Raw genomic sequence first — 64,713 nt, forward strand, 5'->3', positions numbered from 1 at the left:
TAGCTGCTTCCAGTTCTTTCCAGTTCCTTCTGGTTCCTTCCGGTAGATTCCAGTTGCTTCCGGTCCCTTCTAGCAATTTCCTTAGGGTTTCTGTTCCCTCCAAGGAAACCCTTGATCCTGCTGCATAATGGAACACTATTTTCAACACTCCCACTTTTTCCATTATTCAGTTCATTCCCATCATTGATCTCAGCTTTCCAAATTGCTCTCTTGCAATTCCTTTGGTCAAAAGGTCTGCAACCATATCCTTGGTTCCACATCCAATAATGTTGATAATGCCATCAGTGATTGCTTGTCTGGTGAAGTGATAGCTGACATCAACATGCTTTGTTCTCTCATGGAACTGTGGATTCTTTGCCAATTTGATTGCTCCCTGATTGTCTTCTGCGATTTGAATCGGCCGGTGTGAATTCTGGCTCATGAATTCATAAAGTCTCTTCAGCCAAACAGCTTCCTGAGCTGCTAGCTTCAGTGCCATATATTCTGCCTCTGTGGTTGACAAGGCAACTGATTTCTGGCGCTTGGATTTCCAACTCACTGCTCCACCTCCAAGGACAAAGACATATCCTGAGGTTGATTTCCGCTCATCAATATCCATTGCATAATTTGCATCTGAGTAGCCGGTAAGTAAGTTGCCATGGTGTTTGCTGAAGGTGATTCCCATGGATGCCGTTCCTTTGATATATCGCAAAATTCGCTTGACTGCTGTCCAGTGCTGCTTTCCATAATTGGAGTTGAATCTGGAGACTTCTCCCACTGCATTTGCAATGTCTGGTCTCGTCCCAATAGCCAAATAATTCAGGCTTCCAACAGCACTCTGATAGGGAATTTTCTCCATTTCCTTTTCCTCAGTCTTGGTCTTTGGACTCATTTTCTGAGAGAGTGTAACACTCAAATCCACAGGCGTTGTGACAGGGTTGCTGTCTTGCATATTGAAGGTTTTCAAGACTTCCTCAGCATATTTCTTTTGACAAATTGTGAGAGTGCCTTTGGCTCTGTCTCTGGTAATTTCAATCCCCAAGAAATAGCTTGTCTCACCCATATCAGTCATCTGGAACCTTTTGCGCATGTTCTCTTTGAACTTATTGATAGAGTCCAAATCCTTGCCAGTAATTATCAGATCATCAACATATACAGCAAGCAATAGGTTTGATTTTTTGCTTCTGTAAATGCCATAGTCATTGCTTGACTGAGAGAAACCGATCTGTAGCAAGTAATCATGCAGCAGCTCATTCCAGCATCGTGGTGCCTGCTTCAAACCATAAAGACTCCGCTGTAATCTCCATACTTTCTTGCTGTTCTGAAAATATCCTGGAGGAGGCTGCAAATAAATTTCCTCTTCCAATTTTCCATAGAGAAAAGCAGTCTTTATGTCCATCTGATGAATATGGTAGTCATTGATAGCAGCATGAGCCAAAAGGATCCTGATTGATTCAAATCTGACCACTGGTGCAAAGGTCTCATCAAAATCAATTCCATATTCTTGAGTGAATCCTCTGGCAACAATCCGAGCCTTGTATTTTGTGAGCTGGCCATCCTTGCCATATTTCTTCTTGAAAACCCATTTGGAAGTAATTGCTTTTCTCCCACTAGGTAGTTCACTCCATCTCCACACTTGATTTTCTTGTAGAGAATTGAGCTCGTCCTCGCAAGCCTTGCTCCAGTGTAACCATTCTGGGCTTGCCTTTGCCTGCTGAATTGTCACTGGCTCTGCCGTATCTTTTGTCCTGACTGCCCATGCTTGAAGACTGAGTGGATCCTCAGACTCACTTCTGTCGCTCCTGTCGAGAATCATTCGATCGCTGTTGATCCTGTTGCCGTCGAGCCTTCGTTTCTTTGAATTTTCTCTGATGAATCGAGCATCATCGCCGTCTGACTCTTCTTTGTCGAGATCCATCTCATCGTCTTCCTCATTGTTGTCCTCATAATCGTAGTCATTGAAATCGAATATTTTGAGAGTGCCCTGGGAGTTTCTTTCATCCCTTGCAATTCGCTGTCTGATTCGTTCCTCAATGGCGTCCACATCACGGATTTGCCGTCTTCTCGGCCCTTGGTCCTCATTGCGAGTAACGACTCGCATCTCTCCTTGATTTTCCTCCAAGTCGTGATCAATTTCCATGTCTTCAGACTCCTGAGCCTCGACCGACTCATCCTGAACATCCTCAGCTGGTTCATCATTTTCTCTTCTCCCACTTGATCTATTATCTTCTGATGATAGAGCACTGGATGGATGATGAACTCGAGGCCAAAAACCAATACTGGCTCCAAGTTGTTCAACTGTAACTTCTGAAGATCTTTCCAACCCGCTATCCAAGCGTGCAGGCTTGTACCAATCAAGCCCCAATGTTGTCTCATCGAAGACAACATCTCTGGCAAAAGTTACCCCTCGTGATGGGATATAAATCCTGTATGCCTTTTTGTTTGCAGCATAGCCAACCATCACTCCTCGGATTCCTTTTGGGGAAAACTTGCCACCAGCCTGAGTTTTCGATTTGTGAATCCATGCCGTACTTCCAAAGACCCGGAAGTAGGAAACATCAGGCTTCCTGCCAAACCAGAGCTCATAGGGTGTTGTGTTGGGCGCTATAGCTCTGCTAGTGATCCGATTTGCGACATGAACCGCGCATTTGATCGCTTCTGGCCAAAACTTTTCCGGCATTTTTGCCTCGATCAACATGCTCAATGCTTTCTCAATTAAAGTCCGATTCATTCGCTCAGCGACGCCGTTCTGTTGAGGAGTCTCTGCAACAGTAGTCTGGTGCTCAATTCCTTGTTCATCCAGGAATTTCTCCAGATCTTTCGAGGTGTATTCGCCGCCATTGTCTGACCTAAGGGTCACCATTGTCTGTCCTAGTTTGTTGCTAGACTGACGAATATACGTCCTGATAGCCTCTGCCGCGTCCGACTTATTTTCCAAGAAGTAGACATTCACATAATGTGAGTAGTCATCGATCATTGTCATGAAATACTTCTCACCAGTCAAGGAATTGTAGACTGGTCCACAAACATCGGTATGAACGAGTTCCAGTGGACGCATCGTCTTGGTAGTGCTTTCCTTGTATGGTAGTCGATGAGATTTCGCAGCAGCGCAAGTATTGCACTTGCAACTTGAGATGTGAGTGTCAAGACCTTTGACAGTGCTGTGTCTTTGCATCTGCTCCAGGATCTGATCAGAGACATGTCCGAGTCTCTGATGCCATATAGAACTGACTGCATTGATTTTGTTGATATCAATTTCAGCAAACTGTCCATCAAACCGGCACAGCTCTTCGAACTTTGAGCGTGTTCCGATCTTGATCTTCTGTCCTTCCGAGGTGCTCACAAAACACTTCAGCCCTGCATCAATTGTCCAAACATCTGAATCCTTGCTCAGCATGCTGGTAGATACAAGACCCATCTTCGCTTCAGGCACATGCAGTACATTCTTGAGAGGCACAGTGTATTCCTTTCCTCTGTCCTGGACTTTGGCAAAGGCATTTCCTTGTCCCACTGCTCTCATATACTGCCCATTAGCAACCTCTAATATTGCTTCCAGAGGTTGATAATCCTGGAGAACGGCTCTGTTGGATGTAATGTGCCTGGTGGCTCCCATGTCGATGAACCACCCACTATCCTCAAGCCTTCCAGACTGATTTCCTGCCACCAACCCTGCCCTTTCCACCCGCTGTTCAGCACCGAGGTTGCTGTTAACCACAGCTGCATGGATCTTGAACTTGTTGTCCTTGTTCTGATCCTTTCCTTTAGGGCAGTCTCTCTTGAAGTGGCCTTCCTTTCCACACTTATAACACTTCAGTTTCTTCTTCCCTGAGTCTTTCACTGCAAGCAAGCTACCTCTGCCTTGGTTTCCTTGAGGCTTCCTGGTCAGGGAGGTCCTGACTCCACTGAAGACATCCTGGACTGTGAGCGTATCCTTCTGCTGCTCAAGGACTGAGATAGTGCCCTCAAGTGCATCTGGGAAAGATCTGAGGAGAATGGAGGCATAGACATCTTGAAGTTTGACATCTAGCTGGTCCATCTGCTCAAGAACCCCCATAAACTCACGCTCATAGGACTCAAAGGCTTCAAGTGTTGCTTCCTCCAACTTGAGGAACAACAACTTGGCCACCAAAGAGGCTTTGACTCCTGCTGCATCACTCATGTATACACCCTGAAGATTTTTCCAAGCCTTCCTAGCATTACCGCATTTCAAGTGCCGATAATCCTTGACTTGTACCGCGCCCATCATCAATATAAGAGCCTGTCTGTTGATTGACTCAAAGTGGGGATCCTCCTCTTGTGACTTTATGTCAAGGTCACTCAAAGGTGTGCCCACAACTCCCCACAGGCCCTTCTGCTCCATCACCATCCTCAAGGCAAAAGCCCATTCAGAGTAGTTGAGAGCATTAAGGATTGGTAACTTCAAAGAGTCATTGCCAGGGCTCATAACCTGTTGCAAATTGTCTTTGCCAGTGGAAGTTCCAGACATATTGAAGTTGTCAGAGTTATCCATTGATGATGATATTCCTTAAGTGTGCTTTGATAGATAATATGATATGTTGTTGATTGAATTATATGTACAAAACAAGGGAGGGAGCTGGTCAATATATAGACAAAATAAGTTCATACAAAATTTATACAAAGTTCTTCAAGTATCATCTGATCAGTCATCTGACCAGTCATCTGATCAGTCATCTGATCTTTCCAGATCATTCCAGCTCCTTCCAGATCCTTCCAGCTCCTTCTAGCTGCTTCCAGTTCTTTCCAGTTCCTTCTGGTTCCTTCCGGTAGATTCCAGTTGCTTCCGGTCCCTTCTAGCTGTTTCCAGTTGCTTCTGGTTCCACCTAGTAATTTCCTTAGGGTTTCTGTTCCCTCCAAGGAAACCCTTGATCCTGCTGCATAATGGAACACTATTTTCAACAAGTACCCGCCGAGGAGACAAAGGAAGTGAAAAAATCTTTTGTGTTGACTACGTGGTGAGTTGAAGCAGAGTCCAGATAGCAGTCAAGAATAGTTCCATTATCATCACTAGAAGTAACACTCAAAGCAATAGCGGGTTTAGCTTGTTCAGAAAGCTTAACAACCGCATCATAACCACCCAACTTTTGAACAAGGTCCCATGCACGCTGACGACAGGCAGAGATAACATGACCTTGGCGCTGGCAATGAGAGCAGCGATTGTTGGACTGGCGATTGTTGTTTGTCGGGCCACCGGAGGTGGCCGGACGACGGAAAGCCGCAGCCGCGATAGGGCCGGAAGAGCCGGAATTGAGAGAGCGGTCAGTACCGGAGTGAGCAGAGCCCAAGGTCTCACGCGAGGAAAGCGAGACAAGCTTGTCGAGGGCGGAGATGGTGCGACTGGTGTCGAATTCCGGATGGAGGCGAAGACGGGCGTAGACGGCAGGCGGGAGGTTCGCGAGATAAAGCAGAGAAGTCGCTTCTTCGATGGGACGAGAGAGAATCGACTGACGCAATTGTTGAATGAAGGATGTGAGATCCTTTTGAGTGCGATTGTGCAAGGAGCCCTTGGCAAACCAGAGAGAGGCAAAGAACGGAGGGATATCCTTGGTGAGGGCAAGACCATGCTCAGCGCGCATGAATTTGTTGAGAATATTGCGGTTCTAATGGTATATTCGAATTGTTGAAGTTGTGGCGGTTCTGGTGGTATATTTGGGAAGATTGTGGTGACTTTATTCACAAAGTTATTGCACATTTTGTGGTGAGAAAAGAGAAGGAGTTAAGGTTGTGTATTGTGCCACATCAGTGTGGCGTGTGAGTGTGGCGCAAGACAGTTGTTGAACTCTGGTGCCCTTGAGATGGATGTTAGGGCAGAGAAGGTCTTTGGGAAAATTTTGTACATAAAAAGGGCCCCTCCTACCTTCCTAGCTCGTTGTCAGAAAACCATACGACAAACCAAAGCTAATATTTCTGATCAACGACTAGGTGAGGCTTCTTTGTATTATTGTCAGAAAACCATACGACAAACCAAAGCTAATATTTCTGATCAACGACTAGTTAATAATATATTGTCTACTCTATCACTATGAGCGTCCCTGAAGAATACAAGACTCTGGATACTTCCTTTAAGGAATGTACTGCCAGTTTCAAACAGAATTTGTAGGCACCGTGGTGAGGTTCGTCCTTGATGCGATCATTGTAGAAAGATCCCTTGGCATCCTCAGAGACGGAGGAAGAAACAATGCGATCACAGAGTTTATCCATCTGAGCCACCAGCTGAGTGAACGAGGGCAGCAAAGCTAGGACGGCGTGGGCGTTGGGGTCCGTCACGCCGAAGTAGAAGACGATAGCGGTGCGTCCGTCCTTAAGGTAGGCGGCCAGGAGATCACCATAATCAAAATCTCTGGCCATCATGAGGATGTGTTGCGACCAGGCATAAAAATTGCTCGAATCACGTAGCAGCGACCCTTCAGCGCAGCGAACGGAAGAGGGGGACGTCATAACCTGTTTAAAACTGGCAGTACATTCCTTAAAGGAAGTATCCAGAGACTTGTATTCTTCAGGGACGCTCATAGTGATAGAGTAGACAATATATTATTAACTAGTCGTTGATCAGAAATATTAGCTTTGGTTTGTTGTATGGTTTTCTGACAATAATACAAAGAAGCCTTACCTAGTCGTTGATCAGAAATATTAGCTTTGGTTTGTTGTATGGTTTTCTGACAACGAGCTAGGAAGGTAGGAGGGGCCCTTTTTATGTACAAAATTTTCCCAAAGACCTTCTCTGCCCTAACATCCATCTCAAGGGCACCAGAGTTCAACAACTGTCTTGCGCCACACTCACACGCCACACTGATGTGGCACAATACACAACCTTAACTCCTTCTCTTTTCTCACCACAAAATGTGCAATAACTTTGTGAATAAAGTCACCACAATCTTCCCAAATATACCACCAGAACCGCCACAACTTCAACAATTCGAATATACCATTAGAACCGCAATATTCTCAACATAAGTTGCTCCCGTCTTAGCAACGTTAGCAGCAGCTTTGGAGGCATATGAAACTGGCTTGCGAGCAATGGATTGCGAGGCAACATTGCTGGCTCGCGCGCTTGACTGGGTCCCTGATTTAGCTCCTGCTTTGGGGGCGGAAATCCTTGCATTGGCGTCAGTATTGGGGCCCGCTGAAGAGGCCTGTCTCTCCTCATCCCGGCTATCCATGGCGTGCTTCTCATTAGAGTCGTTAAGGGCATTCAAAAGGTTAATCACTCCGGTGATGTCGAGTCCATATACTTTCACAAGCTGGGCAATGATCGAAATGACATTAGACAATTGGTTAGGTGGCAGCTGCAGTTGCATTCCATCAGGAATTGCTTCAAAGAGCGTCTCCAACTTCTCAAATCGAGCATCTTTTTCAGAGGTGCTCTTGGGGGGTGAAAATTTTTCAATCTTTCCCTTAAGCTGAGTATTCTCAGCCTGAAGTCTTTCAATGGTACGCTCCATATTGGCAAGGCGGTCCTCAATGGAAGGAGATTCAGTAAACAAAGGCTCTGCGTCTTGGCCAGCCTGCTCAGAGGCGCGGTCAGGTGTCGGTTGGGGTGTTGATGTCGGATCATCTGGAGAAGCGGAAAAATTTTCACCTTCTTCAGACATCGCATCTTCGTCAGATTCGATGGCAATTAGGTCGTTCGAGATGGTTTCGTAGTCCTTGGCGTTCGTAGATTCAGTAGATCCCGCTTCCGCGCATTCATGGATTCGATGGGGCGGCGTAGAAGCCAGTCCATCCGGTGTCAAATCCGATGATTGGCGGTGCGCGTTGTATTCGTTTTCAGCGAATAGAGCCTCTTCCGGGTCCCCATTTTCAAGGAGAGGGGGCAATCCAGTCTCCTGCATCGCTTGAGGACCAGGACGAGGCGGTGTAGGCGATTGTTCCGATGGTTTCTGGCGTTTGAGGCCAATAATTGGAGTCGGAGTTGAGGGCAAAAAACTCAACATTTCTCTGGTTGGAGCCACTACCAGATCAGTACACTCTGACTGGGGCTGCTCCGAGTAGGCTTCAGGCGGCCCGTCCCAGGACGAGCTTTCCTCTGCCATATTACTTGTTTGATTGTTGTTGCGAGTTGTTTTGATGATGATGATGATGATGGGAGAGTCATCTGAATCAGGAGGGAAAGAGGGAGACATAGGAATCTCAACCGGATGAAGACTGTTATCATCAAATTCTTCAACAATGCGATTGATATAGTCTTCAAGATCAATAGATATAGAACCAGCAGTCTGAGAAATCTTCATTCCCAGAAATTTGTCTGCAACACCCAAGTCTTTCATCTCAAATGCTGAAGTCAAAACCTCTTTAACAAAGCGCATACTGTGCCCATTTAACCAGGCTATATAAGAACAAAATAAATCCTAATATCATGTCACAGTAACCAGTCAATCAATGCAAAATGAATATCTAAGTCAAAAAAATAACACAAAGAAATTTCACAAAATTCCTAACGCCTAGCACCTTGTAGCCATATAGTTGGACTATTCCTCCTTCTCAACAAGATCCCACCCCAGGAGCAGTGATATGGCCCAGCGGTATGGCCGCTGCATTTCTCCCTTTAGATCCTCGGTTCGTGCCCCGCTTGTGAGCTTTTCTTGGATTTGGCCTAATATTGAACACCCTCTTTTATCACTCTCATAAAATTCAGCAAAAAATGGTCTTGGTTGCAAAATTCATATTGAACCCCCCACTGCAGAAGCACCAATTTTACAACAAAGCAATGAAAGAAATGAGATCCCCCGGATTTTATGGATTATACTATGGACTTTACTACACACCTTCCCTTTGTGACAATGGTTCAACTGAAGCACCTACTGGATGGCTTGTCCTCCACTTCAGGCAGACATACTTGGATATACTATCAGGGAGATGGAAAATTGAAGTTGTATTAGAAATGGAGTTTAAGAAAAAACTGGCGGAAGAAGTTGGAGACAGTCTGTCATAACCTAATTGTTGCAAATAGACTATAATAGAAAGATTCATCATCATCATTCACATCCCACCCCAGCCAACCATGGCATCCACTATGAAGGAAAGTTGAGAGCTCTCATTTATTAAGCTATTTAGAAAGAAAGAAAAAAATGCGGAGCTGTATAAGTGCTGCCAAGGCATCTAATCAATAAAACCTGATTGTTGCAATGGACTTAAATAGAACAGACATTTATTATCATCATCATCACACAATCGATTGTGAGAGTACCTTACATGACAGGATGAACAATCAACACGACATGATTTGACAAAAGGAGGCAATGCTCAAGAGCAACTGTAGGTCGAAACACGTGAGGGGGGTGGAGAGCAAAGGACTGCTGAGCCAACCGAACAAGGCTGTAACATCTATAGTAGGACAGGTAATACTACATGCACTTCTAAAAAGATGCAGAAATGTCCATTCTTTGATATCTTAGATAGTTTTGATTGATTTTTCTTGTTGTGGTTGGGTGATTACTCTTTTTGTAGAAATATGTGAATGAAAGCGCACCGCTACAAGGGGCTAGGCATCGTATTATATCTTCTAATAAAAGATAAAATTCAAAAAACTCAAAAGCATTTATCCGAGCTATCAAGCTCCTCAAGAGACCTCATGGCTAATTGTCCTTCTCGAAATTTGCAACGTCTGCTCTTAAATCCACCAAAAAATTGATCCATAAGTCATCCCTCTGGCTCTGTGTGAGAGAGGTTTGCTGATGATACCAGTGGCCAGTGCCGATGTGCGTCTTCTGAAGCTATTTGACAAGTGTAGAAAGACCTTTGTCTGTCCATGGAATGTGGTTGAGCGTACGTTCGGCCATAGGGATACCCTCAAAGGCGCTATTCCGTTCCTCTCTGTAATTGCAACAAGAAAGAAGCACATGCTGAACCGACTGCAGTGGTATTCCACACCAACACTCAGGAGAGTGATGAGGCTCTCTGCCATATCTTGCAAAGTAGCTGTTGAGGAAGCCATGTCCACTCCGGAAGCTCACAATACAGCGGCGACGCTGCGAGATATCCACAAGGGGCATGTCCAAAGAGAGACGAGGATTGCCTTCATACTTATGTCTAGTCCGGATGCCCGCAATACAGCTGGCAACGATGCGAGGGATATTTTCAAGGAGTTTGTCGATAGAGAGTCGAGGCTTGCCTTCGTATTTATAGTATTCTGATGGCGGCGTGGCTTCAAACCTGGCCTTACATTGCTTAAAAGCGAGGTCATCGACGAGCTTATAAAGGAAGCGCAACGAATAGTCATGATTGGCATGGTCTGGTGAGGAAGCTGCTTGGGTTACTGAGGCCAGAGCGCACGAGCTGCCTCCAACTTTGGTAGCAGAGCGAAGCCAATAGATAGAGACTTTGGTGCTGGTTTCCGACAGTTGATGGATGGCTTGATTGGCCACAGTAGCCTGGCGTTGATTTGAAGCGCCGAGGCTTCTCCATGTGTTCTAAGACAGCAAGGACATCAGTGAAGAAGTCAATGGCCTCGTTTGACAGTCCTTGTTTTGATGCCCAAGTTGCGGCCTTCGCTAAGGCGGTTATCGCCGCAGAATAAAGATCAGATTGAAAGCCCAAAAAGCCAATCCCATCATGCTTAAAGAGCCCTCCATACTCGACAGTGAAAGCTCAGCCAACAGCGTTGTTCTCAGCGCTGCGAAATGAACGAGTGTAGATAGTCCAGCCTTTTCTGATGATTTCCAGGAATCTCCTTTTCTGGTAGTGTCTCAAGCCTGCGATAGATGGCCGAAACGCGCCAGGGAGGATTATTCCTGGCATTGAACATCTCAGTCGTCGTTTCTTCAACGCTTTTATGAATGGAGTGCTCTGTTTGAACACGAGGTTTTCAGCGCTTGTTCAACCGCATTCTCCGCATGCGACAGCGCTATATTTCCTCCTTCACTTCTCTTGCAGACTACGGCACAGAGCTATACTGAACTGATCAGAAAGCGGGGATCAATGAAAAGTTCACAGGGATGCAAAACAAGGGACTCAGAGTGATTTTGGGCGCGTTCAGGTCCTCGTCAATTGCAGCGCTTGAATGTGAAGCAGCCATCCCTCCAGCAGCCATCAGATTCCGACGACGAATGCGAAAGTATGCACTTCAAATCGCGACGCTCCCAAGTACACATCCTTTGTTCCGAGATGTGATGCTCTTCCCAACCACCCGGATGAGTCTCGCGCGTCTCCTGTCGCGCCCATTGGGAGATCGGACTAGGCTGGAGAAGATGACCGCCTCCAGAGTCGATTAGACTACTTGTTATGGACCAATCAGCTTCTCCCTAGACGCCAACGACAATCGAGACGTTCAGTGCTAGAGAATATCCACCCTGGCGGGTTCCGGACATTTCCAACAGGCTTGAGAGACCACCCGAAAAGGAGATTTTGGAAGTCATTGGCAAGGGCAGGGACATCTACATCCGCTCACTTTACAGCACTGATAGCAACGGTATTGTCGGGGTTTTCATTGTCAAATCAGGAGGATGTCTCGTGCATGAAGAGCATGGTTTTTTGGGCATTCATTCGGATCTGTATCTGCGGCAATAAGCGCCTTAGCAAAGGCCACAACTTGGACATGAAGACGAAGACTGTCAAACAGAACTACCAGCTTCTTCACGGATGTCCTTGCTGTCTTGAAACGTCTGGAGAAGCCTCGACGCGCCTTGAATCAACGTCAAGCTACTCTTATCTATCAGGCCATTCTTCGACTGTCTGAATCCAACATCAAAGTCTCTATTTACTAGCTTCGCTCTGCTTCCAAAGTTGAAGGCAGCAGTCACGCTCTCAGCTTAGCCACTCGAGCAGCCTCGTTGCCAGACCAGGTCAATCATGAATGTTCATTGCGCTTCCTTTATAAGCTAGTCGATGATCGCTGTTCTAACAGATAGAATGCCCTGTTTCAATACGAGGTTTTCAACGCTTATGAAGGCAAACCTCAGCTCTGTATTAACATGCCCCTTGTGAATATCTTGCGCAGTATTGCCAGCTGTATTGTGAGCTGTTAGACTGGACATGGCTTCTTCAAAGATTTTTTATCATTATCATCATCCTCTTTATCTAAGGATGCTCTATTGTAGTTTGTAGAAATTCTTATTGTTTTTGCATTTGGTATCTTGAGAGTAGATTATCTATTTTTGTGATGCAATTCAGGATTTTTATTTCATTTTACTTTGTTAAATTCACAAGTGGAGAAGGAGATGAAAGTCTGTCAATTTAAGAACAGTTGTCATAGTTATACAGGCTATGAATTTGAACAAATATTTTTGGCCTGCTATTCACTTCAGGCTGCTAGTATACTTAGGCATTCGAATTCGAATCGAGCAAGAGGGAAAACTGGGGTGGAAATCAGGAAAAAAAGTTGAACAGTTGGTGAGAAACTGTTGTTGGCAACCCCTGAATTAGATTTTACTAGGGTTCTGTGACCTTTCCAACCTAGATCTGAAAATGGGTACAGATCTGAGAATACTCTTTACTAAGGTTCGTATGGGCGCTGCTTGGCTACTAAGACCTTTCCAAATTCAATATGCACATATGTGGCACATATTTCTTCAGCTCATATAATATTGGAGAGCCATGCAGCGCCTCTCAACAATAATGCATTGTGATATGAATCCAAATTATCTAGTAGAAAACAGTATAATTGACAGTACAAGCTCATGGACAAAGTAAGGATATAATGGAATGAAACACAAATACACACAAACTCCAATGACAAAATCGAAAATGCTCCTTAGCTCCTCATACTTCATGAATAAGATCCCACACATTGATGAAGAGATAAACCATGGCCCTGACCGCTCATGCCTCATGGAAGAGATCCCACATTTCCGAACATAGCTCCAGAAACCTTCGTCGTCGATATGAATTATCAGTGGATCGTCGGGGATCGCTATGACCAGTTGCCTGATCATAGCTTCTTTTGACTCCCTGAGATGGTCTAGAATGTGAATAGGACTCGTGTTCATCATATTCCGCGATATCAGGTTCGGACTCCGCCATTGAATGATGACGCGCTAAATTGCGCTTCGGGATCTGTTGATTGCCGTTGGGAACACTGCTGGCTCTCGATTCATATTGCGCGTCAACACCGGCATGGGCGTAACTCGATCTTTCATGAGGTACATAAACCATACTGTCGTCGACTACCCGAGATCGCATTGGAGGTTTTCGAAAGTGCAAGGCACTAGGAGATAACATCGAACCTTGGGCACGCGCCAAACGCTGGTGGACCGGCTGCTTCATTTCTGGTCGTTGCATGTACTCAGAAGGATCAGGTCTCATTGAATGGGTGAGGGGGGCTGACTGGATCGCTCGCTCATAGCCCGCCTCTCGGTACTGAGCAGGTGCCATGACTTTAATTCTTGAAGGCACGCTCCCGCGCTTCCCAGCATTTCTCTCATGATCGATTTGAACCTCAGGATTCAATCTCCGGGCCTTACTGAAACGCGGGGACTGATTTTCGTTCATTTCTGACCCAACTCCCGGAGTTTGGCCAGGTACCCGCAGCATATTGTCATCATAGCCCTCGCCAGGACGAGAGCGCGACAAAGTAGAACCATTATCAACCGATTTCTGACGCAGGGCAATCAGCAAGCGCTGCTGTTTTTCAATTTCTTTGCATTTGATTATATTCTCGACCATTTCATTGTTCATCGGCGGCAATCCCGGGGAGACGCAGTGGAGAGCCAGGCCTTGGATTATTTCTCTGGCTGACTTCGCGGTCTTGTTGGCGGCGCTGTTTGAAACATTGCTAGAACTAGACGGCGATGTCTTTTGCGAGCCATTGGAAGAATCGTTCGACGAGAGGTTGCTTGCGGCCAAGGATCGAGAGGAAGTGAAAGATTTGTCAATGATCAAGCTAGGCGGACGACGTTTGGCTTGCGTATTGGGCGTGTCGGGCGTCGATTGGTCGTTCTTCGTTGCGGTCTTTGAGTCTATATCAGGACTTTCTCTCGTTTCTGGAGCATTTGCAGAAACAGCATTCTTGTCACTGATCGTATCGCTACATATGGATCGTTAGCTTTAGTCGAAAGGGGGGTGGGAAAGGAGGAACACCGCACATACCTTGGGCTATCTGCAGCGGGCAATGTGCTGACGGGAAGCCTGGGAAGGGCAGCCGCGCTCATGATTTCAAACGAACGCTAGAAGGCGGAAGAGAAGAAGGGGAGGCAGGAGGAGGAAGACGCGGAAAGATGAAGAGGCAGATGAACAACAATAAATACGATTATCGACGTTGAGCTTGAAACGCTTGTCGCGCACCAGATGCCCCTGATTTCCCCTCCTCCTACTAACCCCTCGTTTTTATGTAAGCGAAGTACTGAGATCTACGCCAGAATGCGCCGTCCGGGCCGTCACAGCAGTGACTCCGCGCCCCTCCCAGCACCTTCCAACCGCAGCCATCGCAACAACGACAGCCAGTTATCGTCAATCAGATCAATTGCGAACTGGACAGACAAAGTGTAATGCTCTGTTTGGACTGAAGTAGATGGCCTACGCATCTATCTGTGCCTACCCCGCCCGTATGCGCTAGGAGAACCCGAGCTGTGGCCCGTCTCCTACAATTTGCCACCCATGAAACAGACCGGTTCTGCCCGCTTTCGGCAGCGGAAAATCTCCGTCAAGCAGCCGCTGCTCATCCTACGACAGTCCGACATCCCAGATATCGACGAAGAGCAGCAACGAGAGGTCCAGCAGATTGAAACCGGTGTCGAGAAGGGCGAAGAAGAGGTGTGAAAATTTGCTAAACCCTTACCCAACAGAAGTGCATACTGACCGCGAAAACAACCATCTAGGAACACCATCTACAGGCCGCAATCAATGCCTCCCTCGCGGCCGCGGCTGGCGCGAAGGTCCAGCAGATTTACATTCCCACGCCCGATGCCTCGAAAGTGTTTGATGGATATTCAAAATACTATACCCGCAAATTTGCTGAGCCCGCAACTTATATCAGGTTCTCGTCGACGGTCGAAGACACGAGCGGGTGCCCGTATTGTCTGGACGAGAAGGACTTTGAGTTTCTCGAGAAGATCAATTCCACTAAGCGATCAGCATCTCAGAAATGTTCCGAAGATATGTTTGAGCTTATAATTCAACAATTTGAAAGCACAATCACTGAACGCCAGCCGTTTCTGTCGACTGATGTTTCCCAGATCCTTTCTTTTGAGGAGTTGGAGAGCGCGTTCAAGGGCGTGAACCTTCCGATGTATCTGAATTTCGCTAAAATGATTTATCCGCATTGGAAAGCGCGAAGGATCGATCGCAATGGCAAGCCGATCATGTATACTCTGAAATTCGAAGAAGGCGAGAAAGATGATTCAGACCCGTATACATGCTTCAGGCGACGAGAATTCCGACAAGTGCGCAAGACTCGGAGGTCGGATACACAAAGCTCTGAGAAGCTTCGGCGCCTGCGTACTGAGATGGAGGCAGCAAGAACTCTGACAGAAATGGTTGTCAGGAGAGAGGCGTTGCGCAAGGACTTGCTCCAGCTCGAATGGGATGCATTCAAGCAGAGAAGCATACTGAAAGATCTTAAACGTAAGCTTGGAATCAAGGGCGACGACGATGAGCTGGTCACCAGGAAAAAGAAGCAAGTCACTGCAGACACCGCACCGATCAACAGGATGGCCGCACCAAAGGTTGCAGAAGTCGATCTCATAACATTGGACGATGTTTACCGGAAACGCGAGAGTGCTATCGAAGCTGCTATCGAAGAGAAGCTGGCGAGACGGAGAGAACAAGACATTGGTTGGGAGGACTATACTGATATCGTTGCAGGATGGTTGGGAATTTTTGAGGACGGCATCTTGTATGGTGGCACTATATGAAAGTCTTGGGGCGTGTACGATTAGGAGTTGTAACATAATAGGAATAAGAATGAACGTGCGTGGATTTTGAAGTAAGCTCAGAGCTCGAGACGTGTGGTCTGCAACGGCTCATCGGTCCGCAACTATGATAACGAAAGAAGGTTTCCCTGGGAGAATGGGGTTAGGGCATAGGGCAGTCGCCGCGCGGCGTTGCGCAAAGCGGAAGGCGGCACCATCCGTTTTCGGACTCTGGATCGCGCGACAACGGCCTGGCTGCCTACTTCCCCAGCTATCAACACTCGTTCACACCACAACGGTTTTCTCCCAGATAGAAAAGACACTATAGACAGTCATCGGCTGCATTGGGATCTTCATTAGTCATAGTGGTCCAATCTCACTTCCCAGGGTAGATATCCACTCTGTTCGTTCGTGCTGATTTGCCCACTCGCGCTCACCTCTGCCCTCCCTCCAGCTCCCACACATTCGTTGGCCCTTCGTCACTCGTTCCTACCCTCGCTTCACTATACGCCTTTCGTTTGCTTTTACGACGGAATGACGTCTGCTATGTCTTTACCTAACCAACTGGAGCTGCACACCCATGACGCCTACAGTTCAGGTCCTATGTCGATGCCCGTCAATGGCCCCGCTGATGTGCTTCGGTCTGATGCCTCTCCCGAACCTCCATCAAAGTACGTTAATACGTTTGGGGCGTTTCTCGAGCTTTATAATTCACCGGCCGATCTCATCAAGGCCTATGAGGACCATCGCCAGCGCCGCAATCTCGAACGCCGCTCTCTGATCCTGTCCTCCGGTATCATATGTCCTGACAAGATCCTGCGGGGCCTTGTTCTTGAGAACCAGCCTCCAGAGTTCGATCCTCGAAACTGCATTTCTCTGTGGTGTCGTCCTCCCTCTCATGTTATGCAGTTCATTGCTCAGGTACAGAGCAAATTGCGCCAGGCGGAGCCAGAGATCTGGTGTATGCCTCAGAACTGCTTGCACATGACTGCTCTCGAGATCGTCCACAGCAAGCCAGATTCTTATGTCAACTCGGTTGTTGCTCAGCTTCAGCCACATTTGGACCACCTCCTTGCACCTCTACCCGCGCCCCTTCTGGTCAAGCCGATTCTGAGCTATGATCAGAATGCTCTTGCCATCAGCTTTGTTCCAGAGGAACACAGTTCCTCGCAATCTGACTGGTACACTTACCAGCACTATCGACGAGATCTCTGTGATATAGTACAGCGCAAAGCTGGCATCACTGTCGACAGTCGCTACCATTTTCCATCCGCCCACGTTACGATCGCCCGATTTGTGAAGCCACTTAGCGGGCCAGTCGAGAAATGGATCGATGCTCTTGATGCCATAAACGAATGGATCGCATCTTCCGAGACTACCAAAAACATTCGCTGGGTAGTTGGAGAAGAACGCGGTAGTGAATGCCGTTGTGGTCTGATATGGTATGGTGGAGGCCGTGCCGAAGGAATCGGCATGACCGTACAAGAAGCTACTCATCGCGAGAGGAAGGGTCGTAAAGAAAGACATGTTTGGCGGGTCAGGTAAAACCTGATTATATATGTTGTTTTCATGATCAAAGATCGGCATGGACAGTATATATGTATATCTTACGCGCACGATGCTTGTAAGAGCTTTTTGATATTTCTCGGTACTAGGTGTTCTTGTATTTTAACCGCCTTTTGGTTTGTCACCCCAGTTGTTAGGATCATTGTTGCTTTGTTTTTTCGGCTCTTTGCCTGTAGTTTTCTCCTTAATATGATATTCGAGGTCCGAAAATCTTTATTTTATCAAGATGCTTGACGAACATACGGTTTGTAGGGTAACAATTCTACTCATCTGCCTCTTGTATATAGCTATACAAATTAAGCTGGTATTCACGTAAACTGTTGATTAATATTTAGCAGTCAAGTACTACTAGACTAGGTAGGTCTAGAAACACTGCTAATCGCATCTGTAGCCGCCAACTCCATGTTTAAAAGATGAAATAATAAAGAAGAAAACATAAATGAAACTGATCTAAACAGCAACTATGCAAATACAAGTCGATAAAAGTAAAAAATGAACCGTGTATCCCAGTTATCTCCAATGTTGGTAACTTCCATGCCGCTCAATCCAAAAGAAAAAAAAACTGAAAATGCCTTCTCCTTCTCTGATCATTACAGGGCCGTGCGGATGATTAATATATAGCAAAAACGAAAACAGCGCACGAAGGCAAACCATGGATTTATCTCAAAAGTCTCTAGACTCTATAATTCAGCCCATAGAGGGACCAGGAGCAGATGGAGAATCTAGAGACATGATATAGGCAGGCTTTTTCCCGTTCGAGCTGCGAGGAAACGTCGGCTCTGACGAGTCAAGATCGATGAGCGCTTGAGAACTCTGGTGGTACTGATTGCTGTGGATGATGGGCTCTGAAGCCTGACGAGGGCGTGGTGGCTGCACAATACTGTCGCGACCAGCGCTTGAGCTAGACTCTGCCCGCGAACGACTCCACGAATACTGCGTCGGATAATCTTCTATCCGACTTGCTAGAACCTTTTTACTTAGCGGAGTATAGCTCAGCGATTCGTTGACCGTCAAGACCGGATAGTTGTAATCGCCAAACTCCATCGATTTGGCAAGCTTGAACAGATCCTCAGTCTCCTTATCCAACTTCCATGCCTCATCAGCATTGGGATCATTCAGATCACCGAGATGATCTTCATCGAGTGGAAGGACAATAGCGCCTCTCGAAGAGCTGGCGAAATCTGTAAATCCACTAATCAGCTCTCCAAAGAAGCTTTTTCGCTGCAAGGCACTGGGCTTTGGTAGCCAATATTTGGCGGCCCCACCGTGCTGATACCTCAGACCTTCTCTGAGTCTAGCTAATCGCGCCGTACTGTCTGGATGCTCGATCGCTCCGGCTGAATCAAAGAATCTGTATTGATACTGATCGCCGCGCAATGTGTCTTTGAAATCTTCAACGATATCCAGCATTCCGAATGCGTCTCTGAACGCATAATATATGGGTAATCTCGCCGAGCCGATACTATTGTCTTCGTAATCTTTCCAACTGAACGCATGCCAGTGTCCGATTGCAAAAAACAACATCTCAACACACATCAAACTATTTTGTACAACCCTTGCAACGTTGTTAGGTGTATAATATCCAACGTCCCTGATAACCCCCAAAAGTACGAGCACCGAGAGAGTTACGCCTTGCCAATAAGACGCAAACAAGATCAGCTTGATACACAAAAATTTGGGCACCGGTCGGAAGGGCTGAAGAGGCTGAGAAAGACACATCCAGAACAGGGCCAGACAGTATAGCGAAAGAGAAACGGAAATGTTATATAGGATTCCAAGCCAAAAATAGCCTGAGGACCACGATATGTATCCTTCCTGGTATATCCCGATCGCCTTCATAAGAAATATGAGAAGCGAGAATACAGGCTTCAGCCAAGCGTATTGTAAAACACCTCTCTTGATAGCAAGGAAATCATGTGGATCCGAAACGTCGATCTTTGGGAATATGCGACGGAACGGTGGAAACAAGTGTTCGCGCGGAGGCTGACCTGACATCATAACAATGACATTTCGTTCGCCTCCCAAGAAGTTTGTCAACAGCCACAAAAACTGGTAGATAACGAAAGCCTCGTAAATATCGCGAATAGGATCGAAAAACATAGCTAGCCGGTGCGATACCAGACTGAACCAGCATGTGAGAGCGTAGATTGGAATCAGCAGCTGTATGCGAACAACAAATCGCTGGAGAAGAGGCTTCCTGTAATTTTTGGCATGCATATACATCGAAAAGGACGAAGTCAAAGCAGCCGAGAATGCGAATAGACCCGTGGTCGCGATCAACCAGCTGTGAGTCGTCTGTTAGTCGATCCGCCAGGGCAAGACAAGAGTTGACAGATATCGAATCGTCATTGATAACTTACTTAGGAAGATGGCTTTCCGCCACAGTTCCCGACATCGTGACGAGATAGCTTCTACCTTATAGTTATAGAAGCAACTATCAATGAAGCGGCACTGCACAGGAATACCCAGCACAACAAGGCTGTAAACTTAGAGGGTTCGTCGATACTCGTTTATCTAATAGTTGTAGAAATGGGATGCGCAAGGGTCATCCTTTAGATTTGTTTTGAAAGTTTCGGACGATGAGGTTCATCTCGCGAGGGTTTCGTACCTGATCTTATGAATCTGGCGGCAGACCTGTACAAGGTATCCTACAGCTCCTTTGTTTGATTGATCCCGGTCACATCGACTAAACACATCTTTTATTTGCTGCTATTCAAAAACTTTACCACTGCTTTTGAATAAGGCGGCAATGTCTTCACGCAAAAATGGGCAGCGCCAGGAGACTGCCTACAACCCATATTCTGGAATGAAGCCGCCATCATCCTCATCATCCCTCTCCAGCTCCTCTCAGAATTACTCGAACAATCCTTATGACTCAAAAATCAGTCACTCGTCGCAACAAAAGTCACCTTATTCCTATAACTCTTATAGCTCAAGTCAACAGTCTCTATCGGGTGGAAGCAATCAAAGCCCATACGCGTCTGCGACGGCTGCGAAACAGGCCCAGTCGCCGTTTGATAGAACACCTACCAACAGCTCTCAGAGATCAAGTGATTCCGCGTCTAGCAACCCCTATGGAGTCTCTTCTTCAGTCAAGGACTATTCCTCGTCTTCGTCAGGTCAAGTGAATCCTTACGAGTCTAGATCACTCTACAGTGCGCCAAAGTCCGTCTCACAAAGCTCTACGGGTAATGTCACGTCGTCTGCTCCTTCCAGTTCATCCAGCAACAAGATCAGCGGAGCGTCATCTGGCTATGCTGTCCGGAGCCCATATGTGACACAGAAAAATCCAGGTAGTCTGCCTTCCTCGGCCTCGCAAAACAAATTTCCACCCCCTACAGCCGGCGCGTCATTCTCAAGCAACGGTCGCGCTCCCAAGACTTCTGCGACAAGTGGGGAATCGTCAGTCTCGGGTTCCACAGAAAAGGGACCTCCCATGATTCCTTTGAGAAAAGCTCGGAGTGTGCGCAACATGCGGGGTCAACCAAGCGAGAATATTGCACCTGTACCCGACATCCCAACTCAGCGAGTGCATAAAGACGGTGCGAAACGAGTGCCATCAGGACCCCGTCCTGCGGACAGTTTAAGGCTGCCGACATCTCAGAAATCACAGCCTATTATCAATGTGCCGCCAATGCCCAGCAGATCCGATCGTTCGGAGCAGCAACTGAACACACTACAGAGCCGGACCGAAACTCGCGAAACAGCTGCCCCAGTGAGCCCCTACGCCGCAAGTTACCATTCGCAGGAATCGCTCAATGGTCAGTTTTCCAAGGTGCAAAGCAATGGGTCGAGATCAGATGATCGTCAGCCTGAGCGCAATCCATATGCAGGCGCGGCAGTATTCAGTAGCAAAGCTCAGCCTTCTACGAGCCTCGCACCTGGACCGCAGGATACCAACGGTACGTTTACATGTAATATTTTGACTGGCTACTAAATGATCATGTGCTGACGTTCGCGTTATAGATGTTCTTAAGTTTGTTGCTCGAGATTGGGGTGAACTGATGAGTGAAGACTGCAACGCTGTAGCGATTGCTCTAGATCTGATGGATACAAGCTCAGTAGGCCGATCAAGTGATTTGCCAGATTTCATGGATCTTTCATCGCGACTAGAGATGATCATGCGAGATATTTCTGAAGAGCGATATGCCGATATCAACAAGTCGATATCTGCATTCAAAGAAGTGGTGGCCAGCATTGAAGAATCCGAAACAAGGGTTCGCACACTTCGTGAGACCCTTATCCGAGCGAAGCAAAACTCGACTACGAAGCAGACGCAAATGCGGGGTTTGGTGGAGCGAGCGTATAGATATCGAGAGATGCTCGAGATTCTTGAGCAGATTGAGAAACTGCGGCAGATTGCGGATCAGCTGGAAAAGAATATCGCCGACAAGCAATACCGAGCTGCCTATGAACTGTTGCAAGATGGACTGAAGATGGGAGGAGCTTATGACCTGGATCAAATAGTGGCCGTGCAGTCTCTTCGTCAGTATCTGAAGACGCAAGAAAAGGCTTTGTCGAATGTGATGGATTAGAAGTTGTGACATTTAATACATTCGATTTCTATGACTTCAAGATCCCGACTATTGTCGCTTGAGTTCACGAATATCACACTCTCTCGTAATTCGACATCTAAATGCTTTTATAAAAGATTGTGGGAACGAAGTGTTCAATAGTATAAAAACTGATGGGTCAAATCTGTTATCGAGACCCAAACCCTGTTTGGTTGAGTGTGCGCAAGTAGATCGCGGCGCCTGTGACCGGCCGCATCATACATTTAATTACTGCGCGCTGTAATTGCTCACAGACCTTATACGGACTTGCGATTTCTGCTCAATCTATTGTTGTTTCTGGCATTCAAACTATTGAAGCCTCAAATAGTTATTCCATAGCTCATTATATATATGCTAGCAACTGGCGTCAAGTCGGCTGCTACACGTGTATCATCGCAACTCTTCCGATCAATTACCACAATGTCTCCCTCCACTTCCTTTGGACCCACAGCGGTGCGTGCCGACACGACAAAGATACTTGCTGATCTTCGCAAGTTGATGGCTCAGCATAACGTTGATGTATATGGTATGTTTGTGTGTTGTTTATTGCGAAGCTAGCCTGTGGTGATGGCGTGAATAGCGGCAGGACCCCACATTGAGTGTTCTGATATCTTGCTAACTGTTTTCTTGCTTGATTCTTTTTTATTTCGTAGTTGTGCCTTCTGAAGACGCTCATCAGAGCGAATATATTGCTCCTGTGGACGCTCGGCGTGCGTTTGTATCCGGATTCACGGGTTCGGCAGGCTGCGCTGTCGTGACTGCGACGAAAGCCTCGCTCGCAACGGACGGCCGCTACTTTCTTCAAGCCGAGCAGGAGCTGGATTCCAACTGGGAGTTGCTTAAGCAAGGACTTCCGGATGTGCCTACTTGGCAAGAATGGGTCTTGCGGGAGGCTGAAGGAGGAAAAAACGTCGGTGTTGATGCCACGCTGCTTACTGCTGCCCAAGCGAAGAGTCTCGCGGAAAAGCTCAAGAGCCGGAAGGGCGGATCACTTGTGGGTATGGACCTCAACTTGGTTGATATGGTCTGGGAGGATCAGCCGATGCGCCCGAAAGAGAAAGTGAGGGTTCTTGGATTGGAGTACGCCGGCAAGCCTTTTGAGGAGAAGCTGGTCGATATACGGAAAGAGATCGAAAAGCAGAAAGGATCTGGACTGATCGTGTCTATGCTGGATGAAATTGCGTGGCTATTCAACCTACGTGGAAATGAGTATGAAACCTGTGCCATTTTGATTTTTCTTTGAGGTGTTGTTTAGCGTGTTCGCTTGTTTCGCTAACTTCGCTTGATTTATCATGGCAGTATTCCCTACAACCCCGTCTTCTTCTCTTACGCATTTGTGACACCTACCGAGGCTACTTTATACATTGATGAAGACAAAGTCACCGCTGAGGTTAAAGAGTATCTTGGAGATTCGGTGAAGGTCAAACCCTACCAAGCGATTTTCGAGGATATGAAGAGCTTTGGCGAAGTTACCGCGACTGCTGACCTCAAGGTTCTCGCGACTTCAAGTGCTTCTTGGGCCTTGACCAAGAGTATTGAGCAAACCAAGTTGACGACCTTGAAATCTGCACCGATTGAGGCTGCCAAGGCGGTCAAAAATTCTACAGAAGTTGAAGGTATGCGAAATGCGCATATCAAAGATGGCGTTGCTCAGATCCAGTATTTCGCGTGGCTTGAAAGGGCTTTGAGTTCTGGCGCATCTCTTGATGAGGTTCAAGTTGCCGATAAGTTGGAGGAGTACAGATCGTGAGTAGCAGATTATTGAATTATGAAAGTGGAGACAGACTAGCTAACCTTTTGTACAGACTTCAAAAGGATTTTGTCGGACTCAGTTTCCCAACAATTTCTTCGGCGGGATCCAATGGCGCGATTATTCATTACCAACCTGAGAAGAACACTTGTGCGCTGGTGAAGAAGGACCTGATCTATCTTTGCGATTCCGGTGCCCAATTCTTGTAAGAGCAGTTATAATAGTGTTGTGTGATTTGCGTGATCGGCTCTGACAGATTTATGCGAATATAGGGACGGAACAACTGACTCAACCCGTACGCTGCATTACGGAGAGCCTACTGAGGCAGAGAGAAAGGCGTATACGCTGGTGTTGAAGGGTCACATTGCTGTAGCGCGTGCGGTGTTTCCTAAAGGTTCCAGCGGATTCATCCTAGACATTCTCGCGCGTCAGTATCTGTGGAAAGAAGGATTGGATTACCGTCACGGAACCGGACACGGTGTTGGCAGCTTCCTGAATGTGCACGAGGGACCGATTGGAATTGGCACCAGAATGCAGTACAACGAGGTTCCGTTGGAGGTGGGAATGCTGATTTCCAACGAGCCTGGGTACTACGAGGATGGGCAGTACGGAATCCGTATTGAGAACGTGGTGCTTGTGGTCGAAAAGAAAACACCGCACAACTTTGGAGACAAGAAATACTTCGGATTCGACACAGTGACAATGGTGCCGATGTGTAAGAAGCTGACTGTTGTCGAGATGCTAGATGACGATGAGAAGCAGTGGTTGAACGAATATCACGCAGAGGTGTTCAAGAAAACCTCGGGCTATCTCAAAGGAGATGAGATCACTCTTGAGTGGCTCAAGCGGGAGACGGCGGCTATTTAAATTTGAGAGAGACGTCGTTTGTTTGGTTTTTGAAGAGCTAGGTGAGGTCGGCCATTGGTGTTGTTTCGCGGAATGAGTCAGTTGAGTTTCTTTCGATCTTTTGTGGGCACTTGATGGGCCTCGAGGGCACGAAATAACTGGAGAACATTCTGTAGTCAGCGAATATAATTAAGTCTTTTTCATGGAAAACAAAACATAAAATTGCGAAAAGGCGGTTGACATGAAAGAGCGAGGACCTGATTGATTGCGGCAGCGAAGAAGCAAAACTCAAGGCTGAGGCTGAAGTTGCTGGCAGCCGCAGATGGTTTCGGTTTAGTGAATAGGAAGTCAGTTAGCTGCATTTGGGCTCTGGGATTATGGTTTTGGGACCTGGAGCGCGCAGCAAAGGGTCAACCCGAGTGCGAAAGTTGTCTTTTATTGGGAGGTGCATGTGGCTGGTTGCAACGCAGTCAAGTATGAAATGCTACTGACCGGTAAATAACCAAGTCTGCCAGAGCTTTCTCTCGGATGTTTTGTTCTCGGGAAAATTGCTCTAACTGCCTCCGTTGAAGATTGCTCAAGAAGAGATTTAAGAAAATCAGGCGTTGAACGGGATCGGTGCTTCTCTCTTAACCTGGGAGAAAAGGCTCGTTATAGTTCGGGCTGTAGTCTTGCGAGCTCCGAGGGTTGACTGCCGTGCCTAACACTTCCACATTTAGGTAATAGACAAACAGGACAACTAAAAGTCAGCAACAGCCAGGCGTCTGAGCAACCGTCAGCGGGTGCGCTCTACTTTTGTTAGGCAATTAAAATTATTTGAACCTGAGACATCGTCATCAGTACTGCCGCTGCCGCTGTCTTTCTGTCGTCTCCGCTGCCGCTGCCTGTTACTTACGAGCCGCACCGGATTGAACTTCCGGATAGAAGCTGCAGACAGCTACGCAGTTATGAGGATCGTGAGAACTGGTTGGTTTGTTTTCGGCCTTGGCTGGGTGGGTTCGTCGGAGAGGTTGTTTGTATGGTGTAGAATGGTTGGAAAGAGAAATAATATAGAATGCAATGGACGTGAAACGGCGTCACTTCTGTATAGGAGCGAGCGGGGCGGATGACTGTACGCATCTTTGCTTTCCGATGTTGTTGTTATTACTGCAGCGTTCTTGGATACAATTGGTCTTATATATAGGATTGTTAATAATATTGCCTAGCTCAATCTGGTATCTAGTCTTTTGGGTGATTAGTCAGAGTGTGCTCTGGTGCGGAAGTTCATAGGGCGTGAGGGAGGGCGAAGACAGCTTCGCAAACCACCCACCAGAGCTGTCCATAACCATTGCCTTAGCTAACGATCAATACATCAACAGCATACATTGTAACTCATGGCTATCACATGCTTGACGATTAGAAACGGTGGGCGCGGCCGAGATCGGTCGTGGCATCGGAGTATTTGATGCTCGTTCGCGCGTGTTGCCCCTGCCCACTATCGCTACCACCATCTGTAACAACGCGACTTTCCATCTCATTTTTTTCGGACTATGGTATGATTTATCGGTTCAAAGAAAACAGTACGGGTGATATCTTGTTGTTTTCGAACTCGTCATATCACTCTTCCTCCGATGTCCTTGACGAAGAAGAGGGCGCTGCAGTACAGTTCTGCGAAAATCGATGTTGGTCGCCATAATCTGCGAAGGTTTCCCACGCCGAAAAGCCGGCTTTCTTTTCTTTGGAAAGTAATTCGAACGAGTAGCGGTTATTACTGGATTGAAAATATCTTTTGTGTTTCGTTCTCTTTGCGCTCGTGGTGCTGATTTTCGTTCTTATCGTATAGAATCTGTTCTCGCATCCGGTCGAAAGGAAATTCGCAAGGCTCTGATTATCAGCGTCAACTCCAGTCGTACGCACATCAATACTAGACTTCATACAGCTTCACTAGTCTGATAAACGATGAAGGATCTTCACCGCTCGATTGGTTAATATTGAAGGTGATGGGTAGCATGGACCTCATCGTTCTTGCTTCTTCTCTTCGTAGTTGCTCTCGTCTCCGCATCATTCATCGTATACCGTATATTTCAGTCCGCCCATAAGGTACAATCGTAAGTTTCGCAGTTCATTCTCGTTATTAACGCAAGTATGAAGTCGAAAGCTTTTCTCTCCGTGTATATGTCGTCATGTCAGGCGCAACGCTGGTAAGTGGCTGTAATATCTTGTGCGGGAATAGCTGAGAATTCATAAGGCGTAAATGTCTCTGTTTTATTTTGTTTTGATTTCGGAGCTTTTCGCTTTTGGTTTCGGCTGTCTCCGTATGTGCGATTGCCGTGAGACAGTTGTAGGCTTCGCAGGGAAGTTTGCGCCTGAAAGCCCCTCTGGGTTCTCAGCTCTGACCCTCTCCTCGTCCGCTCCCAAGACAACGAAGCGTTTAATAATTAATAACATATAGGAGTATACATTGTAGATCTTTGAAGTATGCATGGGAAATGTCCTGTATGCCAGTAATATCAACAGTCCTCGGAAGTCAACAGAAGGTTGTCCAGTGTGCGCATGGAGCGTCGCGAAGCTTCGTCGACCCGGTCGCTACCACTGACAAGGTTCTCGAATTCGCCCCTTGCAAAAACATCAGGTAATAAAAACGTCTGAGTTGTATTTGAATAGCAGGTTTGCTATAATACGAACAGTTTGCCATTCCTGGCTTCAGCAGTGTTTGCAGACGCGCTTGGAAGAAAAAGCGAGATTGAGCCCGGCAATTTCCCGATTCCCACTTTCAGTGAAGAATTTCATAACAGGCGCACGTTTGATATTTCAGCAGCAACAGAGCACATTTCGTATTTCAACGGTGAAGGCTTGACCCAGAAAACAGCGAATTAGATAGCAATTTGCCAGTACGCTGCTTGGCCGCTCATTCAAACACAGAAACCACAGAGGCGCCGGTCCGATTTTACGAGATTAAACCTATAACCGCAAGCAATGCAGCAATGCAGCAAAATTTCATCTGTCTTGCTATTATCGCCATCCCCCGTTTCCCCGCAAGCTGTATGGAGTGCAAGAGGCAAAAAGAAGGACAGACAGACAGGACTTTAAAAGATCGATGCTGTTCGGGTGGTGGGATAGCGGCGTGCGGAATATTTCTCTAAGTGGTTAAGGCAAAAATAAAACAGGAATGGACAAGAAAAAAGAGGTCGGTACGCGGCAGAGATAACCTTAATAAGAGTTGCGCGAGATATCGAGATAATTTTTGTAGAAAGAGACAGGTTTCGTGGATTTTACGAATGATGGTGATGAATTTGTGGTAAATATAGGTCCGCCTGGTTCGACTCTGTGCTTTATCCCGCCCGTAAATCGAATATTATTACTTGTGATAGCAGAGAGGAAATTCGAAAAGAGCAGGAACGGCGAAGCGGGCGGTTGGAACTAGGAACTAGTGAGGTTGGCTAGAATCCGCGGCCAGAGCAGCTAGCACTAGTCTCGATCTTCTAGAACGAAAGAGGCAATTTGCCAAGCGCAGCTGTTTTGTAAAGGATGAATTTATGTGTCGGATAATAGGCAGGCTATGGTATTCTTTTAAGAAGTGTGGTGTTATTCTTCGCGGTGTGATGACACCATACTTTGGCGCGAATTCGGACCAAGCAGGTTGCCAGGCAAGAGAGGGGGAAATGAACGAATGCCTGAACAAGTGAATGAATGGCAGGGGCACAGATTTAAGCTATTTGGTAAGTTAGCTAAGTTTGGATGCCGGTAGCTGGAATGTCACTGTTTAATTACAGTAATGTGATAAACCTAGAATGCGGTTTCTGCAGCCGGTTTATGTCGAATGGTAACCAAAACAAGGAACACTAAACTTTCCAGACCTGACTGCCAGGGCAACACTCCGACAGCCTATCTTTGTGCGGAAGGCTTCTCCCATGGTTTCGGCTTTCTCTCTATTCCTTGTTCTTTCATGTGTGCAGTTATTTGAACTTTCGCAATTGAAGCAGTCCACTATGTTGCTGGGCTGTGAGCTTCATCGGATTTGCGATCGCGTGAAAGTTGAAGGATCTCTAGATGTGAGATTAGAATTTAAGATTTGCTGGCCGAGCTGCGAATCTGTAAACTCAAGGTACAAGCGGGCGCAGACGGGCTAGACCTCTTTCGGTCGGCTGGTTTCACTAGGCGACAGGTCCAATACAGGCAGTAAGGCACGGAGCAGGCACTGGCAGCAAATAGAAGCGTGGCCGAGGGAGAGCGAGAGAGAAAGCAGCAAAGCGGGCGGGCTGAGGGGGGGCTCGCTGAAGGTAACTATGTGTTGTGTCGAAGGCCCTGAACCTATACTACAAATGGACAGCCCAAATAGGCTTTACTACCTCCGAAGCTATGAATTAGCATGAAATAAGAATGAAATAAGATAAAATAAAATAGATGTAAGTTGTAACTAAGAAAATCACACGTACCTTTGTTGTCCACAGTCTTCAAAGTGATGCTGATCAGAAGCATAATATTGTAGTCCCTATTTTCATATTGCAACACTCCTGAATTTGAATAGAATACAGTACATTTCAACAGGATATAAAAGCACAAGCAAAACAGAGTTAATAGCCTCGGATGAAGCCACAAAAAATCCGACAAGTACGCACACGGGGAGGGAGGCGTTTAGTGAAGGTTTTCTCGCCCGATACTCTAGCTAGAATTTTATTTATCTCATCATAGTCGTCATAGCAATCATTTGGACTTCAATAGATTAAGATTGCTATAAACCACTGCCTGTCTTTTGAGTATCCTGATTTGATCTTGGCGAATCGTCATCTTGAGAGTTAATCCAGAGCGAATATTAATACTATTAATTGTTGGAGATACTGAATGATATTCAAACAAATGGCAGGCAAAGAGCTATAGATGGTAGGGGTAGGCATAATAGACAACAACTACTGAAAATAGCTTCACTTCAACCAGAGCGTTGCGCGTTCTGTCCTGGTCCTAGATTTCTCCCCTGTTCTTATTCGTTCTTCATCATACTCTGTCAAGCAATTTCATTTTAAGCAGCTTTTGCACCTCGATGCCACATATCATTGCTATCATGTGCCTTTATCGCTGATGGTAGAGTTTTTGCCTGTTGACCGATATGGGCACCAGTTGGACCTCAGACGGCTGGGCTCAACACTCAATGAAGTTACTCTGTTTTTGCGCTTATTCTTCTAGCCCATCCTTATTGGTTCTACTACTGTTCCGCAGACTGAAGAGGTTGATGAACATCTGAGCCATTACCGAGGTAGATGATCACAGACGATAAGCCATAGCTGTCAGAAATATCATTCCCATACTCCCTCACCTTATAACCGAGAGGAATACAATCATAGTTGTCTAGGCTTTGCCTGCGCTCTTCTTAGCCTCGGAATCTAAGCAGGGAAAATAACCTTGTTCAGGCTGGGTGGCCGCTGAATTTTCATTTCTGGCGCATAGGGCGAGGTAGGTTGCGCAATGGGCATTTCTCAGTTATAACTGTATAAACCTTTGAGCGGCCGGCCTCTTCTCTCTATTTACTTTTGTTTCGATTGTCTTTATTACCGAGCCCGCGATTACCTCGGGTTTAATGCGAGCGAAGATTAGAATCGCCCTAATGCTTAGTCTCGATTTGGTGTCCTGACTGAGGAAGTAAACCGGGTTAAGCAGACAAATACCGCGTACCTCACTTCTGAGAGCTAGAGAACGCCGAACGTCAGCCTACCCCACTCTTACTCGACAATCGGCAGCTCGCCGGTGCTTCATTCACCCGGCACTATTAACATTAACAGCAGTGGCGGCGAGAAAAGCGGCATGAAAATCCTAAATGCTTATATGTGATTAATAATTTGTCTTTGCGAGTCAGCACTCGCGTGCTCCTCTGTCTCGATATTATCATGCTCAAGACATGAGCAGATCGTACCGTTTGATCGTCTTGTTTTAATTGACTCTTTCTTCGTAGAGAATAAATGGATTTCGGAGGAAGACGTTGTGATGATTTGTCCAGCACGTGCAAACGGCGAACTGACGATGTCGCAACCTGTTATTCAAGAGTGGGGGTTTACTGTCATGAGGTTGCGAGGCAGAACTGCCCGGCCTCCTCCAAACCCTCATCCGTGTCAGAGACCTGTCATCCTGCCTCACCTCACGATGCTTGTCCGTCTACTACATCTATCCCTGCAAGAGCCCAGCCATCTTGCCTCACCTCAGAACGCCTAACCAGCAGTCCATCCACGGGAGATTACCTCTGCCTCACTTCACAAGGTCACGCCTACACCCTCCCGCAGGAAGAGTACTTCGCAGGACGCTAAGGCATGAGCAGGGAGGTTTCCCCTCATCAAAGATCCCTTCATCCTCCGCACGGTTTCTTCTTGTCAACAAACCACACTCATTTACTAACATTCTTACTCCTCGAGAGCCAGCCTCCTCGTCCTGCTAACGTGGAGACTAATCTCTTCCGGCGAGAGGATAGAATGAGGCATCTTGTAGAGTAATATTTAAGGAAGCCTGGCTTACCCAGTCTTCCTGATAATGAACCATCATCTACTATCTTCCTAATCACTTGCGCTTCCACTACAACTCCCACTTACCTTCCACTTATCCATCGCTTATCCCCTCATTATGTCATCCAACGACAACCCTTCGGCGCGCGACGACGCTACTTCGCCACATTTACACGGACGCGACTCTGCTGATCTAAATCTTTACCAACTCTCTGTGTGAATATCTGCCCAGTTGGTTTTGCTTTTGGCAAGAGCGTTTCGGTTTTTGATCGGAGCAGGCGCGACTGACGTCGCCGTGTTCTACGGCGACCGACGTAGCCGACTTCCTGGACCCTGGCCTGGTCCGCTAGACCGCTCTGATCTGACAACGGTTGCTGTTAGGTGCCTGATCCAGTGTTTCTGCGTTTCAGCGTAGGATGACGACTAGCTAGACCTTGCATGTTGTCATTCTTATGCGGTGATATTTAACTGCTGGGTAGGTCATCGGACCATGAGACTGAATACCAGGCCATGAGTGGTTGTAGCACCAAGCTCTGTGCGGGCTTTCTATGTCCAGCAATGGAGAATTGATTAACTTTGATAGACAATTGATTTAAAACGCAGGATTATAGAGAAGGTATGAAAAAGATAACAGCCTCCATCCCTTCTATCGCGCCATCGCAACTGCAGTCCACCTCCTCCACAATCACATCATACCCAGCATAGCCCCTCTCGCTCACCTGAAAAAGGAAAACAAAAGAGCAAAGAAAGCTATAAAAGGCTTAACTGCTCTCCAGCTGGCTTGAGCTCCGGGCTCGAAATTCCTAAAGCAAACAGAGTTGAGCCTGCGTGTGGCGTGCGAAACTCACTGGCCTTAAGGGCACGCTGAATTTTACTGGCCGCGTTATCGCTGGGAGGGCGAAGGGGGAAAGGGACGAAAGGGAAAGGGTGCGTCAGTAACTAAATTACTGAACGTTCTAGTGAGGAATCCGAGGACAGAAGTACATTAGCGAGATGCGTTGAAGCACAGTTCATTCTTTTCAGTACTGCCGATTGTTTGTTTACTTTTCTTCTGATTTAACTGTCACTGCCCTGCAAATGAGATGCATGCAGAACTGGTGCATAGTTGCGGCTGATCATGTGATTGTGGATTTGTTGCGCGCAGAAGCTGTATCATAATCATCAGATCAGAGGACATTATAATCCAATATAGCGGGCGCGGCAGGGTTCGAGATCATCGTGATAGAGGTGAAACAATGAGTCAATTATAAGTCTCAGAGACACAAATTTCGGCGATGATCGACTGATCGCCGGGATATAGAGCCTCCAGTAAAAAAGACGTTGGTGGAATCTTTTCATCGGTCTTACTGAGGACCTTGGTGCATATAGCGCAAGTGGCCAAAACGGTCCATGACTCCGTTCAATCACATTGTCTCAAGTAGTAGCGACGCGTCAGATGCTGCAGGCGAGAGGGCATCACCACAGAACGCTGTAGCTGAGCAGGCGGAATGGAGTAATCAGACAAAACTACCGAACTACAGGCTAATTGAGCGAGCGGCGGGATTGATTGAGTCTCGGACTCTACAAACAGCTGAAATGAGGTTTTTCAGTGAGCGATAGCAACCGAAACAGAGAACGCAACAGGCGTGCTCAGCCACTAATCTCGCAGCCACTTTAAGATCACGCAAGCCACGCGCAGTATAAGAGCGCACAGTCGTCCTCATAAGCTCTATTTCGTTCCTGACTATATTTTATTGCGCAACTGTCCTTTGTCTATATGAACAGAAATTAGAAATTCACTTATGGGAGAGAGAGAACTGCCGCGTTCTGAAGTGATTTTCGAATAGGGTTTTCTCTGATCTCGGTAAACGGTTTTTACTCCATATCTAGCGAATTTGTTTCAAAGCTCAGTCACAGGAGCGTCACAAGAGCATCATTATTCACTCATCAGTGCTGATTCTCACTCTCATCGTATCTCTATTCGTCGCCGTGATATGTGATTTTATTGTCAGTTCTGTGGTGGGTGATTTGCGTTATTTGGCTCACTCGATTCCACTAATTTTCGCTTGAATTGACAGGAGCTGGACGTCGATCGATCAATATTCGATAACCTGCTGGTCTTTACGTCGTGCTCTCAAACAGTTCATACTCTTCCGAAGACAGATTATGGAGCCAGACTAGATTTTGCGTTCATGGTGCCATTTTATAGGTCCACAATCAAGGCATGAGCGAAAACTCCAGAGCGCCTGCTTCTTATACGAGCAACCTGCGCCAATTATCCAATCGAGTGAGTATATCAGTGTCTGTCTTCTGTTTCATATATGAATACAACAAAGATCTTGTTGGGCATCAATTGGAATGAGTCACGCTCGGTGGTCAATCTACCCGGTACTGTTCGCTGTTTTTTGCGTTTACTGAATGCTGAGTCGGGAGCAATCACGATTGACAAGAAGTTCAACGGCGGACCTCAGAGCCCCGAAAATAGTGAATGACGCGCGAACACTTGGAGTTCTGGTATGTGATATTGTTGGACTGCTTTTGGGGTGAGCGAGAGTTATGTACGGCCGAGATCTTAAATAAAGGTCGTGTCGAATGCCTACTGTCCGAGAATAAGACGGAGGTGTGAAGATCAGAAGAGCTTCGAGAGTTGGTTGTTCTCCGGATTCGAACTACATCTAATGAAATATTTTCGAAAGTATTTGATACATCAAAAACAAGCCAAAACGTAATGAATAGATCTTTAATTAGCGCATCTATAATGTGCTGGATCTCATCTGAACAATGTGCGACCTGGCGGTGCCGCAGAGACTGCGGCGTTGACTTGACAACTTGTAAGGCAGGCTTACCTGTGAGACAAACAGCTTCCTACACCGTCATTATAGGCAATGAAAAATCAATTAGCAGCAGAGGACACGGGGCGGACAAAGACTTCAAGAAGCTAAAAACGGAGGCAACCTGAATAAGGGTGAGCGCGAGCAGTTGGGTAGGTAAATAAGTTAAATGCGCTCGAGATTTTAGGAAGGTTGGGGCAAGCAGAGTGAGACAGTGAGACAGCGGGACTGCAGCGCGCAAGAGCTGTCGTGAACCGTATCTGCGCGTTGCGTTTAGGTAAGAGAGATAACGCGAGAGAAGGAAATTTCGTGAATTTGGCAATTGTCACTTGAGATGACGCCTGAAGAAGAGGGCAGTATCGTCGATCTAGGCGAAGTTGTCATCCCTGTGCTTCGTTCGCTACGAGTGTGAAGTTCACTATGATCAGTATAGAGCCGTGCCGTACATCTGCAGCTAGCAACAAAGCCGCCGCAGCTGGCATATGTCAGTGCCGCATCCCGAGGAAAAACGAGAAAAAGTGATATCGGGCGTCAGGCTGCGAGCGTCGTTGTTGTGTCGCGGACTGTTAAGAACAAAAATTTGGAGAGGAAATGCAGATGCGTTGACTGCTGATACGCCGAACGAGAGCTCTGTGTGGTTCTTCATAATGTCGTGCGTCTACTGGGAAGGTTTACAGAAATATTTCAATCGATGGCTGAGAACAAATAGACGTAGACGATATGAAAAATCGTGTCAATCAGGAAAGATTAAGGCTAGCACTGTCCGGGTTGGATCCGAGACGAGAAAGCAGCGAGGGCGAGATTAGGTAGGTCTGCAATTTTTGCGGACATGCAGACGAGTATGCACGTCCTGCACGTTGCAAGCTGGCTGCCTGCAGCTCCGAGGCTCACGGCGACGACGAGGACTGCGACGAAGTGCATTCTGTTTTTGGAGGAATAGGATCAATCGGGTATGATTTACCTACCGCTGCAGTACTGCGATTGAGCTGGAGTCGCTATCGTAGGATTAGGAGTATAGGTAAGTTCTAACCTACACAAATCAGCTAAGCCACTGTCGACACCTCTAGACTGTCTCCACAAATCCTTCTCTTTGTTCAGATCGTCGTCTATTGTTCGTCCATTATATCGGAGAACGACAAACAATAATTAATTCTGGCCGTGGAAGTTAGCAGGCCTCCCGAATTCAAGGTAAAATAAAAATAGCAAAGCCGAAGGCGACACAAGTTTAGTTTGATCAACCAGATTTTGCCGAGCGAAAAAAGAAGTCGGAACTTGTCTCCCGCGCTGCAGGTCTTTACTTTAAATCACTTCGGAGACAGACAGAAAGAGACTGGTTTGATCTTTTATGTGTATACTTAGTAGGAATGACTTGTGTAGAGATACTTTGCTTGCCATGCTCTCGTCATTCGTCGGCGGTACGCACGGAAAACGCAAGAGCCGAATGCCGGGACGCACTAATCGCTCAGCTCTTCATCAACACCGACCGGCTCGGGGGCCCGTCTTAGAGTTACAATTACATTCGATACAACACTAGCCGATTTCTCGGTCTCAAGCCGTGCAGGATTTTGGAAAGAATATGAAAGAAGCGGGTCAGGGTCCGGTATCTGATTTAATTGAAGGAGATGCGGAGGTGAAGAAATGTCTCTGATGGCGGCCGCAATCTGACCGCGTCCCGACTCGCGAGCGACCGGCCGGGCGTCAACCTCTCTGTTCCCATATCCTACGGAAGCAAGAATAGCACATGGTGATTAGCGTACTGTAGAAGCGCTAGAACAGCACGTTCCTCGCTAGCCCACCACAAATTGTGTGCGTGCAGAAGCAGCAGCGACAGCAGAACCCCAATCAAAGCAAAGTCTACCCAAACAAGATTTCTCGCCCGAGAAGTCCGAATACGTCTTTCAGCGAAGCTAGCGAAGCCGGTTCCGCCTCAAACCAGCACGGAAGCAAACAGCTGAGAGAGAAGCGAAGGCGATTGGATCTCCGAAACGCGAAGAACTGAAGATCTTGGGGAATGTTTATAAACTGGCGAAAAAATGAGCAGAATGCCGCAGCACGTGGCTCACTGATCTCTGTCCCGGCCCGCTCCGAAACAACTCCCTCTCGCCGCCAGCTTCCCTGTCCACTTTACTATGGTAGAGCACACTCCATCTGCTTACTTTCATTCGGCTTCATTCCCTTCTTAATACCACACTCGAATGAAGACAAGGCTTTAAGTCTCATCCATGGCACAATGTTTGATTCTCAGAATATGAGATATCAACGTTCAATGCGCCAAGGTGATCTACAATTCAATACTGATTAATTTTCATAAAAGTCATGTCTCACTGAACACTTTGTTATCTATATCATAAAGCTTTTCTATTAACACAAGTAAAAAAGATGAAATAAAACCCTTGAATCATAAATAATACAGTTAAGAAATGTAAGAAAAGTCTTAAAGAAGGAAAAAATCATAGCAAATGCAGTAAACACCAAAAGTTATTCTATCCTCCCGTTAATACCATACACAAATATATAAATATATATGAACATATATATATATCTTTACATATATACCCAAAGCCGCCCCGATGAATGCCGGAGCGATCACCACGTCCTTGCTTTCATCACACTCAGATAAACAAGCAAGAACGGGCTAAATATATAGTTATTCACAAATTTCTATCTTCTTGCAACGCAAGGACGACTAATTGCCGTCATGCGACAACAAGTCGTCTTCGTCGCCCGATCGACCATCACTTGATCCACCAATCGAGGCACTTCCGCCTCTCTCGCCAGCTCCACTAGTGCCGCCCTGATCACCGCCAGACGCAGACCTCATCGACGGCATGCGTTTCCGCTCCGCTCGATGCGCCTGCCTCCGGTTCTGGAACCAGATCTGCACCGTTCGCGGCGTCATGCCCAGTTCCCGCGCAAGCTCAAGTCGCAGCTCCGTCGACGGAAAATGCGTCTGCTGCAACACTTCCTCCAACCGGGTGGCCTGGAACGGCGTCGCGCGCTTCCGCTTCGGCTTGATGTGTTGGTGTGGCATCATCATGTTCTGGCCTGGCGGCAGCACCGGAACCGACGCGGGTCCACCGGGGGAGTATGTGTAGTAGTAGGGATTTGTCTGTGGTTGTTGGGGGGCGGTCGAGGTAGATTGAATGGCCATCGGTGGCTGTGCGTACATATATGATGCAGCGTACTGCGCCTGGGCTTGTGACTGTGAAGGAGGTGGTGGGGGTGGTGGAGGAGGCGGGGGTGCAGCGGCAGAGGTTGCGGATTGCGCGTGCAGTGATGGAGTAGCAGGATACGGCGGATATGACGCTGCAACTGGGTAGTATGCGTGCCCCTGTTGGATATACTGCTGCGGATATGATGATTGAAGGGATGATTGTTGTTGTTGTTGTTGTTGCTGCTGCTGCTGTTGCTGTTGTTGTTGTTGTGCAGCATGGGGCTGTGGTAGTGATTGTTGATGATGATGGATCTGACTATATGACTGTGGTGAACTGTAAAGCGCTTTGGCCGTATCATTACCCCCATCGACGATATACGCCGGCGTCGGAGTCGACCGCGCAGTAGGGGTCTGACTATTCTGCCGCGACGCCCCGACACCCGAGTTTGATTTGGGCGAGCCCTCCGGCCGCGCTGTGGCGGCACCCGCGGGGACAGCACCTGTAGTGGCAGCGATCGAGGACTCTGTAGGCGCTGTCGTGGACGAGGCGACGGATGCTGAACTTGACGAGGCTGAGCTCGAGGCCGAGGTTAGGAGCGCCTGAATCGAGGGAAGTCGAGTGGGTGAGAGTTCGTCGCCATCTGGAAGCTATGTTAGCAGACTGTTTGATTAAATATCTGTAGTAAACATGAAATAATTACCACCTGCGTAGGGGCCCATACCCGCCTGGGCGGCTTGCTCGAGCATCTGGTGTTGCTGCAATGGCTGCATCATGTACGTCGAACCCTGATGCGTCCCGACGGAAGATGATGGCTGAGACACGCCGGGCTGATAGTATAGGTTGTGGTACTGCTGCTGCTGTTGCTGCTGCTGCTGTTGTTGTTGTTGTTGTTGTTGTTGTTGTTGTTGTTGTTGTTGTTGTTGTTGTTGTTGTTGTTGTTGTTGTTGTTGTTGTTGTTGTTGCCGTTGATGCTGCTGCTGTTGATGTTGTTGTTGCTGCTGTTGTTGTTGTTGTTGCTGCTGTTGTTGCTGCGAGAGAAGGTGATGAGGGTAATGTGCCGGCAGGGTGTTGTGCTGAAAGTGCGATTGCGACTGGGAGTGCGGTTGCGGTTGCTGTTGAGATTGGTACTGAGCCTGCGGATGCTGCTGGAAGTGCGCAGAGGTCGAGAGCGAGGAGTAGGAGTTGTAGACGCGGCCGAGGTCGTTTGCCGGAGGCGGGCGGTCGGACATGAGGGACGCGGAGCCTGGCGGAGAGAGAGAGGAGGAGAAGGAGGGGAGGGGGAGGGGGGGAGCGTGGATGGTAGTGATGGCGGCGTTAGGTTAACTAGGTGAAGCAGACGAACGGGCCGGGACGGGAGCGCGGAGAGAGAGAGCAGAGCGACGACGGGACGTGCCCAGGCAGAGGGGAGGAGTTATACGTTGCGCGGACGGGACATGGGTCGGAGATGCGGAGGAGGAGCGGGAATCGGAAGAAGAAGAGGAGGGAGGAGGAGGAGAGAATATGAAGGAGGGCACGAGTGCGCACGGAGAGAGGAGCGGTGAGGACGAGCGCGCGCAGTGCGGAGGTACGAACGAAACGACGGCAGAAGAACAATCGTCTGGTAGCGACAAAAACCTGCAACCAGCTCTCGGACCAGCTCGACGCAGTGTCGCGTACTTCCGACTGCGGTGTCGACCGAGTCGAGGACGGGGTGGCGACACACGGCGCCAGGGTGCTGCACTCAACTGCACCAACTCTGCCGTGAACTGCACCCACCTGCACTGCGCCACGTTCGGATGTCGGAGGCAGCAGCAGCACCTCGAGCAGCAGCGGCCTGTGCAGTCGTTATCATATCAAATACCGTCTGCTCGCGATCTACTATCACTGCACCTCCTCCCGTCGCAGCCTCGCCTACCCTACTTCTACACGGTGCCGACGGGGCGGAACCCAGCGCCGGCTGCAGCTCCTGCATAACGTCCCGCTCGCTGTTTCGCCCTGTCGTCATCCCCATCGGACTTTTGTACTTTCCCAAGGGCAGGGGCGAGGCAGGCACACGTAAACGGTGACAGCGAGAGAACAGGAACCCTGAAACCGCCAGCACCAACGCTTTAATGGCGGTAGAATCGAAGATTAAGAAAGAGAAAAAGAAAAAGGACAAAGAAAACAAGAATTTGAATCCTATTTTTTTAGTTTTTGTTTTCTTGATCTTTGCCGTATTTGGCCGCTCTGCCAAAGCTTCCGTTAACCTTAAACGAGTTCTTGCTCGAGTCTTGTTTATAGCCTAGAACGACATGCTTATTCTTTCACCAATACTCATACTCATACACAGGCAGGCACACCCGCAGCTGAAGCCGTACGTAGCTACTCTCGCGGGCGTGTAGTTTCGCTTGCGCTTTGTTCGCCCTCTCTACATCCTCACCCAAACCCACATCTACAGTCAAGCCTAAATTGTACTACCTTTGTATTACTCTATGTCTACCTTCCATCATCTGTTCGGGTGTGCCTCAATATGATAATCCTAACGGCATGCCATCGCCGGTTATCTCTTCCTTCGCTATTCGCAGGGCGTCGCACTCAAGAGTACCTTGCTGGCTTCGCCGCCGGATCTTTTGCCATCCACCGGACATTCTGTCACAGCCCTCCATGCTGCACACACCTCATCCACACACATTCCTGCTAATCAGTTATTCAGAGACGTACTCTTCCCATCACATAGTTTACCTGTAAACAAATCAGATAACTCACTCTGTAATAACACTCTATAATAGCAAATTCTGTATCTTTAGTCAGACGCTTAATCCCCTGCAGTGCTGTGCGGCTCCGCCTGCCGCCTGCGCAGCAAACCTCAAGTCGATTTCGCTTATATGCACAACCAAAACCCACTCTTTCCTCTGTCTTCGTCTAGCATCTCAGATGCAGCAAACCTCCGATCCGGATTTATCTTCCGTAGATGGTCGTCGACGGCGTGTAGATTGTGTATCTGTGGTATGGATTTGGATCGGCTCGGGATTGGGGTGGATCTTCGCCCTGAGCAGTACTTACATCGCGTGTCGTTGTGGTATGGATTTGGATCGGCTCGGGATTGGGGTGGATCTTCGCCCTGAGCAGTACTTACATCGCGTGTCGTGTTGTGCTGTACTGTTTTTCCACTTCGGAGTTCACGACCACACAGCGAAGCGCTGCAAACTGTAACAAAACGCACATTAGAAACATACGATAACTTTGTCAATCGTACATGTATATTCTGGTCAACAAATCATGCTGAACGAATCGCAGTCTACACCTTTGTTGCGCACATAGTGTGCTGGCTTGTGTCTGTGGTTGGCGGTGAAGGAAAGGTCTATGCTTCGCCAAATCCTGATATCAGGTGGTCTGTCTCTGTCCTTTTTCTCCGATTCTGTCTTTTTCTCTCTCTCTGTTTTTATGCTGTATGTTTATGGATTTAATTGCCGAGTATCTTCAGTTTGTTGAAGTGAGTTTTTGAGCTCTGCGCTCATCTCAGATCATCATCATCGTCAACGTCAACTATCAAGAACGGACCACCTTCGAAAGTACACTCATCAGGTTGCTATTAACGATCGCAGATCTTTTACCTTCCGATATTAAACACACAATCACACAAATAATCAGGCATCTTCATCCTAGATCCGAACGTCATCTCGGAATCAGCAATGCGACTCCGACACCGCTAGAGCCACTTCACTATCTCCACATCACTTCACTTCACTTTCATTCATTCAACCCCATAGTCTCATCACCTCTTCATCACAGCTTCATCACAGATTCATTTTGCTTTCATATCTTTGATGCCTTGGTCCGTATAGGCAATTTTAGCAGTTCATTCATACCAATCTTTCATTCCGCGATCGAGTGGACTGTTCTCTTCCGTTTCTGTCCTGATTCTTATTGTTCTCTCTTATAGCCATTTTATGTCCGCCAGTAGTTACATGTCCTCCATCGATATCCTCAAACCGGCATATCTCTCATTTCATCGTCAGCAGCAGCAAGCAGTGGCAAGTCCGAACTGCTGCACACAAAATACATTCGCGCAAACACGCATCCAAATTCGCCTTTAAACAAGCCAAACCGACTTGACACTTTCGATCGTGTCGTAAGAAGCGATTCTTGCGACTTTTTTCGAATAAGCAATAAATCGCTTTGTCACCTTCGGTCTCATCCAATATATAAACCTACATTGCTGCTGTAACGGAAGCAGCGGCATCGACACAAGCCGTCTTGCAAACTCTGCGGTAAGAGCTGCAGCGAAAGAAATATGAGCTAAACTAAATAGATAAGAAATCAGACGAAAAAGGCCGAAGAGGAAATTAAATAGGCTGTTGCAACCCGAGACAAGTTAGGGCAACGCTGTACTTTTTTGAAGATTGACGAGAGTTTCGATGTTGTGAAAGTTACATCCTACGATCTCTACAACGACTACAGCAGCGCAGCCGTTGCAACTGCTGCTGCACTGCTGCATAGAAACAGGCATATTCGCGCGGGCTTTCGGAGTTGGATCCACGGATATTAGCTGCTTGCCTGACCGTTTCTGTCCAGGATTATCCTGACCGTGCTGGCGATCTGTTTGTTGTTCATGGGACTAGATGCCTTGATTTTTGAGGATGTCTTCAGCAAATCGTCTGCTTTGCACACGTCGCTACTGTAATGATTATTATTTTCGTTCCTCGGGTATCTCGGTTGTAGCTTTCGTCTGCAGATCAGATGGAAACGAACCGGGGAGCTAGAGGAACCGTCGAACACCGCACTTCCTCTCTCAGCCTAGTTTGAACAACAAGACCAGGACGATCTCATCTTCGTCTCTAAAGTCAGAATCGGTCAATCGGAAAGCGTATCTCTTCCCATCCGCCTCTCCGACAGCGCACATCACACCGCCTCACGCATCTCGCTCGCGGCACAGGAATCCGCAACCACATCCGTCGGGTCTAATATAAACGCACTGTAAACAGAAAATCAATGAACCACCTTATTGACGTCACAAGGCTTGACCTGCGGAATGCAATTAAAACCCTCGGATTCCGCGCATTCCCGAACACCATGACATCAGATCTTGCTTTTTCCCATTGATTACCTTTGATTGATGGTACATTGATTGAGAATTGATGACGGTGGCGTCGACTTGATATTGCTTCCGCCATTCTGCTGGCCGGAGATTCCTTGGCCTTCGAGATTTAGCCGGAACTCAAGCTGTGGTATCTTCCAGGCATAATGCCCGCGTTGGACACTGAAATAAGAGTCGAGATATCGGAATTGAAGAGTCTTGCTGATATGTTTCAATTCGCAGAATCATGCGCCGCGAAATAAGACGAAGAGAGGACTCTGCACTCACACGCACCTGTTAGCTAGTCTTACCCATCCCGCCACACTGCGAAAGACATACCTATAAGAGGGAATAATCATCTTGCTGTAGTGCTGTAGCTACAATCAGTTCTGAGAAAGATACCAATAAGAATAAAAGTAATTTAATCGAGGAGTATGAAGATTGGAAAAACCGCACTAAAACAGCACTAATTCTCGCACTAAAGTGCTTGTGCGAAAACCTTCAACCCCTGAAAGTTGTCTTGCTCTACTATCGTCTTCAATTTCTAGTCTTCTTGATAAAAATTTCGAAAATAAACAAAAGATATCTCATTCTTAATTCAAATAATAGGCCTTTTCTACCATTTTCTACGGTATCAGGCATAGTGCGTGAGTGTGGGAAAGAGGGCTTGTGTGTACATACTGTGTCGCGTTACACATCCGACGGACCGGGAGGCCGGGTCGGATCCTCTTTCAGCAACTGAACCACCCGGTGGGCCCCCTCACGCAACAAAGAGCCTTGTTCACCCACGTCTTCTCGAGATCTTATCGCTATTTCTCTCCCTGCGAATTTCTTTACGCAATGACAATCGCTCGAATTTTATGCTGTCTAAGTGTCTTGCCACAACTCACTTGTCCAGCTATAACGTCAATCGGCGTTGTATTTCGCAATCGCACCACGCAAAGACAGTGAACCAGCAGCTAACTTCACGCAACCTCCTCCTTCTCAGATTTTCGCAATCGACAGTCTCTCTCTCTGCACCTAAGTATTTCATCCATCGCTTTCTTCTCTACTTACTTCTGTTTGTGCGCTAGCTATACAGGTTGCTGGGAAGTGAGTGTTTGATTAGCGACTCTGATTTCTAGTCGGTCGATAATCTCAGCATTATCCATCCTACATCAACCTCCAACTTCAAAGTATATATCTGGGGCCAGGCTTTGGAATACAAAGTCACACACACAGAAGCATTAACCAATATCTTTTACCGTACAGGATAGCTGATCTAGGAGTCCTGAAGATCTCCCATTTGCTAGGCCTTTCGCCTTGGTGTTCAGTCAATACGCACTATCTGCTTGTGGAGCTTACGATAGCTGGTATATAGTACGCCGCTTTGATTGAAGCTGAAAGGGTCGGCGAGTATTCCAATATTTTATCTCAATTCTGCTGCTAACCGACGGACTACTGGCTACTGGCTTTACAGTTTAAAGGGAAATTATACCCGAGGCAAGGCAAACGCTATACCTTCAATACGGATTCACCCTGCTCAAGCTGAAGCTGATAGATAATGCTTGCCATAGCTGTGAACCTTTTGGCCGAACGACAAGTCGGGAAGGCAAATAGGACAGCATTCTTAACAGTCTAGCCCCCCTGTCTAATTCCCATTGTCAAAAGGCATTGCTGACCTCGGTGTACTTGACGGATTCGATTTGCTTTGCTTTATTTTGATTCAGATCTCCCGCTCGGCTTAAATCTAAGACGACTATGCGGATGATCGTCGTCCTCGTCGTCGCCAATCGTCGTCATAGTTGTCAGGTGAAAATTAAAAAATGAAAAATGAAAATATAGCATCGCGGCTAGCGTGCTTTCATTTCCTGTCACGCTTGTTCTTATTGTCTTTGAAAAGCCGAGGTAACGGCGACCTCAGTACTGTTGCTCGGTTAGATGGTTGTCTGCGATTTAGCCAGGTGGATTCTATTCAGCCGTTATATATTTTGATTGTCTCAGCGTCGGTCTGCCGAGTGCGCTGATCAGAATATATCAGGGATCCGCGCAAGTCAAGACCTCTCTCCCTTGCTGATAACGCTGATCTATACCTCCAGCGCCAGCACCTCTGAATATCCATGTTTTTCTCTCAATCACTTATCACGAGTCATCTCTGTATACCCCGCTGGCACTCTGCTCGATAGCCTTATAAATTAAGGAACGCGACACAAGACTAGTCTGAATACTAAAACTTACTCCTCCTCTACAGATAAAGGCAAAAAGCAATGAGATAGTGATTGATGCCTAAGCTTACCCAACCGGCTCTAACTTTGTGACGGCTAGTCTTTGGTCATGAGTTCGTGGTCGAAATCGGCGACGCCTTTTTTTAGGTCTGGTGCTGGAGCGAGGTTATCCGCCTGGTCCGGGTAGACAGAGCCACGCGCGCAAACTGTAAACGCCCAACAAACAACAGAATAGATATGAAGAAAAGAAAGACTTAGTACAACACATGCCTATATAAGTTTTGAAGGGCGTAAAGAAGAACGACAGTCATTGGGTATCATTTCAACATCAGCCGAATGAAAGCGCGGCAGCAGCACGTCACAATGCAAACAGGATTAACCGATATAATAAACCAGGTACAAACGCACGCACGCGAACTAGACCATCCCAGACTGGACTAAACAAGACATAGCTTATTCTTGCGTCAGCAGCAGCAATACGAGGCTCTGCTGCTGCTGCTGCCGGTGGCCCTCGAATCAGGTTTTTGTTTTTGATTTTAAGTTAGACTGCCGAACGGCCAAGTGCAGCTGTGTTCTCGTCCTTGATTGGGATTTGTGACCTCACTCTCGACCATTGTTCTAGATTTGTATTTTTGTAGTCTGGCGGTTATCTCTTTGATCTCTGACTCTGTATTTATAACAATTCTCAGCTTTTGATAGAGAAAGGGAAAGGGAAAGTGTCGCATAAAGCAGTACCATCTGATACGACACAATGCAGCTGCTGCATGAAGCTGCTCAGACTCCTGCCGCGACGGCCGCCCTGCCCTGGCCCGGCTAAGTTTTTTGACGCTGCCGAATGGCTGTCTCTCGTTTTACCACAGTAGACCAGCAGATAGAGGTATCACATACCTCAAACTAAGCTGCTTTCATCCATGGAGAACGAGGAAAGTGGCTAGTATTGTAGCTTAATCACACTGAGGATGTAAACAGCACGCAGGTAGGTATCTTGAGATAACTTGAGATGAAGAAGGGCGATAGCAAAGAGAGCATATCCCGCGTAAATTGTGTAAATGCAAGCGGCATGTATGATTATGCAGCTACTCAACGTCGTTCGTTTCATTTCTGTCTCTTATTTCTCATTTTGCATTTCTAATTTTTGTTTTTGGCTTTGACTTTTCGTTTTTTCTGGCCTCTTCTGTTCTCGTCTCTTCGTTTCGTTTCGTCTCGTTGCGCGGCCATGTCATGTCGTCAAGCTTTTAGCTCAAGTTTATTTTCGTCGCGCCGTGTCGTGTGATCAGAAGCATATCGTATCTGTGTCGAGTCTTTGAAGCCCACTCAGCCAGCACCAGCATCAGCATCAGCAGTGACAACGGCATTGAGTAGCTGAAAGAAAGAGAGTTGAAGGGTATCCTTTTCTGAAACTGGAGTGAGATGAATACAAATATAGCTGCCAGCTTTCGGTCTATTAAATTGGTGTCTTTGATCTGCTTCGAGACCGAGTATGCCAGAGGAAGTGAATTCATAGCTGCCCATTTTATCTGAGACAATATCTCATTTATTCTGCATAAACGGACACAAAGAACAAAGAGAATCGAATGTACGTGATAATACGCAGGCTCCCCGCTCGTCAAACTCACTAAAGCCCTACTGGGAAGCCAGACCGTATCTCTACCCAGTTTCCTGTCTTCCTATCCTTTCCTTTGACAGTCATTTCTTTAATTAACCATCTAATTAACCATCTAATGAATTTCCCGTATCGCTTGCCTTCACATTCATCTTCTGTACGCTCAATTGCACGGAGCTCTTGTTCTATTGTCATTCCTTCATAAGACGCCTAGCGCGCCCTGCCAAGAGTTAAAGGGTTCATCACACACAGCTTCAATACGTAGATCGCCCCTGGTTGATACTCAACGGTGTGTCTTTCTATTCTACTCTGTCACTGAATGAGTCCATGGTCTGATAGTGTTATAGCGCAGTAGGAAAAAATTGGTCGAGAGGACTTAAGGGCCTAAGGTCCCAGTTCGATAATTTGCTCGTCAATCTTTAAAGTCATTTTCTTATCTTATCGGTCCGGTCCTGTAGCTGCAGAAACAGTCGTGAAAGTGTTGTAATCTACAAGTACAACCCATGCAAACAAATACATTTATCTGACATGACACAGTCATTCAGAACGAGAATTGACGCAGATAATGGCCGTCATCTCTTCCTACATACAGACAGGTGTCCCGTGGTCGCCTCCAGACGAGACGAAATACACGAGAACGGAGGATTTCTCCCGCGCCGAAGAGGCTCCGAAAGCTTCAGCCTACATCCATATATCCAGCACATCTACAATACCGTATCAGAACGGCTCTCCAAAGCACGCTCCGTCTCTTATTTCGGCCTTTGTCATTGAGAGAGGAAACTCTCGTGAAAAGGGGAGGAAGAGAGCGGGAAGAAGCTTTAATATTCGAGTAATAGAGAAGTGGCCATGATCATTCGTGTTTATAACATGTCCTCTGGCGTCGGTAATCGTTTCTCTTTATCTAGACTGCGCCAATCTCTGTTTTATTCTTGATGCGAGATCCATCTCATCTCTGTCGAGTTTTGAAGATGCTGTGAAGTGACTCTGAATTGTCAGATGTTGTGGTCTTCGTTCGCGAAGGTCCGACTAGCAGACTCAGTAAGCATCAGAAAAGTTATTCGCAAGACTCATTTCACACTCGAATCTCTTCTGCTCTCTGCGTAATTTGGTGTCGCGTGAAGCACGCTACCTGCTCTTACCTACTCTCTGCTGCAAATGGTGAAACCCAGAGGGCATGTGCTTTGACCCACTTCCTGCTTCTCATATGCGACTTGAGGTGGGCGGTGCAGTGCAGCAAGCACGATTATGTTAAGACCACGAGACTAGATTTTTCCAGTTCTTTGTTCAATCATCATTCAGTTTCGTTTGCAGAGTGGTTGCTACTCGAAGCTGCCTCCACTGCGAAATCTTCTTTCTCGTGTCCCACATAGCTATTTGTGCCGCCGTTCCCCCCCCCCCCCCCCGGGTGTCGGAGTCGTCGTCGAGTTCAAGGTCAACCCCCACTTGCGGTTCTCTAATCTTGTATACATCGGCAATGACAGACCAGACCGCTTTAATTGGTCTGTGGCCGCTGTCAACTAAGCCCCCTAGCAGGAACAAATTACTTAAAATGAAAACCGTGGCTGCATCATCTGGCCCTCTGCCCTCGTTCCCTTGCGTCAAAAACAGAGCGCAAAACAGCGCACGGAACATCAGCAACGGGAAAAGTGAAAAGTCAAATCTTAGAAAATTTGAAAAAGAGGCGCACGACCCGCGGCGGGACGACGAATGAGTTGAGTTGGCTGCACTCAAGTATCGGGGTTCGTGCACGAGTTGAGAATCTGCTTCTTAAATGAATGAAATTGAATGACAGGCAACGCCTAATTCAGGGCCCATCCGGAAGCTGAGAGGATGAGAAATATAACTGTCTACCAGTGTAATTCAGCTTGCTTCTTGTGATGTTGCATTCAATGGTAGAGATGATTTGTGTCTGCAGGCTGCTGCACGCTGCTGTTCCATCCCGCAGGCTCCCAATCCTCCACATTACCTCGGCTCGTAGAAATGTCGATTCGATACGGTTCAGTAAACTCCATCCGCCTTTAATTTTTGCTTGGACCAGGACAAACGGATTGTCACCGCTGCCGTGTCTCAGAAGAAGAGTGAAATGGTCGATAATGACAGCAAACAATAACGACCGGCTACTATCGCCGTTCCTGCCTAAAACTAAACTCGTACCAACAGTCTGTCTCCTGGTTTCTTCCCTTCCTTCCATAATCCCATCTCGAACGTCTGGAGAATTCCAAAGATCTTCTCAGTCGAGCTAGCGTCAACAGACTTTTCCCCTTCCTTGCCCGTTTTTCTAGATCTGTCACTTCTATCTCCTCGTTCCCCACCCGAGAACCGTGGAATACCGCATAGAAGTCGATGACGGCATCCGCTTGTTCCGCCCCCGACCCAGATCTCTGAGTCTTTCAATAGCTCCGGGCGATCAATTCGTAGAGACTAGGCTTACATGCGCTATCGAACGAAGGAAATTCGAATTTTCTGGCAGGGGGAGCTAAGAATTTGACTACTACCGCATAGTCCATGGACGAACCTTCTCTGGCGATCTGCTTCCTCGTCCCGGGGACACGGGTCGGGATCCACGCTCAAGGCTCATTTCTTCCTACTTCTCTTCCTCCTTCCTTTACTACAGTCAGAGGTGTTGAGTATCAGATCTATGCCAGCCGTCGAATAACAGTCAACCCATACTTCAAGCCCTGCAAAGCCGGTACTGTGCGCTAATACCACCCAGCCAAACGCTATGCTAAACAAGTTCTACATTGATTTTCCAGACGGCCACGGCCTACATCTCGGCCGATAAGTAACGATCACGATTTCCTGTCCTCTATGATTAATGCTAGCAGGACGAGTAAGACGGACGGCGTAGCTAAACTTTGTCTCGTCCAACTATCCGGATATCACTCAGTCATACTCCATCCTCTGATCAAATAAGATTACACACAGTCAGTCTCTCCGCTCACACGTACCGCAGCCACGCTTGGCCAAGCCGCCTGCGCGGTCAAAGAGTCAACGTCGATAAAGCATGGCTCTCGGACGTAATTGTCGCGGAATTGCTTGTTCTGCATGCGATTGATGTATGTGCATGCATGCAGCTAAAAGTATTCATCCTAAAATCGAACATGGTGAGCTGGCCACTCGTGTTGCTGATTCAGCTGCTGATTCAGTTGCTGATTCAGACCGCTCGGAGCTGTCGTCTACTTGTCTTTTGACGTCTCTGTATTATTTCATATCAATTAGGCACAGATGAGACATATATACACATATCCTTTGACACCACTTCCTTCCGAATATGCCTCTACCTCACAATCGTCTCTGAAACAGGCCCTCAACAACGTAAATTTCTCAATGGGTTCGACCGCATGCTTCAACTCCCCCTAAGGGAATCCAATGCGGAGATACACCTCGATCAGTTTGCTCTCACCACTCATGTGCCCTCCTCGTATCGAGCCATCATTTTCTCTTCGCTTTTTCCCTCTCTCCTCAACCTCCTCGCTCTTCCGCGGATCTCCACTCCTGCTTGCACAGTAATCTCAACCCGTAGAATAAGCAAGTCGGCATAATGAAGAAAGAAGAAAGAAGTGAAAAGAATACAGCTCTTGAGGGGGACTCCAGTGGACTGAAGAGAGAAGGAAAGAAAAAGACCGCGCTGCTTTTTTTTAACCTCGTAGAGGGCTAGGGCTTGAAGCTTTTGGGTAAGGGGATCGAAAGTAGGCATCTCGAGGAAAGTGAACAATAGCGAACTTCTCGAAACAGGTTGCAATCAACAAGCTACAAAATGAGTGGGAATGTCGTTCTGGAGACCACAATGGTGTGTATTATGCTGTTGAAGTTGTGGACTTGTTAGGATCAGTGTTGTTGACCACCGTGCAGGGCAATGTGACGCTCGAGCTATACTATTCTCACGCGCCAAAGGTACGTCTTCTTCTGCAAATACAGTCTGTCTGGTGCTGCTGCTAACGATTCTTAATAATAGACATGCAAGAACTTTTATGAGCTGGTAGGATATGTACTGCATAAACCGTATAGATATGGAGTGGTATACTGACGATCAAAACCGAAATGTAGGCGCGTCGCGGTTACTACAACGGCACAATCGTAAGCGTCTATTGTTATTCTTTTGATCATTCTCAGGGACTAACTGCAAATGATTTGGGATAGTTTCACAGAATCATTCCGGTATGTGTTTTGCCCTACCTAGATTTATGCCTCCATTACATAGGCAGTCAACCTAACTCTTACTAGGACTTCATGATCCAAGGCGGTGATCCTACCGGTACCGGCCGCGGCGGTTCGTCTATTTTCGGCGAGAAGTTCGAGGACGAGATTCATCACGAGTTGAAGCACACTGGCGCCGGAATTCTCAGTATGGCAAACAGCGGTCCCAATACGAATGGCTCGCAGGTGACTATTACTATCTTATAGAACAGCATTCTGGTGAAATCTTGCACTGACTCTGCTCTTTGTAGTTCTTCATCACGCTCGCGCCGACGGATTGGTTAGATGGAAAACACACTATCTTTGGAAGGGTGAGCGAGGGCATGAAAGTTATTCAGCGAATGGGTCTGGTGCGTACTGGCGCCGCCGACCGACCGATCGAGGACGTGAAAATAATTCGCGCGGTTGCATTATAAAGGTGCGCGCAAAGCATTATATATACAGAATATATTACCAGCTCATATATATACAATAAAATACACAGTTCTCATCATCATGACGACTTGCTGACTATATCTTCGCGATCTGTAAAGAGGACGTGTTCGCGGTTCTGGCCGACCGGGTATCTCTTCTGCCCTCCGCACACCTTGCATGTATGAACCAAGACATCAGCATGAGGCACTGCCTTTTTAGACAGATTCTCCACATGAACGCTAAGTGTACTTCCCGGTATCAGCACTGAATCGCAGCGTTTGCATATTGTGCGCTTGATACTCGGATCTCTGGTAGCATGTAAAAGTCTTCATCAGCACTCTGCAACATTACTTCGCTCGCACAAATACTTACAATTTTAGCACACTCTTCTGAGCCACGGCGCGCATCTGGCTCGCATAAAGTCGACTAAGCGGCGCAGTAGCAGCAGTCGCTTTCGTCGACACCTCTGGATTGGCGTCCGCGCTCGAGGCCATCAAGACCGCGGCTTGGTACAGGAACGACGCGCGGAGATACTGATCCCGGTTCTTGACTGGCGCCTGTGGCTTTCCAATAGCTTTCTGCGTCTTCCTCTGCTCCTGTTTAGCCATTATGTACAGTGCTGCTATCGCTGCATTTTCCTTCTCTGTGGGTTATGATGGGTTATGATCTGGGAGCAATTGAAATTTCATGTTTGGGCTCATCGCAGTGTCAGCATCGTGCTGTTTGTACCAAACCTTAAATATCTCGGCACGTGCGCGTATCCGTCAGCACGGCTCAGTTTCTCCTCGCTCCGCCGCTGCCACTCTTCTCCACCGCTGCCCCCCTTCCTCGTTGAACCACCAGAGCGCCTGTTCACTAATCAGTTCTAGACACTCTCTCGATATTTTATATTTGCCGCAATAAGCACTCGAATACTCTCGTGATCGGATCGCTCTTTTGTACGATCAGCTCCCGGATTTACTCGACTCAACGCAGCAAATCATATCAAACAACAACCACCCTACCACTCCCATCCCCATCCCGACTTAATCAATCCGAAAACAATGGCTGAGAACGGCGAAGAAGAGCTTCTCGACTACTCCGACAGCGAGGACGTCGCCCCCGTCGCCCCCACCACTGCTGCGTCCACCACCGCCGCTGCCACCGACTCCAAGGAAGAGAACGGTGACAAGAAGGGATCATACGTTGGAATCCACTCGACCGGTTTCCGCGACTTCTTGCTCAAGCCCGAATTACTTCGTGCCATCGTTGACTGCGGCTTTGAGCATCCTTCTGAGGGTTAGTTGTGTTTTATCCATCCATCATCCATTTTCGTCGTCGTGTTGAAGAACGGCTTGGTTGTGCCTTTCTATCCTGCTATGCCCTGCGTACCTTCGCCACTGCCACCGGCGCATTCATCCGCTTCCTCCTATCATGAGTAGAAGGTTCTCTATTTGCGCTAGTTTCTGCCGCTAGTTTAAGGCGTTATATCATGCAATTAGTGGGAAGAGAAGAGGATTGCGTGGTAGATCATTTGATTTTCTCGAAAAATGATTTACTGATCGATCTCAGCGACTGATCCTCGATATGCCGCTTTGATTGTCAAATTATTGCAACTGCGCATGTCTTGAACTGCATGAAGGGGGAGAGTGCTTCACTGCATTTTGCGATCATGTTTGCCTATCGAATTTTGGGGCTACCTGGCGTCATGCCTCGTGAAACCAGATATTGTTCGCGTGCTCGATCGGGACCTGCGCTGAGTACATGTTGTGTGTCCTTTGAGGATGTTGCATTCAGCCTTCAGTCTCTTATGATTGTCCTTTTTGTAATTTTGGAGTCAATCAGTGTTCGATCATCTATCAGTAGTTGATCTGGGGATGCAGTACACTGTTATTGTTATCTCTTGGGAGTGCGATGTTGCACACCAATTTTCCCTTTTGGATCGCGGCTAGCAGGACGAAATTTACGCACGGCAAAGCAGAACAGGCAGCACAACCTAACCGCCTCTCTTCAACACGATGACGCTTTTTGAAAGAGAGAAGAAGAATTCTGACACGCATTGTTATATATTATTAGTCCAGCAAGTCTGTATTCCCCAGTCTATTCTCGGAACCGATGTTTTGTGCCAGGCCAAGTCCGGTCTCGGTAAGACGGCCGTGTTTGTGTTGTCGACGCTTCAGCAGCTCGATCCAGTTCCGGGCGAAGTTTCCGTTGTTGTGATGTGCCACACTCGTGAGCTGGCGTACCAGATCAAGAACGAGTACTCTCGATTCTCAAAGTACATGCCGGAGGTGCGAACGGCTGTTTTCTTTGGAGGTACGAGCATCATGAAAGATGTTGAGGTGATTAAGAACAAGGAGACGAGTCCTCATATTATTGTTGCTACGCCTGGACGATTGAACGCGCTTGTGCGTGACAAGTACTTGCGTTTGAACAATGTGAAGGTGTTTGTTCTTGATGAGTGCGACAAGATGCTTGACACGACTGATATGCGTCGTGATGTTCAGGAGATCTTCCGCGCGACGCCCCATCAGAAGCAGGTGATGATGTTTTCGGCCACTCTTAGCCAGGAGATCCGACCGATCTGCAAGAAGTTCATGCAGAACCCGCTGGAGATCTACGTTGACGACGAGACGAAGCTCACGCTTCACGGTCTGCAGCAGTACTATCTCAAGCTGGAGGAGCAGGAGAAGAACCGCAAGCTGAACGATCTCCTGGATACATTGGAGTTCAACCAGGTTATTATCTTTGTGAAGTCGACTGTCCGTGCGAACCAGCTTAATAAGCTGCTTGTGGACTGCAACTTCCCCAGTATTGCGGTGCATTCTGGTATGCCGCAGGAAGAGCGAATTGCGCGATTCAAGGAGTTTAAGGAGTTCAACAAGCGAATCTGTGTCGCGACTGATGTGTTTGGTCGTGGTATCGATATTGAGCGCATTAACTTGGCTATCAACTACGATCTGCCGTCTGAGTAAGTGGATCATTATTTTTCTTAATGAGAGTCAATGCTAATTAGTGTTTGCAGTGCGGATTCTTACCTTCACCGAGTCGGTAGAGCCGGACGATTCGGCACCAAGGGTCTTGCTATCTCGTTTGTTAGCTCGAAGGAAGACGCGGAGGTGTTGGATAAGATCCAGGAGCGATTTGAGGTCAACATTGCGCCTTTCCCAGAGGAGGGAGTTGACCCCGCGACCTACATGAACACATAAGCGGATAAATATTTTTTATGAATTTGCAGTGCTTTGTGTCTGTGTTTGTGAGCTGATGCTTCTTGTTATATTATAATCTGATTTCAAGTTTCGTTTTGTTTCAATATTTTTCTATATTTTACTAGCGAGGGACCGTGTATGCTTATATTCTTCTTCGGTGAGCGTATGTCTGGTCGATATGCATTAGTGTAGAGATTAGTGATGTTGTTTATTGAAGAAGAATAGAATAAAGATGAAAATAAAAGATAAAGAAGAGATAAAGAAGTCGTAGCAGATGAGCAGTTGTCAGGAGTTGACTTTTATTTTTATTTTTATTTTTATTTTTTTAATTCCGCAAAGTCAACTCTCACCGCCATCGTTATCCAGACCACCACCACCCCGCCTCTTCCTCTGCTTCACCCTCCGCCCTCGCATCCCCGAAAACAAGAGCAAGAAGACTCAATCGTGGCTTGCCCGCTCAGCTCAACCCACTTGATTTCTTCTCACAGCCTCTTCTCTTGTCGGAGGTAGTCTGTGGTGCTCAAGAGACCTCGTGTTTGTCACAAGCGGAGAGAGATCACTCGGCCCTCTTTTCTTCTCTTCCCTCGCCGTCCTCTCTTCTCGTTGATAGTCTAGGCCAGGGCCAGGTCGAACGTGAACGTGATCGCTGTGACTACTCGCTTTTTTGCTCTGGGTTGAGATCACACATGTGTGGTTTCTCCAAGACTGGCACTTTCACAAACACCGCAGGCGGACTGTCTTCATTTTCACCATCCTCACCAGCGTCGTCGGCACCTGCACCATCATTCGCTACTGGCTTTGCGCGGTCGAGGAGCAGAAATATTTTCGACCGTTTGGAATTCACCGTCGATTCCACTGAAGGACTTCACAGCTTTTGATTCTTCTTTTTTCAGAATATTTTTTTTACCCTGATTTATTCATTCACTGCGCTCTTGTCGTCATCCGACTCTTCATCCACCGTCCAGGCCGCACGCCCTTCGACCACCCTCAACAACAGATCGGGATGTCAAGCAGCACAACGACCTCACACAAGCGACGAAAGCCAGAAGACGACGACGGGCCTGGCGCCGCCGACCTGAACAACAGCCACGGCCACCATCGTCGGAAGAATAACCATGCTGCCGTGATCAATCACCGCGGACCTGCGCACCGCGACTTCCAGCCCGCACCAGAGTCCTCCCCCTCATCAACACATCACCCCACGCCATCCAAGCATGCGCGCCATTCTCAGAATTTTCAACGAGGACGGTTTAGACCTCCGTTTGACGATTCGACGACTACCCCTGGAGGAGGACAGCAAAAATACCATGGGAAACACGCGGGTGGTGGCAATAGAGGCGGCAGGTCCGATCGGGGAGGATACAGCGACCGCAACGAGCAGCGGAGGTTGAGCGCTCACGACGCGCGCAGCAGCAGAACTACAAACACGATCGACGCGGAGGGATACCAGGGCAGTAATAGGCACGGCAAAAGCAAAACAAACGAGACCAGCGGCAGGGGATATATCTCCAAGGACGAAGAGTGGGCAGCGCGTGCGGGATCCATTGTCGCGTCTGAGCATCGGCCTGGAAGTCACAGATACGAACACCAGCAGAGCCTGCAGGCGCGGATCGGTGTCTTTGAGGAGTCGTCCGAGTATAGTCACACCACGACCGTCAAGTACGACAAGCACGAATCCTACAGATCAGCAGCTGCACCCGCACCATACTACGACGACCGATCACAATATCCGTCTGACGCCCGCCACCCACACTCTCGAAATGGCAGCAGCAGCAGCAGCAACGCAAGCGGCCGGCCGCCACGTCCACCAGCGATCGACAGAAACGACAGCGACTACCCATACTCCAGCAGCCATCCGCCGCCGATATACCCATCAGAGAGCACAGCTTCCAGAAGCCATTTTTCTCCAGATCCACATGCCCCACCACCACATATCGTTTCACCCGCACCGCACCAGCCGCCATATTATTCCTCCTCCGAAAGCCATGCCCGTGGATATCCGCCGCGGGCAAGAGGGCCTCCGATGGACGACACAGCAGCCTACGAGGACTACCACCCGCCACCGCCCGAAGCAACCCCACTACCCCCTGCTCGCGAGCCATCGCACTACCGCAGCTCACGAACTCCCTCGTCCTCGTCATACGCACAGCAGCCACAATACGACTACGCATCCTCGCCACCGACACAACAACAACAGCAGCAGTCGCAGCAACAGCCAGCAAGCTCATCGTTGCGCAAGAGGCGGTCGCGGTTCGGGCCTGATATCGTGCCGCCGTCGGATACAAGCTTGAGAAGACGAAGCAGTTCAGTGTCGGCCGAGAATAGTCCGCTGGTTTCGACTGCCGCGCCGATGCTCCCAAACATGCCTGATCCGCGCGATGTGCCGCCGGTTCCGTACGCAGGTCCTGGATTTGAGGATGCGGGTCACGGGAGTAGTAGCATGATTGATGCAGATGTGAGGGGAGAAGAGGGAAAGGAGAAAAGAGAGAAATCGTCTGCGTCTGCATCTGCGTCTACGGCATCGGCTGCCAGACCGTCGTCGGGTCCAAAGATGTACTTTAAATTCCCCAACAAGAAAGAGCGCGGTCTCGCGTCGCGATTACCAGGACGTCAGGTATCCACATCATCTGGCACCGCTCGTCCGGCGCGGGAGTACAATCAATCTGCGCAACCCTCACGACAAGAGCAGAAACACAAGAGTTTCCAGGGGCGCGATCGTCAGCGAGCAGGACAGTGGGATAGCGCGGATGCCGAGTATAGTACCCGTGAGGATGCTGAGCGCGGGCGCGAGCACGATCGTGGTGATGCGACTGCGACGATGTCGGCAAACGAGATCCCAGTTTCAGATTCACGGAGTCGTGCACAGTCTAAGCGGTCCAGTTCCCGCGATCGTCAGCGGCAGAATGATCGTGACAGGAGGCAAGATGAGCGGCATAAGGAAGACAGATCAGCAGCAGCAGCAGCAGCAGCAGCAGCGAGTGTTGCTCCTGCGCCCAAGATGCAGGAACAGGTTGGATCGATTTATGAGCGGCAATCGCAAGTTGGCGAAGGCACGTACGGCAAGGTATACAAAGCGATCAACCAGATCACGAAGGAGCGAGTGGCGTTGAAGCGTATCCGGATGGAATCCGAACGCGACGGGTTCCCGATCACTGCGCTGCGAGAGATCAAGTTGCTTCAGTCTGTGAGGCACGAGAATGTGGTGGCGTTGCTTGAGATTATGGTTGAGAAGGCACAGGTTTACATGGTATTCGAGTACGTTGACCACGACCTAACCGGGATTCTGACGCACCCAAGCTTCAAGCTCGAGCAAAGCCACATCAAGCATCTGCACAAGCAGCTCCTCGAAGGTCTGGCGTACTTGCACAAGCGCGGGATTCTGCACCGGGACATCAAGGGCTCGAATATTCTGATTAGCAGTAGCGGGGATCTGAAGCTTGCGGATTTCGGCCTGGCGCGGTTTTACAACAAGCACAAGTCGACGCTCGAGTACACGAACCGGGTGATCACGCTGTGGTACCGCCCCCCTGAACTGCTGCTTGGCGCGACGGCGTATGGCGCAGCGGTGGATGTGTGGGGTGCCGGGTGCCTGATGGTCGAGCTGTACACGCGGAGCGCTGTGTTTCAAGGCCATGACGAGATCGAGCAGTTGGAGGCGATATATTCAGTGATGGGCACGCCGACGAAAGAGAGCTGGCCAGATATGGACAAGCTGCCTTGGTATGAGCTGGTGAAGCCGCCGGAGGAGAAGGCGAGTCGGTTCAAGTCGATGTTTGAGAGGTGAGTTCTATTGCAGATTCTGAAGTGCGAGGGTGGTGCTGATTATGTTTTGCAGTCTTCTTCCGCCATGCGGCCTTGAACTAGCGATGCAACTGCTATCACTGAATCCCGCTAATAGGCCATCAGCCGAGAAAGCGTTAGAGCACGATTATTTTGCGCACGAAGAGCCAAAGCCTGTGCGGCCTGATATGTGAGTTTCTCTTCTTCTAAGAAGCATGGAGTAGAGCGAAGTACTAATGAGAGGATATATAGGCTTGGTGATCTTGGAGAATGGCATGAATACGAATCGAAACAGCGAAGGCGACGAGAGCGGGAACGAGCTGCGCAGCAGCAGCAGGCGGGAAAGAAGGAGTAGTATTGTATAGTTTCTTGAAGAGAAAGAGGATGAACCAAAAAATGGGGGTTGAGTAATGGTTTTCTTTCAGAGTAGGGATTGTGATTTCGTTGTTTGTTTGTACATTATTTGGATCCAGATTGAACAGATTGAATCAGATTGAATAAGAAGATAGTATATATACAAAACCAGACACGAGAACAAGCTCAATGTCCTCTCTCGGCAATCTCCAAACACCGCTGCTCAAACCCCGGAACATGAACATACTCGATCCCAGCGGCCAGCAACTTTTCCCTACCGACGTTATGCTTGACGAAGGTATCCGGTTCGAGCACGCCCACTTTCACGCACTTGAATATTCCGGCGTCGATTATGCGGTCCGCGCAGGGCAGGTTTCCGCTCAGGCGCTCGCTGCAGGGTTCCATTGTCGTGTAGATGACTGCTGATCTCGGCGGGGGCAGAGAGGAGGAGGAAGTGAGTTTTTCGAGAGCGCATTGCTCGGCGTGGGTGTTTCCGGGAAGTTCGCGGGAGTAGCCGGTTGAGAGTACGATGTCTGTTATCGAGAAATAGCTGCTGTCGTTAGAGAGTGTGTGAATTGGAAGAAGAGGTAGAAGAAGCGGGCTCACCCTCGGAGGTGGAGTTGCCGTCTGAGTTGCGCGGAAGGACGATGACGGCACCGACGCAGAAGGCGGTGGGGGTGCCTATGCACTTGTCTGCCTGCTCCAGGGCTAAGCTCATGTATTTTCTGTCCAGTTCGTCCATTGCGGATGCACAATTGATATAAAGTCGCTATATCAGAGATATCTGGAGTAGTAGTCAAGTCATTCAAGCCGGGTAACAAACCCAATCGCAGCCGAGGTCAACGATAACCGGCCCCTTTGCTCTCTTCCTCTCTTCTGTTCATTGTCTTTCAACAGCAATTCACTTCCATTCCACAGCCACTCGTTCGTCTCTGTTCTGTCATGTCGGCTGTTGCTGAGAAGAGGGCAAAGCCCGGGACAGTGATTGCCTCTGTAGGTTGACCGGTGCTGAGCGGCAGAGATGATGATGAGATAGAGAGAGAGACTAACAGGTGTTGTTCAGGTCAGTGGAAAATGGGTGTCTTATGCGCATACGGTGTTTGCAGGATGTTAGTAGTCTCTTTCTGTGTTTGAATTGAGTGCGTTTGCTTGAATTGAGCTGTGCTGACGATACGCAAACAGATGCCTTTATTAGTGCGCTGGTGGTCGGAATGGCGCTCCATTTCGAGAAGATTGTGCGTAATGAATACTACGGGTTTCCCGACGAATGGTGTGTATATTCTTGTGCTATTTTGCTGTTGATCTGATCAAGTGGTTCTGATTGAGATAACTCAGGTTCCCCTCCGTTTCGGCTGCCATCGGCGATCGATACCCCGAACGCAGCATCTTCCAGCTATTCATCGCCGTCACTGCTGGTACCTCTTCCCTTTCTTGCTTTACAATTCGTCAATTGATTGAAGAATATATCATACTAACACGCTACGCAGGTCCGAGATTCGCCCTTGTCTTCTTGACCTACCTGCTCTACAACAAACCCGGCTCCTGGGGCCCTCGAGCCCACGTCGCCGTCGGTTTACTCCGCACTCTCACCTGCGGTGGATGGGGTGCGTATCGCCATCTTCACATACACTAAAATACACCCAACTAACATCCACAGTCTACATCACCTCAACTGACGACCATGACTGGCACGATATCTTCATGATTGCGTACATGCTGCTGACACTCCCATGGACCGTCGGCGGCATCCTGCTCTCACGTCCGGGCTCGAAGGCGCTCAAGTACAGAAAGATCTTTGGTATCTCGTTCTTTGTCATGATTGTCCCGCTCGTGTACTACTTTATCCAGCATAAAGTCAACCACGTCGCCGGAGGTACTTCTCCCTTCTCCCCCCTTCTTATAATTGAGCAGTTGACTAATAAATCATGCAGCCTACACGATCTACGCTTTCTTCGAATGGTCGCTGATTTTCTTTGACGTCGCGTTCGATGCTGCTACTGCGTTTGATTTCGGCGCGCTGGAGATCAGAGTCGTAGATATGAACGGAATCACGAATGGGTACGTACCAACATTTCCTGTCTAATAGCAAAAACATAAAAGGAGTGTTGGTTTTGGAGTTTCTGTATTTGTTTTTGATGTACATAATGTATTAATAGATGTCTTTTTTCATAATCTAGCGCGGTTCCTTCTTCTTCTTCATCTTCGTCTCGGTATGTACATTCATGCTTGAAAGAGAAACGGCACATGCTAATAGACTTGCAGCGGCGTGGAACTTCGCGTGAAAGACACCGGTCTTTTGACCGGATTCAGCTTCGGCACGCTGTTCACATTCGCGGTTGACGTGTACAACTCGTTTGTGTTTTGGTCGGTCCTGACCTCGCTCGGCCTTCTGATCTGGTACTTCCCGCTGTGGTACATGGGAATTTCCGGCTACGAAGTCACTTTGCTGTCGACGATCTCGCCGTTCCTGCTCGGCCTGCCTTTTCTGACGCCTCTATTTGCGCGCTTCCCGCAGCTGTCGCAGCTCGGCACGGTCGTCGGCATCGCGGCGTACCTCGTTCCCGGCCCGAGCGACAGACTGCTTACGGTTTCTGCGGCGTGCATGTTTGCGAGCATTTCGCTCGCGATGCAGTTCCACAACGTGACTGCGCGGCCGTTCCTGAGCCTGACGAAAGCGACTGCGTTCTCGATCGGCTTCATCGGCTCTGTTCTCGCCAAGTTTGCGTTTTACGCCAACAACCCGATCTGGCCGATTATGCACGACGCCAACGGCGGGTGGAACAAGAGCGGGCTTGTCGTTGGTGTGGTTGCGGCTCTGTTGACGACGCGGCCGCAGCGAGGGTCGAGCGAGGCCGTGTCGGCGAGCAAGCGGGGTAGTTTTATCTTTGCTAGTTGCGGACTTGCGGGCTTGCTGTTTTCGATGCACTCGCTGCTTTCGGACTCGAGCACGATGATTTACTGGGTGTGGGACGGGTACCCGCTGACTGGGCCTCTTCCTGTTCCGTACGGCGCGGTGACGATTCTGGCGATGGTGGTGGGCGCGTACGTGGGAGTGACGGGCAAGAGCAGTACACTTGCGTCGTGGCCTGCGTTTGCGGTCGGCAGTGCGGGCGCGTTTGTGCTGTACAAGTTTGACGGGTGGTTCGGGTACTTTGGCGGACTTGTGCTGGCGACGTACTTGATTGCGATTGTGCCGGTGCTGTTTGAGTCTGCGTCGATTCATCCGGCGGGGCGGACGTTTGGGGTCGGATTCTTGCTGTACGATTTGATTGTGCTGGGCCATGTGTGGGTTGTTGCGTACGCGTTTGTGCCGGGTGGCCCGTTGCTGCGCGAGCGGACTGATATCTTGGTCACGGTCTCGATGGCGATGATTGGGCTGGGCGTGTATGGCGCGAAGAAGGCGCAGGCGGTGACGTCCAGCAGCACGGGAGTGTTTGCGCCGGGGAAGAAGACGAAGAGCGTGAGCTTTTTCAAAGTGCGGGCGATGGCTGCGATCTTTTTGACGGCGATTTCGGTGCTGACGGTAGTTGTTGCGTGGCGGCGAACGGATAAACCCGCGCCGCAGCCGTACCACCCCGAAGAGAAGCTGATGACTGTCGGGATCTGGACGATCCACTTTGGACTCGACAACGACATGTGGGCGAGCGAGGTGCGGATGCGGGACGCGATTGCGGAGCTGGAGCTGGACGTGGTGGGACTGCTTGAGTCGGACACGCAGCGGATTATTATGGGCAACCGGGACGTCACGCAGCAGATTGCGGAGGACCTGGGGATGTACGTTGACTTTGGGCCCGGACCGAACCGGCACACGTGGGGCGCGGCGTTGCTGTCCAAGTTCCCGATTGTGAAGTCGACGCACCATTTGCTTCCGTCGCCGGTGGGCGAGCTTGCGCCGGCGATCCACGCGACGCTGGATGTGTACGGGGAGATGATTGACGTTGTTGTGTTTCACAGCGGGCAGGAGGAGGACGTCGAGGACCGGCGGCTGCAGACGGCGGGGGTGAGCGAGATCATGGCGAAGAGCGAGAACCCGACGATTCTGCTGAGTTACCTGGTGACGAAGCCGCTGGAGGGCAATTACAACACGTACGTGAGCGAGTACACGGGGATGTCGGACATTGATCCGAGCGACTGGGACCGGTGGTGCGAGTACATTTTGTACAAGAAGATCAAGCGGGTTGCGTATGCGCGCGTGAGCAGAGGTACGATTACCGATACCGAGATCCAGACGGGCAAGTTTGTGGTGGGCGTCGAGCCTGCGTCGACGAACGAGCGCGTGCCGGAGGAGCAGGTGGCGGAGGGGTTGAGGTATCCGGCTGTGTTTAGGGGGGATGGTGTTCGTGGGCATCGATACCATGTCTTTGACGAGCCGCGATATTACGCGTAGTGTTGTTTATAAGTGTTAGTAAAATATGTTAATAATATATTAGTAATTATATTATGAAAACATTAGTAATTAGAGTACATAATCACTTAGTCAGAGATTTGAATAAGGTTTCGGACTGGCTGCGCCGCTGGGGAGGGATTTGCAAGGAGCGGCGGAAGGTGCGCAGATGTTTTGTTGCGTATCGACCAGAACGGTGAGTGCTGCTTCTTTGTTGTTGGGGAGAGTGTAGGGAGAGGAGGAGGAGGAGGAGGAGAAGAAGAGGAGGAGAATAAGGAGGGATTATTGATATAAGATAGAAAAGAAGGAGGAAGAGAAGAAGAGAAGAAGAAGCTAACAACAACAGGTAGAATAACCCACCCAATTCTCTTTCTCTTGTTTCTTTTATCTTGGAAATAAGCATCAATCAAGCAATCGAACAATTGTCGAGGTGTACATAGTCTTGAGAACTAGTGCTGCATCTGAATAATTGCCGTTTTTTGAAAAGAGAAGGAAGCTGATTTGACGCGTCGTCACCATATCAACATCAACAATTAGTAGAAGAGGATAATCATGTCGGTGAGTGAGAGTACTTTATTCTATTTATATGAGGATAATGCTAACAGCAACACAGGAGGAAACGTACGTGTCTATATCTGACTGCTACAGCACACAAGTACTAATAAAACAAACAGACCTACCCAATCGCTTCCTATCCCGGAGTCCTGTGGCCCCGACGCGCCGTCTGGATTCCCAGGCAACGTGTCAGCCGAGCAACAGGCCAAGGTCGGGATGCTGCGGAACGAGCTCAAGTCGGCGGGCTGCACCGAGCGCCTTGACGACCCTTCTCTTGTATGTCTCTGTATACTATCTGCACTTGTAATAAAAGAGGAAGGGGGCTAACAAGAGCAGTTGCGATTCCTACGAGCACGTAAGTTTGATGTGCCGAAAGCAAAGGAGATGTTTCTTGCGTGCGAAAAGTGGCGCGAGGAGTTCAAGGTCGATGATATTGTTGCCAACTTTCATTACGACGAGAAGCCGCTTGTGTCAAAGTACTATCCGCAGTACTACCACAAGACTGATGTGGTGAGTAGCCTTCTACCTTCTACAGAGTGAAAGAGAGAGATAGAAGAAAAGGGGACTAACAAGAGTATAGGAAGGACGACCGGTGTATATCGAGCAGTTGGGCGCGGTTAACTTGACGGAGATGTACAAGATTACCACGTTCGAGCGGATGCTGCAGAACCTTGTGTGGGAGTACGAGACCTTTACGTCGAAGCGACTTGTAAGTTCCTCTTATTATTATAAAGAGATGGAAGGAGACTAACTCCTGGTAGGCTGCGTGCTCGCGAAAAGCAGGCGTGTTGATTGAGACGTCGTGCACGATTATGGATCTCAAGGGCGTGGGCATCTCGAGCATCAACCAGGTTTACCAGTACGTCCGCGAGGCTTCTGTTATCGGCCAGAACTACTATCCGGAGCGTATGGGGTGAGTTATCTTTATTTTATCATAATCAGAGAAGAAGAGACTAATAACAAAACTAGCAAATTCTACATGATCAACGCCCCCTTCGGCTTCTCGACCGCCTTCAGACTGATCCGTCCGCTCCTCGACCCGGTGACTGTGCAAAAGATCTTCATCCTGTCGTCGAGCTACCAGTCCGAGCTTCTGAAGCAGGTCCCGAGCGAGAACCTGCCCAAGAAATTCGGCGGGCAGTGCGAGTGCGAAGGCGGATGCGAGCTCTCGGACGCGGGCCCGTGGCATGATCCGCAGTACATGTAAATCTGTCTGAGTGAGTGAAGTGGTGGAGAGGATTATTGTGTACTGAGTGGTAGTGTATTTGATTAATGTATTTTGTTTATATATAAATGTTGTAGATGTAGTAGTAAGAAGTAGTAAGCAGAGCAGTAAGCAGAGCAGAGCTGCGGCAGATGAAACGGGAGTTTTGACTTTTATTTTAAACAGGGGCACTTTGAGAATGCATTAAGAGAATACAAGAAGAAGATACAATAAGAGAAGGATACAATAAGAATAAGAGAAGAATAAGAGAAGAAGAAGAGGAAGAAGAATACAATAAGAGAACAGGAACAACAACTTATCTGAAGAACATCGGTTTGGTATTCGACACTTCACCACTTCACTCTTCACTTCACCACCACCACCTCTTCATCTTCACCACCACCCCTTCTCTTCACAGCACAACAACAACACAATGGACCAGTCTCAACTACCAGCGACTCCCGCTGCCTCTCCTCCCCGTCGCCAACACTCCCACTTCGACATCGGCCTCATCCTCGGCGACCCCTTCGCCCTCGCAACCACCTCCGTCGCCATCGTACGTCCCCCCTTCCCCTTCCCCCCCCTCTCTCCTCTTACTAACACAGCACCACAGATCGGCTGGGTCATCTCCTTCGCCAGCTCCGTCTCCGCCGACGTATCCGGCTCATACCCCCAGTTCTCCTGGTGGGGCCTCGCCTACCAATTCCTCCTCATCCTCTTCGTCACCTACATCTTCTGCCTGCCCTCCCCGTCCGCGTTCGACACCTACCGGCTCGCGGCAGTAGGCTTCTCCGCCGCCGCGATCGTCTACTCCACAAACTCGACAAACAACCTCGTCTACACCGGCCGCGCGGCCGACGCGGCGGCAGCGG

The 64,713-nt window shown here is 48.3% G+C and overlaps 19 protein-coding genes across 19 annotated transcripts in view; 12 read left to right on the forward strand and 7 right to left on the reverse strand.

The window, feature by feature from the left end:
* Window positions 1–4,904: 4,904 nt before the first annotated feature.
* On the reverse strand, window positions 4,905–5,721 carry BZA70DRAFT_194592 (uncharacterized protein). Its single transcript, XM_064910067.1, has one exon. It carries the CDS (start codon window positions 5,687–5,689, stop codon window positions 5,018–5,020), a length of 672 nt encoding a protein of 223 aa, XP_064767540.1. The 5' UTR covers window positions 5,690–5,721; the 3' UTR covers window positions 4,905–5,017.
* Window position 5,722: 1 nt separating this feature from the next.
* On the reverse strand, window positions 5,723–6,755 carry BZA70DRAFT_194591 (uncharacterized protein). The gene has a single exon (XM_064910066.1). It carries the CDS (start codon window positions 6,505–6,507, stop codon window positions 6,007–6,009), a length of 501 nt encoding a protein of 166 aa, XP_064767541.1. The 5' UTR covers window positions 6,508–6,755; the 3' UTR covers window positions 5,723–6,006.
* A 5,611-nt stretch (window positions 6,756–12,366) lies between these two features.
* Window positions 12,367–14,426, reverse strand: BZA70DRAFT_194637 (uncharacterized protein). Its single transcript, XM_064910069.1, has 2 exons — window positions 14,020–14,426; window positions 12,367–13,957 (listed from the first exon to the last, which is right to left on the reverse strand). The coding sequence occupies exons 1-2, from the start codon at window positions 14,079–14,081 to the stop codon at window positions 12,754–12,756; spliced, it is 1,266 nt and encodes a 421-aa protein (XP_064767542.1). The 5' UTR covers window positions 14,082–14,426; the 3' UTR covers window positions 12,367–12,753.
* Window positions 14,427–14,547: 121 nt separating this feature from the next.
* Window positions 14,548–15,719, forward strand: BZA70DRAFT_227302 (enhancer of polycomb-like-domain-containing protein; the record flags this gene model as incomplete). The annotated part of the gene is made up of 2 exons (XM_064910223.1): window positions 14,548–14,682; window positions 14,748–15,719. Coding segments are annotated over 2 exons (1,107 nt in total), but the record flags the coding sequence as incomplete, so codon positions are not given.
* Window positions 15,720–16,388: 669 nt separating this feature from the next.
* Window positions 16,389–17,324, forward strand: BZA70DRAFT_239697 (RNA ligase/cyclic nucleotide phosphodiesterase; the record flags this gene model as incomplete). The annotated part of the gene is made up of 1 exon (XM_064910479.1): window positions 16,389–17,324. One exon carries the CDS (start codon window positions 16,389–16,391, stop codon window positions 17,322–17,324), a length of 936 nt encoding a protein of 311 aa, XP_064767544.1.
* Window positions 17,325–17,678: 354 nt separating this feature from the next.
* On the reverse strand, window positions 17,679–19,882 carry BZA70DRAFT_194620 (DUF300 domain-containing protein). Its single transcript, XM_064910068.1, has 2 exons — window positions 19,706–19,882; window positions 17,679–19,629 (listed from the first exon to the last, which is right to left on the reverse strand). The coding sequence occupies exons 1-2, from the start codon at window positions 19,738–19,740 to the stop codon at window positions 18,033–18,035; spliced, it is 1,632 nt and encodes a 543-aa protein (XP_064767545.1). The 5' UTR covers window positions 19,741–19,882; the 3' UTR covers window positions 17,679–18,032.
* Window positions 19,883–20,001: 119 nt separating this feature from the next.
* BZA70DRAFT_280996 (Sec8 exocyst complex component-specific domain-containing protein) lies at window positions 20,002–22,132 on the forward strand. Its single transcript, XM_064913047.1, has 2 exons — window positions 20,002–21,247; window positions 21,312–22,132. Exons 1-2 carry the CDS (start codon window positions 20,095–20,097, stop codon window positions 21,878–21,880), a joined length of 1,722 nt encoding a protein of 573 aa, XP_064767546.1. The 5' UTR covers window positions 20,002–20,094; the 3' UTR covers window positions 21,881–22,132.
* Window positions 22,133–22,318: 186 nt separating this feature from the next.
* Window positions 22,319–24,515, forward strand: BZA70DRAFT_299645 (putative Xaa-Pro aminopeptidase P; the record flags this gene model as incomplete). Its single annotated transcript, XM_064914667.1, has 5 exons — window positions 22,319–22,424; window positions 22,552–23,107; window positions 23,198–23,644; window positions 23,704–23,853; window positions 23,921–24,515. 5 exons carry the CDS (start codon window positions 22,319–22,321, stop codon window positions 24,513–24,515), a joined length of 1,854 nt encoding a protein of 617 aa, XP_064767547.1.
* Window positions 24,516–28,149: 3,634 nt separating this feature from the next.
* On the forward strand, window positions 28,150–28,775 carry BZA70DRAFT_281004 (uncharacterized protein). The gene has a single exon (XM_064913048.1). The coding sequence runs from the start codon at window positions 28,385–28,387 to the stop codon at window positions 28,601–28,603; it is 219 nt and encodes a 72-aa protein (XP_064767548.1). The 5' UTR covers window positions 28,150–28,384; the 3' UTR covers window positions 28,604–28,775.
* Window positions 28,776–36,454: 7,679 nt separating this feature from the next.
* BZA70DRAFT_239575 (Homeodomain-like protein) lies at window positions 36,455–36,799 on the reverse strand (the record flags this gene model as incomplete). The annotated part of the gene is made up of 1 exon (XM_064910475.1): window positions 36,455–36,799. The coding sequence occupies one exon, from the start codon at window positions 36,797–36,799 to the stop codon at window positions 36,455–36,457; it is 345 nt and encodes a 114-aa protein (XP_064767549.1).
* A 1,127-nt stretch (window positions 36,800–37,926) lies between these two features.
* BZA70DRAFT_281015 (uncharacterized protein) lies at window positions 37,927–38,473 on the forward strand. Its single transcript, XM_064913049.1, has one exon. It carries the CDS (start codon window positions 37,967–37,969, stop codon window positions 38,252–38,254), a length of 288 nt encoding a protein of 95 aa, XP_064767550.1. The 5' UTR covers window positions 37,927–37,966; the 3' UTR covers window positions 38,255–38,473.
* An 11,049-nt stretch (window positions 38,474–49,522) lies between these two features.
* On the forward strand, window positions 49,523–50,378 carry BZA70DRAFT_290482 (cyclophilin-like domain-containing protein; the record flags this gene model as incomplete). Its single annotated transcript, XM_064914212.1, has 7 exons — window positions 49,523–49,555; window positions 49,618–49,659; window positions 49,721–49,744; window positions 49,813–49,842; window positions 49,906–49,923; window positions 49,990–50,148; window positions 50,214–50,378. The coding sequence occupies 7 exons, from the start codon at window positions 49,523–49,525 to the stop codon at window positions 50,376–50,378; spliced, it is 471 nt and encodes a 156-aa protein (XP_064767551.1).
* Window positions 50,379–50,455: 77 nt separating this feature from the next.
* Window positions 50,456–51,064, reverse strand: BZA70DRAFT_296281 (RNAse P Rpr2/Rpp21/SNM1 subunit domain-containing protein; the record flags this gene model as incomplete). The annotated part of the gene is made up of 2 exons (XM_064914524.1): window positions 50,749–51,064; window positions 50,456–50,684 (listed from the first exon to the last, which is right to left on the reverse strand). The coding sequence occupies exons 1-2, from the start codon at window positions 50,982–50,984 to the stop codon at window positions 50,456–50,458; spliced, it is 465 nt and encodes a 154-aa protein (XP_064767552.1). The 5' UTR covers window positions 50,985–51,064.
* Window positions 51,065–51,193: 129 nt separating this feature from the next.
* On the forward strand, window positions 51,194–53,895 carry BZA70DRAFT_281035 (P-loop containing nucleoside triphosphate hydrolase protein). Its single transcript, XM_064913050.1, has 3 exons — window positions 51,194–51,654; window positions 52,432–53,326; window positions 53,381–53,895. The coding sequence occupies exons 1-3, from the start codon at window positions 51,420–51,422 to the stop codon at window positions 53,562–53,564; spliced, it is 1,314 nt and encodes a 437-aa protein (XP_064767553.1). The 5' UTR covers window positions 51,194–51,419; the 3' UTR covers window positions 53,565–53,895.
* A 2,667-nt stretch (window positions 53,896–56,562) lies between these two features.
* Window positions 56,563–57,699, forward strand: BZA70DRAFT_239776 (kinase-like domain-containing protein; the record flags this gene model as incomplete). The annotated part of the gene is made up of 3 exons (XM_064910483.1): window positions 56,563–57,344; window positions 57,400–57,534; window positions 57,597–57,699. The coding sequence occupies 3 exons, from the start codon at window positions 56,563–56,565 to the stop codon at window positions 57,697–57,699; spliced, it is 1,020 nt and encodes a 339-aa protein (XP_064767554.1).
* A 154-nt stretch (window positions 57,700–57,853) lies between these two features.
* Window positions 57,854–58,535, reverse strand: BZA70DRAFT_281039 (cytidine deaminase-like protein). The gene is made up of 2 exons (XM_064913051.1): window positions 58,305–58,535; window positions 57,854–58,231 (listed from the first exon to the last, which is right to left on the reverse strand). The coding sequence occupies exons 1-2, from the start codon at window positions 58,438–58,440 to the stop codon at window positions 57,885–57,887; spliced, it is 483 nt and encodes a 160-aa protein (XP_064767555.1). The 5' UTR covers window positions 58,441–58,535; the 3' UTR covers window positions 57,854–57,884.
* Window positions 58,536–62,165, forward strand: BZA70DRAFT_281046 (Frag1/DRAM/Sfk1 family-domain-containing protein). The gene is made up of 9 exons (XM_064913052.1): window positions 58,536–58,691; window positions 58,762–58,807; window positions 58,881–58,968; window positions 59,034–59,113; window positions 59,186–59,302; window positions 59,356–59,571; window positions 59,630–59,756; window positions 59,876–59,908; window positions 59,961–62,165. Exons 1-9 carry the CDS (start codon window positions 58,641–58,643, stop codon window positions 62,083–62,085), a joined length of 2,883 nt encoding a protein of 960 aa, XP_064767556.1. The 5' UTR covers window positions 58,536–58,640; the 3' UTR covers window positions 62,086–62,165.
* A 309-nt stretch (window positions 62,166–62,474) lies between these two features.
* BZA70DRAFT_195528 (Sec14 cytosolic factor) lies at window positions 62,475–64,045 on the forward strand. The gene is made up of 7 exons (XM_064910071.1): window positions 62,475–62,640; window positions 62,696–62,703; window positions 62,757–62,913; window positions 62,974–63,147; window positions 63,218–63,346; window positions 63,399–63,550; window positions 63,607–64,045. The coding sequence occupies exons 1-7, from the start codon at window positions 62,635–62,637 to the stop codon at window positions 63,842–63,844; spliced, it is 864 nt and encodes a 287-aa protein (XP_064767557.1). The 5' UTR covers window positions 62,475–62,634; the 3' UTR covers window positions 63,845–64,045.
* A 229-nt stretch (window positions 64,046–64,274) lies between these two features.
* Window positions 64,275–64,713, forward strand: part of BZA70DRAFT_290489 (uncharacterized protein) — a gene marked incomplete at both ends in the record, with an annotated part of 1,206 nt that continues 767 nt past the window's right edge. Inside the window, 2 exons of the mRNA XM_064914213.1 lie at window positions 64,275–64,397; window positions 64,455–64,713. The exon at window positions 64,455–64,713 is cut by the window's right edge and continues 767 nt beyond it. Coding sequence (XP_064767558.1) covers window positions 64,275–64,397; window positions 64,455–64,713 — 382 coding nt within the window. The remainder of the gene's footprint in view (window positions 64,398–64,454) is intronic.

This window comes from Myxozyma melibiosi, assembly GCF_037950935.1.
Source record: "Myxozyma melibiosi strain Phaff 52-87 chromosome Unknown BZA70scaffold_8, whole genome shotgun sequence".
NCBI lineage: Eukaryota > Fungi > Ascomycota > Lipomycetes > Lipomycetales > Lipomycetaceae > Myxozyma > Myxozyma melibiosi.

What these genes read in the sequence shown, in the direction of transcription:
- BZA70DRAFT_281015 (XM_064913049.1), top strand. Translation starts at nt 37,967, where the DNA reads ATGAGGGTAATGTGCCGGCAGGGTGTTGTGCTGAAAGTGCGATTGCGA.
- BZA70DRAFT_194637 (XM_064910069.1), bottom strand. Translation starts at nt 14,081, where the DNA reads ATGAGCGCGGCTGCCCTTCCCAGGCTTCCCGTCAGCACATTGCCCGCT. An exon ending in CCCGCTGCAGATAGCCCAAG is followed by an intron (nt 13,958 to 14,019) that starts GTATGTGCGGTG and finishes ATCCATATGTAG; the next exon opens with CGATACGATCAGTGACAAGA.
- BZA70DRAFT_194591 (XM_064910066.1), bottom strand. Translation starts at nt 6,507, where the DNA reads ATGAGCGTCCCTGAAGAATACAAGTCTCTGGATACTTCCTTTAAGGAA.
- BZA70DRAFT_194592 (XM_064910067.1), bottom strand. Translation starts at nt 5,689, where the DNA reads ATGTGCAATAACTTTGTGAATAAAGTCACCACAATCTTCCCAAATATA.
- BZA70DRAFT_194620 (XM_064910068.1), bottom strand. Translation starts at nt 19,740, where the DNA reads ATGTCGGGAACTGTGGCGGAAAGCCATCTTCCTAA. An exon ending in GCGGAAAGCCATCTTCCTAA is followed by an intron (nt 19,630 to 19,705) that starts GTAAGTTATCAA and finishes GACGACTCACAG; the next exon opens with CTGGTTGATCGCGACCACGG.
- BZA70DRAFT_281039 (XM_064913051.1), bottom strand. Translation starts at nt 58,440, where the DNA reads ATGGACGAACTGGACAGAAAATACATGAGCTTAGCCCTGGAGCAGGCA. An exon ending in CGGCAACTCCACCTCCGAGG is followed by an intron (nt 58,232 to 58,304) that starts GTGAGCCCGCTT and finishes TCTCGATAACAG; the next exon opens with ACATCGTACTCTCAACCGGC.
- BZA70DRAFT_281046 (XM_064913052.1), top strand. Translation starts at nt 58,641, where the DNA reads ATGTCGGCTGTTGCTGAGAAGAGGGCAAAGCCCGGGACAGTGATTGCC. An exon ending in TACGGGTTTCCCGACGAATG is followed by an intron (nt 58,969 to 59,033) that starts GTGTGTATATTC and finishes GAGATAACTCAG; the next exon opens with GTTCCCCTCCGTTTCGGCTG. An exon ending in ATTCATCGCCGTCACTGCTG is followed by an intron (nt 59,114 to 59,185) that starts GTACCTCTTCCC and finishes CACGCTACGCAG; the next exon opens with GTCCGAGATTCGCCCTTGTC.
- BZA70DRAFT_281004 (XM_064913048.1), top strand. Translation starts at nt 28,385, where the DNA reads ATGGTTTCGGCTTTCTCTCTATTCCTTGTTCTTTCATGTGTGCAGTTA.
- BZA70DRAFT_280996 (XM_064913047.1), top strand. Translation starts at nt 20,095, where the DNA reads ATGTCTTCACGCAAAAATGGGCAGCGCCAGGAGACTGCCTACAACCCA. An exon ending in TGGACCGCAGGATACCAACG is followed by an intron (nt 21,248 to 21,311) that starts GTACGTTTACAT and finishes TTCGCGTTATAG; the next exon opens with ATGTTCTTAAGTTTGTTGCT.
- BZA70DRAFT_281035 (XM_064913050.1), top strand. Translation starts at nt 51,420, where the DNA reads ATGGCTGAGAACGGCGAAGAAGAGCTTCTCGACTACTCCGACAGCGAG. An exon ending in CTTTGAGCATCCTTCTGAGG is followed by an intron (nt 51,655 to 52,431) that starts GTTAGTTGTGTT and finishes ATATATTATTAG; the next exon opens with TCCAGCAAGTCTGTATTCCC. An exon ending in AACTACGATCTGCCGTCTGA is followed by an intron (nt 53,327 to 53,380) that starts GTAAGTGGATCA and finishes TAGTGTTTGCAG; the next exon opens with TGCGGATTCTTACCTTCACC.
- BZA70DRAFT_195528 (XM_064910071.1), top strand. An exon ending in ACTACCACAAGACTGATGTG is followed by an intron (nt 63,148 to 63,217) that starts GTGAGTAGCCTT and finishes ACAAGAGTATAG; the next exon opens with GAAGGACGACCGGTGTATAT. An exon ending in TACTATCCGGAGCGTATGGG is followed by an intron (nt 63,551 to 63,606) that starts GTGAGTTATCTT and finishes TAACAAAACTAG; the next exon opens with CAAATTCTACATGATCAACG.